The following is a 72,089-nucleotide window of genomic DNA, read 5'->3' on the forward strand; positions in this document are numbered from 1 at the left end:
TGGTTTGAAGCAATGGTGATTATGATATAGTAGAATTGTGAAGAAGGACAACCTGGTTCTCCTTAGTTAGGAGCCTCTTCTTTTACATCTTCTGCATCATAAACCAATGTTAATTAGTGATTTTGATTTATCTTCATGAAGGTAGTATTGTAGGGAAGGAAAACCTGGTTCTCCTAAGTTAGGAGCCTCATCCCTCACATATTACTTAAATGAAGTAGGTTTATATTTGTAATATGTACTTCCTTAAATCTTCAAATTTTATCTTCTAAACTTGGCTACATCTGATATCCATACACTGTGGACTTGCCTCCAAGTTTTACAAACCCAGATTGATAATTAAATACTTGTGTTAATTTGAGTTAATAAATTAGCTCAACAGAAGTTATGAGCTGATGATGGATATAACCCCAACCTACAGGGTTCAAGCCGAAACATGACCCTTAGACTAGGGTGTAGGGATGGCGCGAGCCGGATTCCAGGGGTGCAGACAAGGCCGAGGTGGAGGAGGACCTGGAAGAGGCTGCAGACAGCTAATATGATACAATTGTGGAGGGCCAGGACATTATGCCTGCGATTGTAGGAATCCAACACATCAATCATGCTTGTATTGTACCTTGTTTGATCATGAGATGGAATATTGTCCTATGCTGATAGCTAGGATATGTGACAGGGGAGCGCTACCATCTCTCCCGACTCAGAACCTGCAAATGATGAGGTTTGAGTCGCGCGAGGAAGATCCAAATGTGAATATTGTGCTCTGAAGTGGAATTATGATGGGAGATGATAAAGGAAAACAACCCAAAGAAAGTACCTTGGGTTCGCAAAGCTCCGGCGAAGGAAGCGAAATTTGATTTGGAGTGCACTCAAGAAAATTTTATGGAAGCTAAGAAGAGCTTCGATGATGCCTCCACTTCAGGAAGTAAAGATAGACCATAGCCGAAAATGGACCCATCGAAGCTCACGATGTTCCTGGAAACATGTATGAACTTACTGTGCAACATTAAGGTTGTAAAGGGATTATAGGAACTCATTAACAGATGTGTTGGGACTGCACCAGGAGAACCATGCATAGTCTGGAAGATTAGAAAGCATAAGACAAGAACAGGAAGAAAATGAGGTTAATCGCACAGATTGGAGAATATGAGATGGACCAAGTAATTCTGGCTTTAGGGTCGGACGTGGACGTTCTACCAAAGTAGACATGGGAGTGCATGGGGAGGCCTACGCTATAGTGGTCTCCTATTCAGCTATGCATGGCGAACCATCAGAAGATAATACCCCTGGGGCGATTGCTAGGAATCATAGTGGATATTGAGGGAGTAAGTGCGTTATAGAGATTGTTGATGACAACAATCCCTACCCCACGCTCTTAGGAATTGATTTGGCCACTGACATGAACCGAGTGATTAATCTAAAGAAGCACAAGATGATTTTTGAGAAGAAGTCTCTGCATGTAGTTATACCCTTGGACCCTATTGAGGGATCGTGCTACACAGAGCCAATGCGCGACTATGAAAGTGACAAGGATTTGGACTGTATCTACAAAATAACCGTGTGAGAGAAAGACTGGGTAAATCCTATCATGGATGGATGAATTTCATGGGAGCGCGAAAGCTCCTGTACTTCAGATTCGGATGAGGAGATAGAGAGATGATAGAACCGGTTACACAAGGTAACCATGTTAAACTATAACATGATGACAAGATCACTACGATGCATATCAACGAAAATGAGAGATTTTCCTACCGATGATGGATTAGGTGAGGTAGATGCTTTCTTGTATAGATTTGAAAGGGAGGTGCCAAAAAAACAATTTTTCGAAGCCTTGAATTGGGTATTGCACACTACGCCCACGAGGTGGTGGGGTATGCACAAAGGAAACTCTAATGACTGGTGCACCTATAGGAGGATGATGTGCACATGGTTTGGGAAGCCTAGAGTGTGATTAACAGAAAAATACAATGGGCAGGATGATCTGCACACACATCTGGCTAAGTGGACACAGGCCTATGGGGAAAAGCCACAACCTGAGTGGGTGCATCTGTTCTGTCACACCCTGGATGTTATACCAATGAACTGGTATATAGAAACAGAGCTCCACCACGGAACAAACGAATGGGATGTCCTACGTGAAGGGTTCGTGATGACTTTCAACTTTGAGGATGGATGGGATAGTATTGATGAAGTGCTACAAGAAGTAAAAACAACCATCTTTAAGATGTCGTAGGAGTCAGTAGAGATGATTCAACCTGACTAGGCTACTTAGCTAAGTTGCGCGTTGGAGTGTTATAATGTAACTGCTAAGGAAGAAGATGAAGATTCGAGGAACATTGATATTCCAAAGACAGAAGGCCAACGCGAGGTTCAAGGACCACATATTGAGAACCCTGTTATAACCACACCAGTAAAGACTAAGTAGGCAAATATTGGTACAGAGGCAAACCTAAATTTGCAAAGATTAGGGACTACTGGGATGCCGCGATAGTGGATAAGGTCGCTAAACTACTCTGCGAGTATCAGGAATTATTCCTGACCAAGTTCACGGACTTAAAGGGAATAATCAAAGACTTAGGGGTAATGCAAATCACATTAAAAGCTGACGTGAAGCCAGTGAAGCAAAGACCGTATCGCTTAAACCCAAAATACAAGGAGAAGGTCCATGTAGAATTAGATAAGATGATCGCGACAGGCATTATCGAGCCTGTAGAGGAATTCGATTCGGTAAGTCCAATGGTGGTACAAGAAAAGAAGTAGAAGGACAAAATAAGAATATGTGTGGATCTCAAAAAGTTGAGCAACGCATGTGTACATGATCTATTCCCAATTTCGTTCACAGATGAGGTGTTGGATAATGTAGGTAGTTAGGAAACACATTCTTTCACTGATGGGTTCTCAGGGTACCACCAGATCAAGATCACGCTGGAGGATAGAAGCAAGACAACCTTCATGACGGAGTGGGGTTGCTTTCAATACACTGTCATGCCGTTTGGACTGAAGAATGCATCAGCCATATTTTCGCGTGTAGTTGTTGCGGTGTTCAGGGAATATATTCATAAATTTTTGGAGGTTTATTTTGATGATTGGACTGTATTTGGGTTGGTTAGGAACCTTGTAGAGAACCTTCACTTGATGCTGGATACATGCCGAAGATACCAAATCATGCTCAACCTCAAGAAATGTATGTTCCTCGTTCCTTTTGGGAACCTGTTTGGGTATGTTTTTTGTAAACAAGGGTTGATGGTAGACCCTGCGAAAATTGTGGTGATCCTAAATTTGGAAGCACCGCGCAGTGTGAAGCAGTTGTGCGCTACCCTGGGACATACGAGGTACTACAGAAATTTTATCAAGTGCTACGCCTAGATCACCGTGCTGATGGAAAATCTACTGAAGAAGGATGTCACGTTTTGTTGGGACGATGACTGTAAGAAGAGCCTAGATATATTGAAGGAGAAAATGGTTACCACACTAATTCTTGTCTTCCTGAACTGGAAGAAAGAATTTCATGTTCATGTTGATGCATCGTGTATAGCGTTGGGGGCAGTACTCACACAAGAAGGCGGAGAAGGCTTGGATCACCCTATCATGTTCACGAGTCGTAGACTATCTAAAGCAGAAAAGAACTATTCCACCATTGAACACGAGGGACTGGCTATGGTGTACGTGCTCCAAAAGTATCGACACTATCTACTAGGAGGACACTTCAAGATGTATACAGATCATTCCGCACTGAAATACTTGGTCAATAAGCCTGTGTTGGGGGGGTGCATATGTAGGTGGCTCTTATTGTTCCAAAAATATGATTTTGAAGTTGTCATGAAACCTGGACAATTGAACGCAGGACTAGATCACTTATTGCACATAGAGACAGGGAGGAACCTACCAGCCTAGAGGAAGGACTACCTGACGCACAAATGTTTGTTGTGCACGTAACAGATGGACATTTTGAAGATATATTTCACTTTCTAACAATTGGGACTACGCTGGAAGGTTACTCTATTCAGCAGAAGAAGGAAATAGTGGTGTGCGCAACAAAATTCTCTATTATTGCAGGGCATTTATACAATATGGGAAATAATGAGATACTGTGAAGATATGTACCAGAGTTTGAACGAAGCAGCATCATCGCAGACGCTCATGGGGGCCCCACGGGAGGTCATTATGCAGGGGGAGCCACCTCACAGAAGATTCTCCTCATAGGGTTGTGGTGGCCAACCCTTGATTATGACTCAAAATCACATTGCAAGGCATGTGATGCATGTCAAAGAACATGCAAGCCATCGCAGAGGGACGAGATACCTTTGAATCCACAAATTACATTACATCCCTTCGAAAGGTGGGCAATCGACTTTGTAGGACCTATTGAACCTCAAGGAAATATAGGTGCGAGATATATTATTACTGCGATAGAATACCTGACACGATGGGTAGAAGCGCAACCAGTAAAATATTGCACAGCCGCGATAACCGTAAAGTTCCTGTTTGAACACATATTGACACAATTTGGATGTCCAAAGATCTTTATGAGTGATCATGGTACACATTTCCTGAATGAAACGATCAGCGGATTGACAGAAGAGTTTTAGGTATATCATCAGAAAATCACGCCATATCACCCACAGGCTAATGGGACTGTGGAAGCATTTAACAAAGTGTTGGAGACCACGCTGACAAAAGTATGAATTGCACAACGAAATGATTGGGACCTGTGCGTCCCCGCAATATTATGGGCTTATAGGACCACATCCAAGAAACTGACGGGACATATGCCTTTTAGGCTGGTATATGGAGTGGAAGTTGTAATGTCGATGGCGTATATCATGCCTAGTCTGCGCATAGCAACACTCATAGGTATGACAGAGAACAGAGCCATGGAGGAGAGGCTCATGTAGCTAGAGGAACTCGAAGAAGAACAGTCTTTGGTAGGATTTCATCAGCAGGTACAAAATCAATGCAAAAAGGCATGGCATGATTGACATATCAAGTTGTGCATGTTTAAGATGAATGATTTGGTGTTATTATATGACAACAAGTTTGATAAATTCCTAGGGAAACTCCAAATGCATTGGTTGGGACCATATTTTATTAAGGAAGTCACAGATGGTGGCGCAATGTAGTTGGTGAAACTGAATGGCGAACTCTTCCCAAGAAAAGTAAACGGTAGTCGATTGAAGCCTTACACAGGTGGCCTGACCATCTCACTAGTCGCAAGAAGTCCAGCAGGTAGTGGCTTTATGCGCTGCCGACCTTGCAGCGGTTCGTGCAAAGTTGGGAGGTCTCCACACAAAGATCTCCACACCGACAGAGTGACTTGAGGGCGAGTCATGAAGTTTTTCTTGGGGGCCTATTGGGTGCGGGATCCCCCAAGGCAAGTTTTGGGGCTTAAAGCCCAAGTTTTGACTAAGTCCGATGTAAAGACTCCGCAATTTGTGGGTGCGGAGGGCGAAGTTGTAATTGAGTCATAGGGTTGTCCACCCTTAATTTTGTAATGTAATGTCAGCTTGAGAGTTCTACCCATGGTCCACGGACCATGGAATTGTATAATAGAGTGAGGTTCTAAGTTGTAAAGGAAAATCTAATCTAATCTAATCAAAAGAAAAGAATGAAGAAGAAGCATTGAGTCTGAGTGGAAGTGTAAAGTCATATCTTTGGGTTGTAGAGTAGGAGAAGGCTCTGCAGCTGAGCGTGTAGAGGCCTAGTAGTCCATAGCTAAATGCGCATACCCCTACAGCTGAGTGTGTAGGGTGAGTCAAGTCTATAACCATTGGAGAAATAATAAAGAGAAGTTTCTTATCATTCTGTGTATGTTTTTCTTGTTTTATGCATTAAAGTATATTGGTTATGAGTTGCAAGTTTACTGTTTATTTGCTGCATGAACTCATATGAATGTGTTGAACAAGTGAATATAAGATAAGTATATTTTTATGCGAAGTTAACTAAAAGTTATAAGAAGATAAGTAAGATCTGCAATGTACTTAGGGAAATAGTGCAGATCGCTGCCTTAGCAGTGCAAAAGCATCTCAGCCATTGGTTAGGGCTGCGCAAAGGCGATTATAACAGATCTCGAAGGTCTCGCAAGTCAGGGCATTACACGAAGTGACCTACGTGAAGACATTCCTAGTTGGACTAAGTCAACCCCTCAGACATATCAAGGATGCAGAAACTTGGTTCCAGCATCCCCCCATACTGCTTCAGGTGAGACCTAAGTCCATGCTCCGCAAGCTGTTGCCAAAAGGGATAGTAGTACATGGATTTGTTTAGCTAATTAACTCAGAACCTAGGTCTGGCCCCATCAAGCCAACAAATGGTTATGTTGTCGAGAATAGAATCTACATAGAGATGTTCATGTTGCATCACTGGAATCCAACTAAGAAGGAGATTGAAGGGTGGTTGGACAGGAAAATTCATGAAATCGTGGTGCAAGAGAATAGGAATCGATGACTATCGAAGGAAGAGTGGTTAGACTGCTACCTGTACACAGAGATCCACAAAATTTTCTTCACGTCTTTCCCTACTGAGCAGTACGAGTGGATCGTGAAGCTAGCAGATAGCCAAGGAAGGCGAAAGCTCGATAGTCCTATTGTGTGGACCCCTGAATTGGTGCACAGATTGGAAGCATCAAAGAATGAGGTTGCGCGCGTTGTTGATCACTGGCTTGATTGGATTATAGGAGGATTCATTACTGAGTTTGTTGTAGATACTTCAGTTACCTATAGCAAGGTAGAGCGACACTTTCTCAAAGGACCATGAGGTAAGTACGTAGAGTCTCTAAACACTTGGATTAAAATGCTATTGTGCGAAAAGCGGATTATGCAATTACATTGATGTTTGGGGCTACGCGAAGTGGGAAAATATATAGAAAAAAGGAAAAGTGGCACAAATCTAGGGTCGTTGGCTTAGAACTAGATGAAAAAGGTCCATATTCATTGGCATGTCCTTGCTATGGGAATGACTAGAAGGCCTCAGTTGCATGCATGCCTTGTCATGGGAGTGGCTGGGGGTCCAGGTCAGTGAAATGTCAACTTGTCTCAGGGGTTGATCACCTGGAAAGGTTGGTTGGCTCCTAGAGGTTCTATAGCATGTGTGGAAGGTTAGAATGGTTTGGTTTGGTCAGTTCCACTTCCTTAATAGTAGATGGGGAGTTGAATCACATAATAGTAGCCACTGGTCACATGTTTACCCCAATGGACCGATTAACTTCGGTAAATGTGGGAGGAGTGTGGTTACATACATAAACATGAGGACTATTTCTGGGGAAACACAAATGTGTGCAAAATTCAATTCAAAGAATAATTAGTCACATTAGAAAAATAATAAAAAAATGAAGCATACTACATTTTTTCTAGATTGCACTAATATGATTTTGTTTGAAAATTATATATTGAACACTAAATTTGTTGTTGGAACAAAAATCACTTGTTAATATTTCCAAATATATGCAAAAAAAAACATATAATTATATGACAATGTGAAATGTTAAATAACATTAATATTTTTTGGTAAATATTGTTAGAAGGATACACAATTCCATTTAAATTGTTCTTTTACTATGCATGAATATTCATAAGGTGTATATGGGTTTTAAAGGTTTTAATTTATATTTTTTGTAAAATGTCAACTATTTATTATCGCATTTCACTAAAAAGTAGGATAGTAGATGATTTGGGTGGATATTGGTGGCCACTTGCCTATTCCACTTGGACCCCCACCATTGTTTCTTTCAATTTCTTTAATTATATCACAACTTACTATTTTGGCAATTTTTTGGGTCTTTATCTTTCGAAGCCATTTTGAGGGCCTAAAAGACGTTTCTTGGGGAAAAAAAGAGACCAGAAAAGTGCAAGTCCAATATAATTATATTTTTTTGCCTCCTTTTGGAGATCTTCGAAACATAGTATTACGATAGTAAAACAGATATATTATGCCAAATTTACGACCCCTGGGAAGTTGGCATTCCAACTAACCCCAACGAGGCCCACATTCTTTTTGCACTTCATCTCCTAGGGTTAGGTTTTTGGATGTTTAAGGTTTCCCATTGTTCCTTAATGATAAAAGGTCTCCGAGCCTCATTGTAACATAGTTTAGAGGGTAGGTAGCCGCCACATCTCTTCTTACAGATAAACTACAATAACCTAAACTAGTTTATTTCCATTCTACATGTAACAATTTTCAGTACTTTGCTATTAATGAATTAAAGTTTCATTTTCACTGTAGCTCTATGTTTCTATTTATTTTTGTATTTCATTTCATTCCTATATATATCCAGATTAGTGGTATCAGAGTATTTTTCTCTTTCTCTATTTTTATGTGCATGTCCCCAAAGAGGTTGAGGTATAAGGAGTTGGGACTTGAACCGGTTGAACCCTTGCAAGACTGTCCTCGTTGACACCAATGACCTCCCATAGAGGAAGAAAAGAAAGATGAGGGATCAAGAGATCCTATCAAATTGTTGCTCAAAGAAGCCCTAGAGAAGCAAAGGAATGAGATGATGGACAAATTTTCCTAGATCCTTTGACACATGCCCACCGACGATGCATCTTCATCCAACAGTCACTTCGGAGGTGCTTCCCTCTTCAAGGCACAAGTGAAATTCAAGATCCCTATATATGAAGGTCAAATAGATGCAGATGTTGTAGATAAATGATTGAATCTATTGGGGGGTTATTTTTGAATCCATTGTTTCTCTAATAGGGAGAAGATTACTTTTTCGCTGCTTAAGGCCGCTCCCCATGTCAAGGAATGGTGGGAAAATTATTATGATAAAAGGGTCGAGGAATCCTATCTGTTCACAACCACTCCCACTTAGAACTCTTTCTATTAAATACTACCCTGTGGGGAGCTATGAGGAAAAATACATTCAATGGACCACACTACAACATCAAAGGGACCAACATGTGCATGAGTTCACAAATATGTTTCATACTCTACGCACAAAGATGGGTATCAAAGACTCTGAGTGACATATGGTGCTCAAGTACTGCAATTATCTACACAGACACATTCAAGTTGAAATGGAGTTATTGGACACCTCCTCGCTTACTGCAACATACCGATATGCTTCCAAGATTAAATCAAAATTTAAACAAAATAAGTGAGCCTTTGGATCTGCGAATATGAAGCAGTGAAAAGACACCCCCAAACCACAGAAAAAAGGACAAAGCCAAGGTGGGGTGACCTAGGACAAGCCAGTGAAGTTGTAAGCAAAGAACAACACCACCAAGATGAAGAAAGGCACATGGAAGTGGTGTGATTTTCATAAGAGCCGCACTCACTACACAAGTGAGTGTCGTGCCAAGCAGCTACTAGTGGCCAAGCTGAAGGCTTCATAGTCAGATGTGTGTTCTAACTCGGAGCCGACCCTGACAAGGGGAATGACAAAGGGAAGTAGATTATTGATGCATAGCCTGACGCCACCATTTCCACCACCAAGGTCTAGAAGATTAAGCCAAAATATCCAGAGGAAGGGGAGTGTGTCTTCCACTCACTGTTGTGCGTGAAGGGATCATCATTGCAGTTCATTGTCAACATAGGGAGCCAAAAGAACCTCATCTCAACAAAGTTGTTAAGTGTTTGGGCCTGCCAACCACACCACACCCACAACCATACACCATTAGATGAGTCCACCAAGGATGAGATCTCCATGTAAGCCAACAGTGGTGCCTTCCCTACAACATCAAACCCTTCACAAATGAGGTATTGTGTGACATTTATACTATTGAATTTTGTGATGTATTATTAGGCCAATCATACTTGTGGAAGCCTCATTTTTTGTATGAGTCTAGGCCTCACCTTATTATTATTACTTTGGGCTATAATTTATACAGGATACCAAAGCTAGCCGCACCTATCACCATCTCTTTGATCTTTGCTAAAAAATGCAGTAAGATTATCTCCCAAACTAAGATTTTTATTTATTTATATTTTTTATTTAGTTTTATTTTCTCTCAAAGTAAGGGGAAGATCATGGCCACATCCATGGCCCCTGGGTAGGGTTCCTCCACATAGCAAAAGCAGGTAGATAAAGTTGTGGAAGAATAATGGGACATATTTTCCTCACCCACAAGGGTACCCTTGCACTTTCTAGTCAAGAGTTCGATCAATCTAACTCCTAGAGAACCTCTACCCAATGGGTCTGATATATTGCTACTCCATTCTGGAAAATGATGAGATCAAGCAATATATCTAGGAGTTGTTGCAAAAATGGCACGTATGACCAAATTCTTCACCTTTTTGGAGCTCGATTGTACTTGTACAGAAGAAATATGGGACTTAGAGGTTTTGCATTGATTATTAGGCACTAACAAAAATCACTGTTAGGAACAGACATCCAATCCCATGGATTGATGACCTTCTAGACTAGCTCAAAGGGGCCAAGTATTTCAACAAGATTGATTTGAATTCTAGTTATCACTAGGTTCTAATAGAGCCCACAAATGTATGGAAGACCACTTTCAAATCCAAGGAAAGCCTTTTTGAATGGTTGGTCATGCCTTTCGGGTTGACAGATTCCCTTGCTACTTTTATGAGGCTGATAGATGACATCTTGCAAACCTTCACCAACTCATTTGTGGTTGTTTTTATGGAAAAAATCCTCATCTTCAACAAGATTTAAGAAGAGAACTTACAACATTTTTTATGAATAAGTCTCTTCTAAAGACAAAATGGAACTCCCTAGATGTAGTGGCTTGATCTAGAAACAATAGGAAAAAAAGGACTTATGATTTCCTTAGATAAATTAGAATGTGGAGAAGGGACCAACCTTGAATCCAATGCAAATTATCCTCTTCATCCTACTTGTAGATTTCATCTTCAGCTCCAAATACTATAAATGGAACCTACAAAACAACAAAAACAAGCAAGAGAACTACAACATGAAAATAACATATACTAATATCTCTAAACAATGAGTCAAGAAGGCATTGTAAAACATATGCATCAATACGACATAAGTATAGGAACAACATGAACAAAAAGACAGGATTTCTTTAGATAAATTAGAACATGGAGAAGGGACCAACCTTGAATCCAACCCAGGCTATCCTCTTCTTCCTACTTGTAGATTTCAACTTCAGATCCAAATACTATAAATGGAACCTGCAAAGCAACTAAAACAAGCAAGATAACTACAACATGAAAATAACATATACTAATATCTCTAAACAGTGAGTCAAGAAGGCATTGTAATACATATGCATCAATAAGACATAAGTATAGGAAAATAAATCACTTTTTGTAATAATGGAAGTAGGAGAAATTACAAACCATCTACCGATCTTGACCTTGTAGATGTCTCCCAACTATATTGTCCTTTATTTGTCACAAAGCAAGCCTTCAATCACAACTCAAGTACATGGATTGATAATGGATCCCTAGGCACTAACCAACAACATGAGGGCATAACTAAGAGTCTCCAAATGCTAACCCAAACTCTATAGGAGTCAGTAGATTTATAGGCTAAATGGGGTGGTTTAGGTTTTACCAATCTAGGACTTAGATCCACATATGAATGAGGATAAGCTCTAGGGATAAGAGATAAGACCCCAAGCATAGGAGTTTGAGATCTAATTTAATAGTAAATGGTTAAAACCACTTGGGAAGCTTCTGGAAAGAGAAGATTCAATTTTTATTTTTTTATTTTTACCGAATTCTAGAGGCCAACGCGCTTGTAGCAATGGCAACATGTGTTGGCTAGTGCAGTTTCTTATTATACAACCTGCAACTAGTGCAGGTTGCTAAAAGGGAAAGTGTGATGGGGCTAAAAATTAGGATTTTTGAGCTATTTAACCCATAATTCTTGAGCTTCTTGGAGAGAGAATGTTCTAGGATTTTTAGGGGATGAATGCAAAGTGTTAGTGGATGTTGATTGATCTAGTTTCCAAGCCATTTGATTGGATGTGACAAAATGACCTGTAACATAACACATTTGATACGTCCTTCAAACCCTGCGACAACACAAATGGTGTACCAACTTGGAGAAATGCACCTTTGGCATAATCCAGGTCCAATATATGGGTTACATCATAGATGAGAAAAGTGTGCATGTGGATTCGGCTGAGATCCAAGTCATTCAGGATTGGCCAGCCCTGAATATTCTAACAGAGCTTCATAGCTTCTGAGGCCTTGCCAATTTTTACCAGAGGTTCATGTTGGGATTCTCCCATATCACTTGGCCTTTGAGTCATATTTCCAACGGTGGAGTAAAAGAAAAGTTCTCCTGGTCTTAGTCCCAACAAAAGGCATTCGTTGAGCTGAAGCACGACCTTTGATCTACAACTATACTCACATTTGTAGACCTGCAACAAGCATTTGAAATTGAGACAAATGCCTCTGACTATGATATTGGTGCAGTCCTCACCTAGCATGGGAATCCAATGACCTATCATAATGAGACACTTTGCGATACAATTAAGAAGTACCCCAGATATGATAAATAGATGTATTCTATCGTGCAAGCTTGCCGACAATGGAAACATTACATTCTCAAGAAGGAGACGATCATCCACACAAATCATCGACCTCTTTAGTTTATACAGACACAAAGGAAGTTTTAGAATGTTCACCATCAGAATTGGTACACATATCTGCAACAATTCCACTTGAAAATTAAATACAAAGAGGGAAGCGCCAATCATGTTACAATTTGCCTCGGTTGGCCCCCAGTTGCAACCCTGAATAATGTTCTCAAATCTTGTGGCCATGAGACCTCTAGATGACCGCAACTGTACAAAAATGATTCAAATTTTTCCACCACATACCAGATGCTAGTGGATGGAAAGCAAGTTACATGTTTCCACCTCTAGGATCCATTATTATGCTACTTGGGCTACCTTTGTGTTCCATCAAGTGAGCATGCCCAGATGATTTGGGAGGCGAACTACACAACACTTTGGTGTGGAGAAAATTGTGGTCATACTATAGAAGTATTTTTATTAGCCAAAACTTCGACAAGATGTTGGAAAATATATTAAATCCTACATTGTCTGTGTCATCGCCAAGACAACCATCAAGAAGAAAATCATGTACACTCCTCTACCTACTCCTCTCGATCTGATATAATGGTTCTTGAGATCCAAAAATGTACCCATACTCATTTAAAGAAGAGTTTGGTAGTGTCCTCTCATGTGATACTCTTTTTGCAGGCCACCAATATGGCCATCTTGGAAAATCTAGCTACGACCAAAAATACACAGTCATTACCATGCTTAGTAGAAGGTAGGCCAAACAGATAGTGGCAATGCTTTCAAGCTCAAAATTCCCCCATTCCTTTGCCTGCACCCAGTGTTCAATGTGGATATCCTTTGACTATACTTTCCACCATTGTTGAACACATCAAACATTGCAGAACACTTTACACCTACAAATCTCAACCCAGATTGCATGGAACATGCCACAACTGATAAAGTTATGGACACACAGATCAAAAAAACCTGTGAACATAAGATTCAACTATATCAGGTTGTCAAAGTTAGCTAAATCCTGCACCAAGGCAAGTGGCTCACTAGGGACCAAGTTCAAAAGCATTTTCCCCATCTCATGGAGGCACTCAATGCAATGGGGACCATTGCTTCCTAAGGGGGGAGAACAGATCCAGGTAGATATTGGTGGCCACCTGCCTATTCCACTTGGAACACCACCATTGTTTCTTTCAATTTCCTTAATTGTAGGACAACTTACTATTTTTGGCAGTTTTTTGGGTCCTAAACATCTGGAGCCGCTGTGAGGGCCTAAAAGTCGTTGTTTTGGGAAAACAAGGAGACCGGACATGTGCAAGACTACTTAACTCATATTCTTTGGGATTCCTCTGAGAGATCTTCAAAACCAAGTATTATGATAGTCAAACAAATATTGTATTCCAAAGTTACGACCTCTATGAAGTTGATGTTCCAACTAACCCCAACGGGGCCCACAAGCTTTTGGTGCTTCATCTCCTAGGGTTAGGTTTTTCGATGTTTAGGATTTCCCATTTTTTATTAATGATAAAAAAGCCTCCAAGCCTCATTGTAACACAATTCAAAATGTAGGTAGCCACCACATCTATTCTCAAAGATAAGCTACCATAGCCCAAACTAGTTTATTTCCATTCTACATGTAACCATTTTCAGTACTCTGTTATTAATGAATTAAAGTTATGTTTCACTGTATCTTTGTGTTTCTGTTTATATATATTTCATTTCTGTCCTACATAAATCTAGATAAATACATCTTAATAAATTCACCCAATAAAAAAAATCACTTCATAAGAAAATGTGCATCCTTATTTCTTTCTTATATTATCTTAAAATTCCTCTTATCTTAAAAGCCCCTCCCCTTTATTAAAAAAAAACATGTTAAAAAATTATATAACTTTTAATGTATTGGTTACTTCACTCTCTAATTTAAGTTTTATCACCAACATTTACATTTTTATTTTAGGATTAGTTACTTTCTCAAACTTTACTTCGTTTTTGATCATGTAAATGATCCCATGATTCACCCATTTCAAACACCATAGCACATTATTGTAGTTAGAGACAACATCATTTCAAAATTGAAATTGAAATAATAGGTTAAAAAATCAGAGAATGAGATTTCAAATTCAGAGCTAGTTGAAGTCATTGAACCATGAATAATATCCACGATAGTTTAAAATACTCAGTAAATGAGGTCTTTTTGGAATGGTTGTTGTTTTGTTTTTTTTGTTTTTTTTTGTTTTTTACCTTTAGTCTATTTCCTTTGTGAATAGTCTTGTTTTGAACTAAAAGTGCAAGTTTGTGAAAGTAAAAGATAAATAATTTGAATTTAAACAACAACGAGGAGGTAATTTCGAACTTGTTGAGCTTAAATTGATTTTCATAATTGTTGAATGTTACAAATAATGTATAAGCTTAAATTGATTTTCATAGTTGTTGAACGTTACAAACAATGTATTAAGTTTTTAATTTGAAGGGAGAGTGCCAAGTGGAGAGCACTGAAGAGCGACCAATCAGGTATGTATCTATCCATATCCGTTCAATACACAGCATCTGAGCCCCCCACATGAACCTATAGTTTTCAAGAAGGTGGATGGCTACATGCGAGATACATGCTAGTATTCTATGCGCTCTTCTTCTATGCCTCTGAACTGATTGATGCTCGGCATTCTGGGTTCCTAGACGTGTCACCTCCTCAGACTGTTTTTTCATCCACTTGTATATGCTTGCTATTACTTACGCTTTTGGCTCATTTCCTATCTTGCCAGCCTTCTATGCGGGGTCGCTGGTAGACGCTAGTGTTGGAAGAATTCGTAGGACTCTGCTCCGAATATTGTCTTTTTGTTCATTATCATAGCTTTGGCTCCATCACTTTTCACCTTTTATCCACGGTAGATGTTTATATATCTTGGGATTTTCAGAAGCATGGTTTTCTGAGCCCCCTACCGTGTCAATCTTCAGACTAAGTTTCATCCATATATGTCTATCCTTGCTATGGTATCCATTTTTGGCGCTTTTTCCATTCCTATTAGCTTTCTATGCGGGGACATTGATTGTTTCTTGTGACGGACACCCAGTTGAACATCTCTTCTCCTTTTATTGTCTTTACGCTCATAACTTAGCATTGACTCCATCATCTTTCACTGTCCTCCGCAGTGGAAGACCATACATCTTGGTTTTTCCATCATCCTGATGTATATGGCCCTTTCCACTCATATTTCATTTTCGACATTGGGGGATATTTCGCTATATCGTTCCCGATTCTCTTCACTCGAAGAATGCTTGGATAATAGGCCAGTTTAATTTTTGTATCCCATATATCTCTGGAAGCATATTCTTATTTGTCCGAATCTGGATAATATTTAATGATTGTAGTTTGATGTGGAGTATATATTTTCTCCATTATTAAGAGGTATTATAGGTCTTTTGTTTAAGTCTGAACTTTGGTCTAGATTTGTCATTTACTTCACAATCCCCAGAGGCCTGCATTGTATTCTTTGTAATTTCACATGTCCGGGTCAGTTTCAACTGGTTGGTCATGGGCATCCATATACAAAATTAAGAATTATTTTGTGATATACAAACCATGCACTGACATCCATGTCAAGAATGGACTATGGTGGTGTATTTATGAAATATGCTGATGTTGTTTTGTATGTCCTGATGTTTCATCCTGAAGCCCAATTCACAGAGCCGAGATCGACTCTGTATTTTCCAATGCCAATTTTTTGTTTTGAAAATTTTTCTAGTTGATTGGGCTAGTCATGTCACAATTGATGCAGTTCCACTCTCTTTCTCCTTTAATGTTCACCGACGCATTTTAAATTCTCCATATATGATGATCGCTTATAATCGATCCCTTTGTCAGAAGGGTATTTTCTGGTGACTTGGCTTCCTATCTGTTGGTCGTCATTCCCGATTTCATTTAGTGTCCCTATATCTCTGGACAGTGTCGTATTCAGGTCCGCACATTTGTCTTGACTTTTTTGGGATTTCTCCACCTATTCTTGCCACTTTTTATTAAAACCTTGAGTCCTATATCTATCAGACAATCATTTTGGGATGTTCACCTCTGACTCTTCGGAGTTTGTGTTGTCTTCTATCATGGACTTTCCCTCTGACAACTCTGTTGCATCGGCCATGGTTCGGGCCATGTTGGATGTGGAGAAAGTCTTTGCCAACCATGCACCAAAATTTGACTAGCGTGCTTCGCTAAAAGCTGACATCATCCTCCCTACCCAACTCCAACAATCTCCATGGGGATGGTCTTCCATATAAATCGAGACGAAATTAGTTTCACCCTGTTAAAACCTCTCCCCCACTTGATGCCATTAATTTGGATGGCCTATTATTATTCGACAAAATCGTAAGTCTTCAAAAGAGGGCACTTGTCTGCCGATGGTATTTTCCATCAATGGAGGATGCACAGATCAGGTCTTGGATTGTTGCCAAATGGTCTCCTCTCCTGGGTTATTCTCCGACCATAGTCCACCTTATGAATAACTAGTATAGTTTCCATTTTCTCTAGGTTTGGGACTTATAAATTATCTTTGATATGTTGAGATTGCAACAAGATTATGGAGCTTAGTGAAAAGAGTCGCCTTCACTAAGTGGGCCCGCAGGCTATTTTTGGCGCAAGTCTATTTTTAGACATATGGATCATGTCTATGGATTGCAGGTTGTTGTTTATGGATGATTGATCAAGTTGGGAAAAAATAGATGGACTTCTATTTTTTATGAAAGTGTGAGTGATCAAAGTCTATTTTTAGACTGGCTGTCAAAAATAGAAAAGTCAAATATTATTATCTCATAATAATATTTGGACTATAAACTTAATCTTATTCTCTTGGAGCACTTCAATTTGAGCTACAGAGGTGGCACATGCAGCTGTCAGAAGGAAATATGCTTTTCTTATGAGTCATTTGAGTTGTTGCATGCATGACTTTAGTTAGAACTCAATCAGTTGAGTTTGGTGGAGTTGATTGTGGAGTTGATGGAGTTGTGTTCAGTTTAGCTTTGTTAAACTGGTTGTATTTAGTCTAACTGGCAAATAGACTAGAGATGAGTTGGGTGAATTAGTTATTAATTAATTCACAAGTTATTAACTCATAATACAACTAATGAATACATCAGTTAACTCAGTTGCATGTCAGTGCATGTTCAGTTCAACAGGGACAGGTGGTAAAGAATCAGATTGCTATCAGTTGTGACTATAGTTGTGCACCAGATCTTGCACAATCAAGGGATTGAGTATGCCAATGAGTTTGCTCACGTATTTGCCCACATTATAGCTTGTGCTCACGTCCAAAAAAGAGTGAGTGACTATTTTGCAGGTGAAAAACGAGTTTGGTGAGCCATTCTCATCAGTTCTTGAGCAGGTATTGAGCAGTGGAGGCAGGCAAGCAGTGGAAGAGATTTGGAGATCAGATCTGAGCTATATTGTGTGTAACAGAGGTGGAGATACTTGTGAGAAGTATTATGCTGTGTAATGTTACATGACTCAATCATTAATATACAGATAGTTGGGGTTTTTTAGCGAGATGCTTTCCCCGGGATACATACTGTGTTAATGTGTGAATGCACTTGATGTTTTATTGTTATTGATGCTGCTATATTGATGATCAACATAGAGGAGCTTATGTATTGTGTATGTTTTCCGCAATAGTACATGATCAGGATAATCTCCATTGAATATGTGTTAAATTATTCAAAATGTCTACATGGTATCAGAGCGAGCTAGATAATTGTAGAAAAAATTTCTACATGGTATCGGAGCAGTTGATCATCAGATCTACTATTCAGGAAGTATTTACATTCTATTTCTTCAGGCAGAGTCTGTAATCGGGCCAGGTAGCCTCTGGATTCATCCTTCCTTTGGAAGGTGAGATATCCGGTGAATGCCCATATAGTCAATCTCTGTACAAGAAATATTGTGTTCTCACGAATTTTAGATCGGAGGCAGTTGAGTTTGGAGCTGGTGGAAATCAAATTTGCAGCAGTGTTGTTGAAATGTCTTTCAATGGATTGCAAATGTTATTCCAAAGCAAGAGCGACCTGGCGCTTAAGGATAAACTCAGTAACAATAAGTATGAGAATGGATCTTCATCAAAGGTATCTGATGAAGAGAATTGCGCTTTGGCTGTCAAAGCAAAGAAGGGGAAGAACGAGAAAGCTTCTCAGTCTGGTGTGAAAGGCAAGAAGCAGGACATGTCCAAGGTGAAGTGTTTTCATTGTCACCAGCACGGACACTATGCCACAAATTGTCCGCAGAAGAAGAAGAACAAGCAAGCTGCTGGATCTGCAGGAGGAGAGGCCTTAGCTTCTCAGTTTGAGCTTGATTTTTCATTGATCACATGCTTGGTTTCAAGTGTGATGGGATCAGTGTGGTTCTTGGACAGTTGTGCGTCTTTTCACATGACGGGAGATAGAGATTTGTTCTCTGATCTGGAGGACAAAGATCTTGGAGTGCACATCGAGATGGGCGATGATGGTAGATACAGTGCGACCAGTATCGGTACCATTTCCTTTGAGAGGGAGTCTAGTAAACCCTTTGTATTGAAGGAAGTCATGCATGTTCCAGGATTGAAGAAGAATCTCATCTCAGTAGCGATGTTAGAAGACAAGGGGTATGATGTTGTTTTCAGCGAGGGAAAGGCCTTCCTGCGCAGCAAGACAACTGGTGAGACCCAGAAGATAGGGGTTCAAGTGAGGAACCTTTATCAGTTGCATGTAGATGGATGCGCAGCAATGGCAGGCAAGGCAAAAGGATTGGTGAGCCGGGATGATGGTGAGTTGTGGCACAGGAGATTGGGTCACCTTCACCATGGAGCCTTGAAGATACTGCAGCAGATCACTACAGGGCTTCCTAAAGGCACACTTGCGTAGTCAGATCAGTGCAAGGGGTGTACTTTGGGGAAGTTTGTGAAAGCCACCTTTCACGAGAAGGATATTCGCGCCACGATGATCCTTGATAGAATTCACACAGACGTGTGTGGACCTTTCTCAGTTGCTTCGACAGCAAAACACAGGTATTATGTGATTTTTGTTGATGATTTCTCTCGTAAGTGTTGGATCTTCTTCATGCAGAAGAAGAGCGAGACATATTCAAAGTTCTGTGAATTCAAAGCACTGGTCGAGAAGGAGTCAGGGAAGAAGGTGAAGGCTCTTAGGAGCGATAATGGTGGCGAATACATCTCGGACGAGTTCAAGGATTTCTGCAAGACAGAAGGGATTCGTAGAGAGCTCATAGCTCCCCATAACCCACAGCAGAATGGGGTAGCTGAGCGGAAGAACAAAACAATTATGGGTGCTGCATGGGCAATGTTGCATGATCAAGGCCTACCCCTTCACTTGTGGGCGGAAGCATGCAATACAACAGTTTATGTGCAGAACTATTGTCCTCATAGGATACTTGGCATGAGTACACCTAAGGAGACTTATTCTGGTAAGAAGCCTGATCTTTCTCATTTGAGGATTTTTGGTGCTAACGTTTACATGCATGTGACGAAGGATGCCAGAAAGAAGTTGGAGCCGACCGCAGAGGTTGGGATATTTGTGGGGTACACTGATACACCCCACAACTATCGTGTGTATTTTCCAGACAGTGGTAAAACTGTTGTGCGACGGGATATAAAATTTCAGGAGGAGAAAGCCATGAAGTGTTCGCTTGAGAGGGAGCTACACTTGCATGCAGATGAGGAGCTATTAGTTCCTAAGTATGAGCTTCGGGACGTGGATCAGCCACAGGATGAGGTTCATGGAGTGTAAGAGAACACTCATGGAGCGCCAACCATCAGAGGGCGAAAGCGCTTGACAGAAGCTAAGCGACTGGCTCAAGATGCAGAGAAAGTTGTAGGACCACCTACAGCACAACGCAGGTAGAGACAGTCACCTGATCGGTACACTGGATACATGGCTCTTATGAGCAAGTGTGTTGTGACTAAGCCATCCTCTTTCGAGGAAGCTGTGGAGGATCCCGCATGGGTAGATGCCATGGTGGAAGAGTATGATTCTATTGTCAGAAATAGTGCATGGGAGATTGTTCCTAGACCGGAATGGAAATCAGTGGTGGGTTCGAGATGGATCTACAAAGTTAATGTTGTTGGGAAAAGTATCCATTCGGAATGCCCCTATCCCACTCTAAGGTGTGATAGTGCCTTAGCAACAAACAAGGAAAACTAATTGAGTATTTCTTCTTTATGAAATGTAAATGAGGGGAAAGGATGTAACTAACCTGTGTCTTCCGCTAGTTTGTTGATCCAATCACTCCTCTCTTCAGTGGCTCTCAGCTCCTTGCTCCTTCATCGGCCCAGCTTCACCGAATTCCTGCAAGATCACAAGAGAGAGAAACTACACGAAGATATAGATATACATTCATAAAAAGCTCAAGATCAGATTAAGCTAAACATGTAAGCATAACAAAACATCATTGGTACACAGCATGTAGGAGAAACTCAAATAGTTTATTGATAGAATAAGAAAGTCCAAGAGGAGATACAACCAAGTGAGTTCCGATCCAACATCTACCTCCCAGCAAAAGAGTCCCTTCCTCTCCTCCAACAAAGCATAAATCACCCAATGTACTAATCTCAATCTCAAACCAACAGTAATTCTCTACAAAGTACAAAATTCCAGCCTCTTGAACCTCTGGGTGAGAGATCCATATATAGATGTAAGCAGAGAGGATGAGTCAGCTTATGTTTTGACTTGTGGCTTCTCTCTGTCAGTTCTTGCTTCCACTTGGAGGTTGAGAGCCTCTTACTCATCATTAGTCGAATTCATTGAGGCAAGTGTCATTGGAGAAGATTCTAGAAGCTTCCATGGTCTTTCCACCTCGTTGAATGAGCTTGCCATTTGTCATTTCCCGCTCAGCGCACCCTGGTAGTGCTTCCACTTGCGTTGCAATGCACCTAGCTAGTGTAGCCTCTGCATTTCAACGCAGGCAGCTAGTGGAGCCTCTGAATTGATCCTGATTTGACTGTTTCTGAGTGGTTTTTGGTGGAGAACTTCTGGGAGAAGCTGTCATTGGTTGACCTTGTTCCTTTAGGGGCAGGAATAACTCTTTTAGGGACTTTGGATTCCTTGAATTATGGACATTTCATGCTCAATGCTGTAAGGCACAAAAATGTCTATAACAGTTGCCCCCTAAAGTATGAGGCCGTTTTATCGGGTGAAATGCTTTATTAGGAGGATCCGAAGTTCTTCCAATGCTGGGAGGAGACCTGTAATAAGATACAATACAATACATTATTTTTCATACTGCTTTCATGATCTAGCTGAGGCGGGCATTCCCATGCTCAGCTTTATAAATTCATTTTTTCTATACATAGAACAGACAATCGTCTGATGGTAGACTGATGATTTTGATGAAATCATCATCCTTTTGGTAGGATGATTATCTGCTGCAATGTTGTACATGTCAATGTCTTTATTTTTCTTGAATATATATCGCAGCCCGGATGGACGAAACTAGATCCGGGGTCTTCAATCTCATCCGATCTTTACTCTAAGTACAAGTCGATCCATGTGAGAAATGTTCTGAAGTCGAACATGGAAAGACATCGCTTGATTACCAGCCAATGATGTAAACCGTTAATAAGCGCGAGAGGAATCACCGATAATGATAATGACCCTCAAGGTACTGTAGTACAATTCACGTGGTGTGAATAAAGGACTTGGCGTCGAACACCACGCAAAATCTTTCGGTTGAAGGTCATTGATGTATACCTATCGCCGGAAGTGAGAAACTTGCCCTTGAGGCATGCAAGCTTCAAAGTACTGAAGGGGTTGTTCCTAGATCAACTTCTTGGATAATGAGCTGATGTCGACAAGAAGCGATCCGTCAAAGGAGGGCCTTGATGTATCCCACATCAGTGACACGGAACGGAGCAAATGATTTTGATGGAGGTGAAAACGATTTGATGATATATGGTTCAGGGTGGCGGTCATGAAAGGATGAAGGATAATGTATGGTAGTGGATGGGACATGGTTGACTTCTCTGGATGACTTCTCTTGAACATATCGGCGACACTTGAGTGATGGATCGGTAGCATTTACCCCAAAGGTGGATGGTATGGCGAGACCATGGTGATGTGACCGGTGAATGAAACAACCCAACCCGACTCAGGCACAGAGTGGAAGTGTCATGTTCAAGAGCGACTTGCTACCAATAAAATTCTTTGAGTTTCTTCCCAATTTTTCCCCAGTCATTTCTGACCAGTGCCTCTTTATTTTTGTCAAGCTTGAGGAGGATAACATATGCTTGTTCTATAATTTACCCTTCGGGCAAACCCATCGCTATGTTTTAACGAGCCTAGCGATAGTGAAACTCGTTCTCGTCTAAAGACAAGTTTGTCGCTATTAATGTTTTTTAACGAGTCTAACGACAAAGATAACTCGGTCCTTTTCATTTTTAGAGAGTCTGTAAAGTTAACTCCGGAAGTCCTTTTTCGTCATCTAATCCCTTAAGTCCGAAAAAGTATAAAACAATACAGAAGGGATGAATTTTCGATAGTTTTAACGAGCCGAATAAAACAAGTGCTCGATCTTTTTGTGCAATAATCCCTCGGGTCCAAAAAGATTAAAATCTAGAGGAGTGATAGCACTTCCGGTCGCTTTAACGAGCTGGAAGGCCAAAACTCGGCAATCTTTTCATATTTTACGAGTCAGATGAAAAGAGCTTAAAGAAGACTCGTCTTTTGAGGAACGAGTGATAAAATGGGTTAGCAGCTGATTCCAGGTAAGGGTTGGAATTTTCCAATCACGGCAGTGTCACAAGGATGGCTAGTGAAATCACTCTTCGCAGCTGTTCCTCAAAATGGGTAAACAATCAAATGGAGGTGAATGATCGGCCAATGGAAAAGTGGAGGTGACGGTGCAAACACGACCAAGGCTTTAATGGCTGATAATTTTACATTCACGGTGGTTATTTACCGGAGGATAGTTCATTTTTTAACGAGCTTAAACGCGGGTTGAAACACTTGCTCGATCTTATGTTTAGTTTTTAACGAGCATGAACTATGTGCTAAAACTGCTCGATTATCCAGTCATATGATAAGAATGTCTCATGTAAGATGCCATTTTTTATGGAGCTTGTGCCTTACAAAGCTATGCCCCACATCCTTTCGTTATGCAAGTTCGGAAACGACTAATCCTACGAGTTTAAAGGGTTAGACCTACAGGTTTAAAGGGAGGACCTAAAAATTTAAAAAATAAATAATCGCCCCTTGCTTACACTCCAAAAGGTTTGCATGCCCCCAGGTATAAAGTAAGATTTCAAGGTTACATCTCAATTTGCAGATAAAACATTTGTTCTACCAAGAAAGGCCTACCTCTTTCAGGTTACCAAAGATTGTCTCATTTGCGCAGCAAACAAAACACTTCCTCGGCGATGTCTACCGAGATAAACAAAGGTGAGTGACAACGAGCGCTAAACACATAACTTTGACAAAAGAATATTATTCTAGAATAACCCCTCTTCTAAGACGGACGGGGTACAGAATCGTCATATTCTCCCGTGGAAACCTACCCTATACCCAAAGTTTTCCTGCCGAAGCAGACCAGGACGCATGCCCCCTGGGTTCCAGTCATATCCTTCCGAATCACTCGCGCTCATCGGGAGGACGGACCATGGGTTGAGACATTTCTTGCGTGAAGAGACCATTTAGGGACGGTATATGACTATTTGCGATGCATGATCCGGGAAATGAAAGCTGGTCCACGAGCTTGACCACTCTTCCTTCGTGCGGAAAACACATTACTCTAAAGAGTGAGGAGGCGATGGCTCCCATGCAATATATATAGTCTCATCCAAGGAGTAGGTTATAATCCAAGGGTCCTTGAACGACCATCATGTTCATTTTAACGGTCTTCCCTTTCAATGCGATAGGCACATTGGGGAGGATCCCTAAAGGTCGACTGGTTCCTTTATCAAAGCCTTTCAGATTTCTCATTTCAGGCAAAAGTGTTGGCGAACCAAGCACTTTCCAAGTAGTAGAGGAAAGGATACTCACAGATGCCCCCTCATCAATGATGGTGCCAGCCATGACCATTCTGTATATTTGGACGATAATTCTGAATGGTATGCTTGCTGGAAAACGGGGTCTACCTAGTTGGTTCCAGTCGAAGGAGACAACTAGGTTTCTTGGTGGTTGGACCGAGTAGACGGTCGAGTATCGCTCTGACAAACTTCCTTCCTGCGATAAAGGAATGGGGGGATTGCCCCCGTGCTCATCGGAGTCTGTGCTGATGAAGAGAATTTGGATGGTGTCATCCTTATCCTCTTCAGTGACTGTGTCATTCGAAGATAAATCCTCTGAAGATAAGACCGAGTCAACTGTCGCCTCAACCTTTTGAATTTCGTCGGGTATGGATTCAGCTGGTTCATCTTCAATGATCGGCGCTTCAGCTGACCACTTGAGCGGGCCAGCTGGATTTTCAACTAATGAAGGACTCGACAAGAATTTTTTATATCCAGGAGGAAGTCGTAATGGTGAAACCAGACGATCATCCAAAACTCTTTTCGCTTCGTCTAAGAAGGGACAACGGTGGATGGCATGGTTGCCTTCGCACAGTCTACAGGGAGATCTAGCTCTCCCTTTTTGTCCAAGGACTTCACTTTCACTAGTTGACGGTGTGCATTCAACATGGCTATGAGAGGTTGATGCCACCGGATTGTGCAAACAGGGAGACCAGTCCCTTAGTATACGAGGGATGCAGGGAAAATCTCTGTGGAAATGGTCTCCCTTGCATATGACACATGGTGATTTAGGCCTAGTCAGTGTTGTGTGTGGATTTTTTTCAAACGACACTTGTTTGCCCCCAGTCGCTTTTGGCTCCTTCTTCTTCTCTTTCTTCTTCTTTTCCTTCTTCTCCTTAGGAACTTGGTTTTTTGTTTTACCAGTTCCGTCAAGCGAAGAGGAAGGAGGAGAGGAAGAATTAGAGGAAGTAGAAGGCTGGTGGGTAACTCTAGACTGGTCTAACTGTTGATTCGACTGTTCAGGAATAGTGGTGTTCTGAACGACATTGGTTGAGAAGAGCCAGACCGGCAAGCCAATTGTCAGTCCTGGAAGCGACAATGTGGCCATATGGGACGCACCAACATCTCCCCAAGAGGAGAAGGGACTAGGATTTCCACCAAGGGGAATTCCTTGGTTGGTAGGCTCCATTTTCTCAACCTAAAGATCAACGCAGGAAAGAGGGTGATTATTCCGTTTAAAATAAATTTTAACGACGCTTATACACAACTTGCTTTTTCAATTTTTAAGAGTCCAGAAAAAGCAAAAGATGACTCTAGTCTCCTTCGATGTTTTAACGAGCCCGAAGTGACAAATGCTCGGATGGACTTTTTCCGTTATAGAGTCTGAAAAAGGCCAAAAGGAACTGCTCTAGAGTTCTAGGTAGAGGGTGTGCCAAACTTTCGCAAAACCGCAGAATACTTTTTAAGGTACGGGTTGTCAATCTTCCTGAATGCTGTGTTCAGTGCATTGTGATCAGTAGGGCGGCCGACACGGCTTCCTAAGGATAAAGGTTTTATGCCTATAGGGGTCTCCCAATATATACTCGACGGTACGTGGGAGCACAATCCGTACTGGCGCTATCGTCTCTCAGGAGGAATCACCCAACCATCAGCGAGATCGACAGTCACCAGGTTTTATGACGCTGGAACACGTCTCTAGCCTAGACCTCTGTTGTTGGGAAAAGTATCCAATACAGAATGACCCTATCCCACTCTAAGGGTGATAGTACCTCAGCAACAACTGAATGCAAAGCTATTCAAGATTACTTATTTATGAGATGAGAGAGAGAAGAGAAGGATGATCTACTAACCGTTATCTTGCGCTTAATAGTCGATCCAGTCTTCACTCCTTGCTGCTTGCTCCTAGCTCCTTGCTCTTTCACCGGCCCAGCTACACAAAAATCCTGTAAAAGCACAAGAAAAGGAAACTACAAGAAGCATACATCCATAATCGATTCAGGTATTAGCATAAATCAAATATACAAGCATCTATTCACCATAAAGACACATGCATATAGAAGAACCTCAAATACTTTATTAATGGAAGAAGTAAAGTTCTGAGAGGGTTACAACCATAATAGGCCCAATCCAGCAACACCTCCCAGCGGAAAGAAATCTCCTCTTCACCTCCTTCAAGCAATCACCCAATAGTTCTATACACAAACCAACAGCACTTCCTTACTTGCACAAAATTCCAGCCTCCCTAGACCTCATGAGAGAGCTCTATATATAGGAGATTTGGAGAAAGGATGAGTCATCTTGAGACTGGCATGAAGCTGACTAGTGTCCTCTCCCACTTTAGTTAATCTTCAGTTCTTGAGTCCACTTGGAGATTCTTGCTTCCACTTGGAGATCAAGACCCTCTTACTCATCACAAGGCGAATTCCTTGACCCAAGTGTCAGTTTGGAAGCTTCCTGGGCAGTTGACACCTTGCAGAATGACTGTGCCACTTGGCCAATCTCGCCCAGCGTAGGTAGCCTTCATTAGTTTTGACATTCAGCGCAGGTATAGAGTGGAGCAGTTGACATTCAGCGCAGATGCTCAGTGGAGCAGCTGACATGATCTAGAAACTGCTTGTTTTTGAGTGTTTTCAGGTGGAGAACTGATTTTCAATGCTGTGGTTTGCTGACCTTGTTCCTCTAGGGGTAAGAACAACATGTTTAGGGACTTTGGATCCCTCAGATTATTGACATTTCATGCTTCATGCTGTTAGGCACAAAAATGTCTATAACAGTTGCCCCCTAAAGTATGAGGTCGTTTATCGGGTGAAATGCTTTATCAGGAGGATCTGAAGTTCATTCAATCGCTGAGAGGTGCCCTGTAATAAGATACAATACAATACATTATTTTTCATTCTGCTTTCATGATCTAGCTGAGGTGGGCATTCCCATGCTCAGCTTTATAAATTCATTTTGGTACATAGAACAGACGATCTTCTGATGGTAGACTGATAATTCTCTGCTGAAATTATCATCCTTGGAGTAGGATGATCATCTGCTGCAATGATGTACATAACAAATGTCTTTATATTTCCTGAATATATATCGCAGCCCGGATGGATGGAACTAGATCCGGGGTCTTCAAAACTCGTTCGATCTTCACTCTAAGTACAAGTCGATCCATGTGAGAATTGCGTTGAAGTCGAACATGGAAAGACATCGCTTGATTACCGGTCAATAATGTAAACCGTTAACAAGCGCGAGAGGAATCACCAACAATGACAATGACCCTCAAGGTAATGCAGTACAATTCACGTGGTGTGAATAAAGGACTTGGCATCGAACACCACGCAAAATCTTCTGGTCGAAGGTCATTGATGTATACCTGTCGCCGGAAGTGAGAAACTTGCCATTGAGGCATGCAAGCTTCAAAGTACTGGGGGTTTTGTTCCTAGATCAACTTCTTGGATAATGAGCTGAAGTCGACAAGAAGCGATCCGTCAAAGGAGGGCCTTAATGAATCCCACATCAATGACACGGAACGGAGCTAATGATTTTAGTGGAGGTGAAAACAATCTGTGAAATATGATTCAGGGTGGCGATCATGGGTGGATGAAGGATAATGTATGGCAGTGGGTGGGACATGGTTGACTCTTTCTGAACACATCTCTTGAACATATAACGACACTGATGTGATGGATCGGTAGCATTACCCCAAATGTGGATGGTTTGGCGAGGACCATGGTGATGAGACCGGTGAATGAAACAACCCAACCCGATGTGATACGGAGGACAAAGTGTCATGTTCAAGAGCGACTTGCTACCATTAAAGCTTTGAGGTTCTCCCAATTTTTCCCCAGTCATTTCTGACCAGTACCTCTTTATTTTTGTCAAGCTTGAGGAGGATAACATATGCTTGTTCTATAACCTGCCCTTCGGGCAAGCCCATCGCTATGTTTTAACGAGCCTAGCGATAGGGAAACTCGTTCTCGTCTAAAGACAAGTTTGTCGCTATTTAATCATTTTAACGAGTCTAACGACAAGGAAAACTCAGTCCTTTTCATTTTTAGAGAGTCCAAAAAGGTACAGAAAGTTAACTCCAAAATTCATTTTTCGTCATCTAATCCCTTAAGTCCGAAAAAGTATAAAACAATACAGAAGGGATGAATTTTCGATAATTTTAACGAGCCGAATAAAACAAGCGCTCGACCTTTTTGTGCAATAATCCCTCAGGTCCAAAAAGATTAAAATCTAAAGGAGGGATAGCTCTTCTGGTCACTTTAGCGAGCTGGAAGGCCAAAACTCGGCAAACTTTTCATATTTTACGAGTCATGAGAAAAGAGCTCAAAGAAGACTCGTCTTTTGAGGAACGAGTGATAAACAGGGATAGCAGAAGATTCCAGGTACAGGTTGGAATTTTCCAATCACGGCAGTGTCACAAGGATGGCTAAGTGAAATCACTCTTCGCAGCTGTTCCTCAAAATGGGTAAACAATCATATGGAGGTGAACGATTGGCCAAATGAAATGGAGGTGGCGGGTGCAAACACGATCAAGGCTTTTATGGCTAATAAATTTACGATCACAATGGTTATTTACCGGTACTGGGTTCATTTTTTAAAGAGCTTGAATGCGCCAAAACACTGCTCAAAAGCTTATGTTTATTTTTTAACGAGCATGAACTATGACGCTAAAACTGCTCGGATCTCGCTTTTCTATTTTTTAACGAGCATAAATTCCGCGGTAAAACTGCTCGATCTTATGGTCAAATTTTGATTTTTTTTTACCACTACTAGCTTTTCTCTCTTCAAATATAGTACTGATTTTTCAATTGCTGCAACAAACTTTGTTAGAAATGAATAATATTTGCATGAAAATGAGATTATAACCCTAATATTTCACTTTTAAACTGTGTAAAAAGCCATTAAAAGGAGTTTTTACCTCTCATTTACCATTTCATTTGCATTTGGTTTGTTGGAGCTCTGGAGGTGCCTCTTCCCCCTTGATTTTCACCAGCTGATTCCGGAGATTCTGCGGACGATTTTCGGCGCCATCTGGACCAGGTAGGAGCTAAACCCTAGCTCTTTCTTTTCATGGTTTCCTTTTCCTGTTTTTTGCCTGTTTTTCGGTCTTTCTGAGCCCCTGGGGTTTTGCCAGGGCGCCCCAGGATCAGCGCAGGTTTCCCTTTCGAAACCTGCGCTAAAGGTCAAGCTGCCTTAAGGCAGCCTGACCCTCAGCGCAAGTGGGAGACTCCCTGCCTGCGCTGGGCTCAAAAAGACTGAGCTTTAAGGTTATTTTTGATGAATTTTTCGCCAGTTTTTCATCAAATCAGGAATTCACTCTTTCTATTGTTTGTTTTGCAGGGAACTTTGAGCAAAATGTCCCTTACATGGCGAGAACGAGAACATGAAGAGGAGGACATGATTGCCCTCCATGACCCGGTCACGGTGAAGGTGCTGCGGAACTGTGGCCTGCTGAAGTTCTTCCGTATCTCTAGCATGAGAGCACAGATTTCTTTACTGCAGTATATGCTTTACGCTTGGGATCCTGTTAACCAAGTGTTCCAGATTAGGGGGAAGACCATCCCCTTGACCATAGAGGACATGTACTTCTTGACTGGGTTGTCAAGACGAGGCGCCCCCATTTCCTTATCAGGCACGGCCCGGGACACTGATTCCACCAGAGATTATGTCTGCCAGTATTGCAGGGAAGGTTCTCAGCCGAGTAGAGACGGCAAGATTATTATCCGTGAGATTACTGATCGGGCTCTCAGGTCCATTCTGTTTACTATTGGTAGGATGGCCAGTAGCGCAGCTCTACATGTCGCCAACAGGTCTTATATGCAGCACGCCTTGGAGTGTCTCCAACCGAAAGTATTCAACTGGTGTGATGCAGTACTTGTTCAGATGAAAAGTCAATTGACCAAGGTAAAGGACGGGAAGCTGAAGAACTTTGGATTTGGTTATATTCTGACTGCCTTCGCCTTGGAGAAAATCCCACTGATGCAGCCTCAGTACATCATACTTGACTTGCCTTCTCCGACCGAGCCACGCATGTAGAGGTGGGTTGACCACATGTCTAGGCATGCAGGTCAACCTCAGATTACTTTTACTGAGGTCTTCTTTAGGTGGTTCGAGCGCCAGGAGATGGCGTTTTCTGAGTATCCATATGTGGGTATGGATTTCTGAGGTGATCCGAATTTGGTGCTACCGGACGGCGAACAGTGGGGTGCCATTGGTAAACTCTTCGACCATATTACTGTTTATTGTTCTTATTCATAATGTTTTTGTGCTTTATTCTATCAAGACTTTTAATTTTACTCTTGGGTGTATGCAGATATTGGTCCTGTTCGTCCAGCAGTTCGTCCGAGATCGCCAGCTGCTGCCCCGGCAGGGGAGCCTGCTAGGAGAGTTGTTATTCGCGATCTTGACGACACTGAGACCCTTGCAGCTGTGCAGGAGCAGGTTGAGAGCCTTACTCGTGGCCTTCCGGATGTACAGATTGACGAGTTATCTTTACAGATGCAGCGGCATACTATTGGTGTGCCTAGACGATGGACTCGTTTCTTGCGCATGTTGCACAGGCCGTGACGTACTATCATGACCACCATTAGGCTAGGGTGCCCCCTAGCATCTTTTTGAGTTTTTAGGTCATATGACCAATTTTGTCTTGGTTACAGAACATTATGTATGAACTTATATAAACAGCTTATATATTTTGATTTTCGGTTTTTATTCTGGTTGATTTACGTGATCCATATGTACAATTTTTGATGATGTGTCCTTTTTATAAATGTTGCAAATGTCTATCTAACACATAGTTTGCTAATGAGTCAGTTAATGTGTTTAAGTTTCTTGAAATATGTTGATATTGAATTGAATCAAATCGTCTTTCCAAGATCTTAACCCTTAGGAACATGCGATAAATAGCTGGATTGCGAACAAAATATATACCATTGAGTTGTAGTATTACGAGCTGTGAGTCTAGCCTGACAATTAGTCGGTGTATGCCACGTGTGATGGCATCAGAGAGTAGTTCTATCAACGCGCTATACTCAGCGATGTTATTCGTTGATTGCCCAATACATACACCTCTGAAACTTACTAACTCGCCGCTTGGATCAAAAATGGCCCAGGCCGCGGAGGACAGGTTCCGCGAACTACGACTCGCTCCGTCGGCATACCCAACACATGTCTCCATAAGGTTTGACATCTGAAACGAACAAAAAAGGAGGATCACTCGACCAGAACAAACACTTTAGCGAAAACAAAATACAACAAAATCATACAGGTTACTATTTAAGCATAGTAACGCTTGAGGTACAACCCGTTGCGGGGCTGCGCCAGTGGAATTCCATCGTAATCCATTAACTCGTAGGCTCCTTTTGCTAACACCCTTTTAACAATATAGGGGCCCATCCATAAGGACTTGAATTTACCTGCTCCCAATTTATCGGATTCTTGGTCATAAAGCAAAACCAAATCACCTTCTGAGAAGACACGGGGTTTGACATTTTTGTCAAACTGAGCCTTGACTTGTTTCTTATGAGCTTCGTTAGCCAAAGCGGCGTCACGACGGGTTTCATCCAACTGGATTAATTCCACGAAACAAGCCTCTTCTTCTGAAGTTCTGGGGAGGAGGTCGATTGCGAGTTTAAGCGATGAAATTTCGCACTAGATCGGTAAGACTGCTTCCAGGCCGTACACCAGTTGAAAAGGTGTGAACCCGGTTGCGTTCTTTACCGAGGTTCGGTAAGCCCACAAAGCCGAGTACAGGATTAGGTGCCATCTTCTTTTATGAACCCCGATCATCCTTTGCAACATACGCTTCAGGACCTTGTTGATCGCCTCAACTTGTCCGTTGGCTTGCGGATAATATGGGGTAGAGCTATCGTGAGATAGCCCTAGCTTGGCAGCTAATTCGACCATCATGTGGTTGCGAAAATGTGACCCATGATCTATAACTATAGCCTGTGGTATGCCGAACCTGGCGACTACATGATTGAAAAAGAAAAGGGCAGTTGTTTCACCAGTGTTATCCAATGTAGGCATCGCCTCGGCCCATTTGGTAAAATAGTCAACAGCGACTATAATATACCCATGCCCCCCGGTCGAGGAGGGGCTACATTGCATGAAATCGATGCCCCACTTGGTGAAGGGCCCAACAGCAACTATCGGCTGTAAAGGTGCGGGTGGTCGTCTGGTTTTGCTATCAAAGATTTGACAAGCATGGCAACTTCTGACTGCGGTTATGCAATCTTTGAACATGGTTGGCCAAAAGTATCCTGCTCGTAAGATTCTTTGTGTTGTTGCATATCCAGACTGATGCCCCCCACACGCGCCTGAATGACAATCATTCAGGGCTTTTTCGGCCTCCTCATGGGTAAGGCACCTCCTCAGAACTGTATTGACACCACGACGGTAAAGTGTATCACCGACGATCATGTAGTCTTTTGCTTGGTATCGTATACGTTTTTGTTCGGAGTGAGAGGTATTAGACCTGAATTTTTGGGTTTGGAGATAAACTATGATATCTCCATACCACTCATCGCTTACAGATATCAGAAACAAACTTTCGTCCACGATTGACTCTTCCGATGTTTCATCGTTGGACAACGATGGGAGATCGCATAACAATTCCGCGAAAACTAGAGCTTTCTTTGATTTGGATTTTACAAATTCCAGATCAAACTCTTGAAGGATCGCTATCCATTTTGAATATTTGCCCCCCAGCAACTGTCGCGACAGTATATAAGTCATGGGGTTGCAATCTGACAGGATGGTAGTTTTCCGAAAGAGGACATAATGTTGAAACCTTTGAATCACTTGAACAGCTACAAGTGCTAGTTTTTCAACATAAGAATATTTACTTTCTGTATCGTTTAAGTTTTTACTTAAATAATAGATAGGATGTTCAATTCCATCGACTTCTTGTACTAAAACCATCGCAATGGTTGTATCCACTGCAGCTAGATACAGGTTAAAATCTCTTTGATAGTCCGGGGTGTACATTAATGATGCTTTTACTAGACAATCTTTCAGAGCATCAAAACAAGCTTGCGCCACTTGGTCCCAGACAAAAGGTACATCCTTTTTCAATAGACGAGTATAACCTTTAGCAAGTTCTGCGTAATTTGGAATGAACCTCCTCAGAAAGTTTGCTTTCTCTTGGAGTTTCTGAATCTGAAGCAAATTTGAAGGTGGAGGCAAATTAATGATTGCCTGAACCTTACAGGGGTCGAGACGAATCCCATCTTTAGAGACTACAAAGCCAAGTAAATGACCAGAACCGACGCAAAACACACATTTGTGCGGATTGAGTCTTATCTTGTAGTGTCGACAACGTAGAAATATCGCTCTTAAATGCTGCGGATGATCAGTCCGCTTTCGTGAATGAGCCGGAAGATCATCAAGATAAGGTTGAACAATGTTCTTGATGTCATGGAAGGCATAATTCATCGCCCTCTGAAGCGTCGCCCCTGCGTTATTTAAACCAAAGGGTAATTTTCGATAAGAGAATGTGCCCCACGGACAAATAAATGCAGTCTTTGACTGGTCCTTTGGGCGGATATTTATTTGATTATACCCGGAAAATCCATCCATAAATGAAAAGATTTCACATCCGGCGCATTCATCAATTATCTGGTCGATGAAGGGTGTAGGGTAGTTGTCCTTCGGACAAGCTTGGTTTACATCCCTATAATCAACACACACTCTAATCGTCCCTTGTTTTTTCATAACAGGGACAATATTCGATACCCAATCGGTTAGAGGAACCGGGTAGATGAATCCAGCATGGAGGAGTTTTTCAACTTCCGCCTTAATGGCAGCGGCTTTCTTCGGGTGCACCTGCCGAAGCCGTTGTCTTACTGGTTTGACATCAGGATACATTTTGATTTCATGTTCAACGATACTCGAGTCAATGCCTGGCATTTCATCATATGACCAAGCAAAGACATCTCTAAATTCACGAAAAAGAGCGTTATATATTTCCAGTTCTGAAGGGGAACAACCTTTGCCAACATAAATATTCTCTACAACATCTGTTTTAGTCGAGATATTTATGGCTATAGTCTCTTCAATATTGGATAGGTTTCGCTCGGAATCCACCGTATTTACAGTATTCGTTAGGAATTCAAATACTGAAGGGTGATAAAGGTCACTTTGAGTATCTTCTTCATATTCCGGAAGAAGGGAACGATGGTGGTGATCATTCCATGGTGCCCCCTCAATCATCATTGATTGTAGGATTCCTTCGTCAATCCCATGTACTTTCGACCAAGGATCTAATGCGGTTCCATATTCTCTAGACCTATCTACCCAAACGCTTGACGAGCGTTGATTTGGGCTCGCCTCCCATGCTTGAAACATTGATTGCTACAATATTTCTAAAGGGCTTGGGGGCAAAACCATTGAATGATCCATGTTGACCTTCGTGGAAGATATCATGTTGCAGGTTGCCACAAACGGCACATTTCCTGTATAATTAGGAGGTGGTAGCGCGAAAGTTCCCATCAATGTGGGATCTTTCAATAATCCTACTCCGATATCTTGAATCGAATGGTTACTTTCATGGATCATGGGAATGCTTCCTGTAACTTGTGAACCATTTGGGAGGAAATTCTGTTGGTCGACGATCGTAATCCCTCCTTCAACCGGGAATGCGATCTTCCTAAAATAAGTCGACACGACAGCTGCCATGGCATAAATCCATGGTCTACCTAGTAGGATGTTATAGTCAAGATTTCCATCAATGACTTCTACATCAATTTCTATTGTTTTTCCTCCTAGTTCAAATTTCAAGTTATTAAGGATACCGCAAGGGGTATAAGTCCTTCCGTCGAAGGCTTTTAATGTCGTCGATGATCGAGACAAGGTTGGAGATCCTAAAGTTTTCCAGCAGCTCATCGACATAATACATGTCGATGCCCCCTCATCAATAATTGTTTTGTGAACAGTTTTGTTGAGGGCTTTCACTTGAATAAGGAAAGCTAGTTGAGCCGGTAACTGAGGATCATATCCCTTGTGATCAAAGGATACTAGATTGGAATCCTTAGGGTCAACCCCACCAATTTCCGATAACAATGCCTGCCTTTGGGTTGGACAATTTTGTAGCACTTCAAGAGTCGACATAGCGGATGGCGATTGGGCCAAATCTTCCACTATATTATAATGCTGCGCCGCTCTGGCGCGAGGATTAAATGTCGACTTGTGTACTACACCCTTCGGCGGTTTTATTGTTAATTCAGGGATGGTGGGCATCACAACTTCTGTCGAAGTTGTTGTCGAACTACTTGGTTGATCTTTACCCTTTTCGTTCGAAACCTGAGGATTCCCATAATCTTTGTTCCTTGTCGAAATCAAAGCATCATTCTGCTGTTTCGAAACCGACAACATAAGGACTTGCGACGGGGAAGCATTTCCACTATCAACCAGATTTTGACCTGGGTTAGGAAATGGATCAGTTAACACAGCTGATGTTTGGGAACTTTTAAAGAACCTCTTTAACTTAGCTTTGAATGGGCAATTCTTTGTGTTATGATCCTTATCATCACATATTAGACATGGATAATTTTTTTTCCCTTTGCCAGGAGGGTTTGAAGAATTTTTTCCAGGGGATGACTCACCCTGTTTCTTCTTCTTCCCTTTGTTTTCTTTCTTCTTGCTTCCTAGTTGATTGGTTTCTTTGCCCTTATCTTCCGATACGACATTTACTTCCGAAGCAAGAATTTCTTCTTTTTCATTTTGATCCGAATTCTTACGGGCTTTCTTTGATGAAGCCTTTATCGATTTCGCGTTTGCTGTGCCAATCACGCCATCACCGGCATGAGAGTCACTATTTGATTTAGGAGGGGGAGGAATTGAAAACTCTGGTCTAGGGGCGTCGGGTATTTTTTCATAGAGTGTGCCGGACTGAGTATACACTAAGTCCAAATATTGTGCACGAGCAATCACTTGCTCCTCTGTTACGACTCCCCCCTTGGCCACATCTTCCGTAATAGCCGGAAGTAACGACTTTATAAACCATTCAGCTAATAGCTGATCGGGAACATATGTTTTCACCATCCTACGACAACGACGCCACTCATGTATATGATCAGATATATGGGTAGCCGTTGTCTGTTTGAAGTTGGTTAATATTTCTGTTCCCGTTTCATACCTTATCGGTAATTGAAAGTGGGTTAAGAAAGTCGTGGCTAGGGAACTAAAGTTGTCGAAAGAGGCTCTTGGCAATTCAATATACCATTTAGCCACTGGACCTATCAATGTCCTCTGAAAAAGGCGAAGTCTTATCGAATCATCATTAAGGGTGTTCGACGAACACCACAGATGAAAAGTCATCACGTGATTCGACGGGTCTTCACCTGGATTTCCATTGAATTTAGGAATGTCAGATGGAAGTTTATGAGGAATCGCTGGCCACCAAGGGGCATAAGCAATCGGATCGTTGGTTAAACGGTGTAAATCAGGTAAGTCTAAAGTTTCCACGAATGGTAACTGTTGATTCAGGTTAGGCGAAGCGTAACCAGGGTACGATGGAATCGCTTGAGCAGTGGGTCTTTGCATACCAGCATAATGTAATTGATGTTGGTATGATTGATACGGTTGGTGGACTTGACCACTGTAAAGTGGTTGGTTTTGACCGTTTTGGATATACGGCTGTCCACTATTCACAAAGATCTGCTGCTCAGAACCTTGGTACACTTGCTGGAACTGCGGTTGTTGGTATTGTACAAGCCATGGTTGTGACGCCATGTTCTGTTGCACCATGCTAACCATTGGACCAAGGTGTGGGGTAATTGTACCCGTTTGTACTTGTGTCGTCCCACCAGTTGGCAATTGTGGTTGTGACCCATGGTCAAGCGACTGTTGCACTACAACCTGAGGTTGACATGTAACAGGTATCGCTTGAACTTGCGACACGGTTACAATAGCCGAGGTGGTTGGGATGTTCGTCACAGGTACACACTGTTGCATAGAATATACAATCCTTGGTTGTTGAGGTAGCATAGGTACCCAACTACTTGATGCAATTCCAGTATAACCCGAATACTGTTGAGAACTGCCATATGGATATCCTCCCGGAGGAGGTAATGAAAGGGCATACTGCCCCCCATATGGTAGCAATCCGGAACTCAGAGGGATTGTTAGTCCTTGAGGACTAGATGGCCCAAATTGACCTCCATGAGGATCAATCTGTCGAGTTTCAACATAAGAATTACCGGGTATTACTCCGGATGAACAAACTGGAACAGACCATACTGTCGAAATAGTTCCTTGGTGGACTCCTTCTAGTTGTTGAGAGCTAGTTGGGACAGCTGGTATGCCGGCAAACATCGTTGGAGTGACGGCAGGGGCTTCTGTTGTCGCTGTGTCATTTGACACAGTCCTAGACGATGACGGTTGTTCATACATTTTAAGTCTATCCAATAGATTGCCTAGCGATTCTACAGGGACTTCCACTTGTGGTGGATTAACCTCTAATGAAGGAAATAGAGTGATCCCTACTCCAAAATGAGTTGGAGTACTTGCTTGCGGATCCTCTGCAATTTCCTCTATCGCAATCAAACCTGGTGGAAGAGGAAGACCGTCAGGTCCGTAAAATATTTCTGGTGCCGAAGAAGTGGTTGTTTCGACAGCGACAGTTGTTTGAGGAACAAAACTCTCTGGACCGGTTACAGATGGAACTGGTTCAGTTACACAAGTATTTGCCCCCAGACTAGGATCAATATTACTGTCCTTCTGTGGCTGTTGAACTTCTTCTATAGAGGCAGGGTTTCCAGAAATGTAAGGAGTAACCAGAACCTCGGATGTAGTAGGAACACTTGTTCTAACTTTCAAAGGAGATTTTGAACCGGTTAAATGAGTTCGCTTTGCCCGTACTGTTTTCGATTCCGGGGACAAAGACGGTTGACTCGTAAGCCTCCGCGAACGACGGGGTTTCAATTGACTTTCTTCCACGATTGCGGATTACTCGATCAACTAAAATATTAAAAGGGGAAATTTGTGTTTCCGAATTGAATGAATTTTATTAGACGCTTTTAGACACAACTTGCTTTTTCACTTTTTAAGAGACGAGAAAAAGCTAAAGATGACTCTAGTCTCCTTCGATGTATTAACAAGCCCGAAGTGACAAATGCTTGGTTGGACTTTTTCAGTTATAGAGTTTGAAAAAGGCCAAAAGAAATTGCTCTGGAGATCTAGGCAGAGGGTGTGCCAAACCTTTCGCAAAACCACAGAATACGTTTTACGATACGGGTGGTCGATCTTCGTGAATGTTGTGTTCACTGCATTGCGATCAGTAGGGCGGCCGACACGGTTTCCTATGGATAAAGGCTTTATTCCTATAGGGGTCTCCCAATATATACGCGACGGTACGTGGGAGCACAAGTCCGTATTAGTGCCACCGACTCTCAGGAGGAATCACCCACCTTCGTCGAGATCGACAGTCACTACGTTTAACGACGCCGGAACACGTCTCTAGCTTAGACCTCTAGATGTTTGCGTTATGTTTCAAAGCGTTGTTAGGTTCATTCAATATATTTTAAGTTGATCTTTTTTAAAGTTTGCCTTTCAAGGTTCACCACGAGATGTATTGATACAAATTCCTAAATGCAGTCTAAGATGAGAAGCAAGCTTTTTCAATCTTTTTGACTTATGAAAATCTTAACTACTGAGGGAAAAGAGAGATAAAGTCTTTTCACACAGATCAAAGAGCACTCGCTAATGCACTTTTTCCCTAAATCAACATACAAACTTATATGCAAAATGCAAAGATGCAGGTATTTCTTTTCTCTTTCTTAATGTTGGTGAAATGCAGAAAGAAAGCTGTTGTATAAATTTGAATTCAATTTCAAGTGAAAGCAAACAAGCTTGTCCAAAATCAAAAGACACCTTAAGATTTACTTGTTTCAACACTAGAAATATATAAATTCAAACCCAATGACGAAAGCAAAAGCTCAATCAGCTATGAACAGTAAACAAACTAACTCTTAAGATCAAAACGACACTTTATCACAGGTCTAGATCTAAGAGGTCACAACAAGACTAGTTCACTTTCGTTATTGGAAACTGTAAATGTACAAGAAATACACAAAGAACAAACACAATTTCTTTATACAACCGAGGTGGAATAGTGACAAGGAAAGTTGGTTTCAGATAGGCGTACTGACTGGTAACAAACAGCAAAAACAAGAGCGAAAACAAGGCAAGACACAGCAGGAAACCCCAGCAGCACAAGGCAGGACTGGTCCAGCGCAGGTGGAACACTGCCTGTTTGACCTTCAGCGCAGGTAGCCCCTTCGGGAACTGCGCTGAAATGCAAACAGCCTTTGTACAGCCTGCACTGAAGAACGAAACTTTCGTTTCTGGTGGTTTCCGGGTCACATATTGCTCAAAAATTCACAGTTTTTGCTCAAATCAGAAGCTATCAGTCAAGGACACACTAAGGAATGACAAGGAGGATGAAAAGCTATCACTAAGAGCTTATTAGATTCCTTGTGGATCAGCTCTTCAAATTATAAACTTGCCCAGAAACTGAGCTAGAGTAGCTGCCCTCTACTTTGCATTCGAAAGATTCAAATACAGTTCGATTCGGTACTCCCTTTGTTTATAAAATGAATAGCAAAAAACACAAGTAACCAACAAGATAAGATCCCCAGTGGAGTCACCAATTTGTTGTTGGGAAAAGTATCCAATACGGAATGACCCTATCCCACTCTAAGGGTGATAGTACCTCAGCAACAACTGAATGCAAAGCTATTCAAGATTACTTCTTTATGAGATGAGAGAGAGAAGAGAAGGATGATCTACTAACCGTTATCTTGCGCTTAATAGTCGATCCAGTCTTCACTCCTTGCTGCTTGCTCCTAGCTCCTTGCTCTTTCACCGGCCCAGCTACACAAAGATCCTGTAAAAGCACAAGAAAAGGAAACTACAAGAAGCATACATCCATAATTGATTCAGGGATTAGCATAAATCAAATATACAAGCATCTATTCACCATAAAGACACATGCATATAGAAGAACCTCAAATACTTTATTAATGGAAGAAGTAAAGTTCTGAGAGGGTTACAACCATAATAGGCCCAATCCAGCAACACCTCCCAGCGGAAAGAAATCTCCTCTTCACCTCCTTCAAGCAATCACCCAATAGTTCTATACACAAACCAACAGCACTTCCTTACTTGCACAAAATTCCAGCCTCCCTAGACCTCATGAGAGAGCTCTATATATAGGAGATTTGGAGAAAGGATGAGTCATCTTGAGACTGGCATGAAGCTGACTAGTGTCCTCTCCCACTTTAGTTAATCTTCAGTTCTTGAGTCCACTTGGAGATTCTTGCTTCCACTTGGAGATCAAGACCCTCTTACTCATCACAAGGCGAATTCCTTGACCCAAGTGTCAGTTTGGAAGCTTCCTGGGCAGTTGACACCTTGCAGAATGACTGTGCCACTTGGCCAATCTCGCCCAGCGTAGGTAGCCTTCATTAGCTTTGGCATTCGGCGCAGGTACAGAGTGGAGCAGTTGACATTCAGCGCAGATGCTCAGTGGAGCAGCTGACATGATCCAGAAACTGCTTGTTTTTGAGTGTTTTCAGGTGGAGAACTGATTTTCAGTGCTGTGGTTTGCTGACCTTGTTCCTCTAGGGGTAAGAACAACATGTTTAGGGACTTTGGATCCCTCAGATTATTGACATTTCATGCTTCATGCTGTTAGGCACAAAAATGTCTATAACAACCTCTATGTTGTGCGTTAAGTTACAAAGCGTTGTTAAGTTCATTCAATTTATTTTAGGTTGATCTTTCTTAGACGTTTGCCTTTTTGGATCACCACGAGATGTATGATACAATTCCTAAATGCAGTCTAAAGATGATAAGCAAGCTTTTACATCTTTTCAACAATGAAAATCCTAGCTACAAAGGGAAAAGAAAGACACAATATTTTCTCAAAGAGCATAGAGCACACTGTAAAATGCACTTTTCCTAAATCAAAGCATGCAAACTATCAATATGCAAATGCACATGTGCATGTATTTGTTTTTGCTTTCTTAATATTGATGCCTAAAAAGAAAGCTGTTGTACGAATTTGAATTCGATTTCAAGTGAAAACATAAACAAGTTCCTTTTTCAAAATCGAAAAGATGATTACGACACTTTATGATTTACTTGTTTCGACACTAGAAATGCATAAATTTAAACCAAAAGACAAAAGAAAAAGCGTAATCAACTGTGAACAGCAAACAAACTCACTCCTAAGATCAAAACGACACTTACGATAGGTCTAGATATAAGGGCGACAGTATGACTAGTTTACTTTTGTAATGGGAAACTGCAAATGATGTAACAAATACACAAACAACAAACATAGTTTCTTTATACAACTGAGGCGGAATTGAGGCAAAGAAAAGGGGTTTTAGATAGGTACACTGACTGATAACAGGCTGCAAAAATAGAGATAAAACTGAACAAAAGGAAGCAGGGAACCACAGCTGCACAAGGAAAAGGCTGATCAGCGCACCCTCAGCACAGAGAAACTGAACTTAAGCGCAGGTATCCTTCACGGGACCTGCGTTGAAATGCAGAACCTCTTCGCAGAGTCTGCGCTGAAGCAGAAACGAGAATTGTCTCTGGGTTCTGGGTCACGGTTTGCAGTTTAATCTACAGTTTTTGGCCGAATAAAAGCTATCAATTAGGTACAATTAGGAGGATGATTTAAAGGAGGACTAAGATCTATCACAAAGGGTTGTTAGAGCACTTGTGGATCAGTTTTTTCAGATCATAAAAACAGGCCCAGTGAGTGGACTAGAGTGGCAGATCTCTACTTTGCATTTGAAAATGGAAAATGCATTTCGATTCGGCACTCCTGAGTTTATGAGAAGAACAACAATAGAAACACAAATAAACTAACAAGATACGATCCCCAGTGGAGTTGCCAATTTGTTGTTGGGAAAAGTATCCATTCGGAATGCCCCTATCCCACTCTAAGGTGTGATAGTGCCTTAGCAACAAACAAGGAAAACTAATTGAGTATTTCTTCTTTATGAAATGTAAATGAGGGGAAAGGATGTAACTAACCTGTGTCTTCCGCTAGTTTGTTGATCCAATCACTCCTCTCTTCAGTGGCTCTCAGCTCCTTGCTCCTTCACCGGCCCAGCTTCACCGAATTCCTGCAAGATCACAAGAGAGAGAAACTACACGAAGATATAGATATACATTCATAAAAAGCTCAAGATCAGATTAAGCTAAACATGTAAGCATAACAAAACATCATTGGTACACAGCATGTAGGAGAAACTCAAATAGTTTATTGATAGAATAAGAAAGTCCAAGAGGAGATACAACCAAGTGAGTTCCGATCCAGCATCTACCTCCCAGAAAAAGAGTCCCTTCCTCTCCTACAACAAAGCATAAATCACCCAATGTACTAATCTCAATCTCAAACCAACAGCAATTCTCTGCAAAGTACAAAATTCCAGCCTCCTGAACCTCTGGGTGAGAGATCCATATATAGATGTAAGCAGAGAGGATGAGTCAGCTTATGTTTTGACTTGTGGCTTCTCTCTGTCAGTTCTTGCTTCCACTTGGAGGTTGAGAGCCTCTTACTCATCACTAGTCGAATTCATTGAGGCAAGTGTCATTGGAGAAGATTCTGGAAGCTTCCATGGTCTTTCCACCTCGTTGAATGAGCTTGCCATTTGTCATTTCCTGCTCAGCGCACCCTGGTAGTGCTTCCACCTGCATTGCAATGCACCTAGCCAGTGTAGCCTCTACATTTCAATGCAGGCAGCTAGTGAAGCCTTTGAATTGATCCTGATTTGACTGTTTCTGAGTGGTTTTTGGTGGAGAACTTCTGGGAGAAGTTGTCATTGGTTGACCTTGTTCCTTTAGGGGCAGGAACAACTCTTTTAGGGACTTTGGATCCCTTGAATTATGGACATTTCATGCTCAATGCTGTAAGGCACAAAAATTTATATAACAGTTAAGCAGGCAGCTGACGGGAGTGTGGAGAAGTACAAGGCAAGATTTGTTGCCCGAGGCTTTTCACAGATAGAGGGGATCGATTATGAGGAGACCTTTGCACCTGTCGCAAGGTATTCTTCCATACGGACAATTCTTGCTCTCTCAGCGTAGATGGGATCGCACATTCATCAGATGGATATGAAGACTGCGTTCCTCAACAGAGTCATTGAGGAGGAGGTGTACATTGAGCAGCCTGAAGGCTTTGAGGTCTTCAGCAGCGAGTCGCATGTGTGCAGGTTCAAGAGAGCGCTGTATGGGTTGAAGCAAGCACCACGTGCTTGGTACACACGGATAGACAGCTATTTCACAGGACTTGGATTCTCCAAGAGTGAGCCGGATCCGAACCTATACCAGATTGTGGTGGAGGGTAAGTTGCTTATCATTGTACTGTATGTTGATGATTTGATTCTAACGGGTGATGAGCTGTTGATACTGTCATGCAAGAAGGATCTTGCTACAGAGTTTGAGATGAAGGATTTGGGCCTCCTTCACTATTTCCTGGGATTGGAAATATGGCAGCGCAGTGGTGGATTGTTTGTTTCTCAGGGCAAGTATGCTCGGGAGATACTGGAGAAGTTCAACATGCATGGCTGCAAGCCTGTTGATACTCCTCTTCCTGGAGGTTGGAGGAAGGAGGATGCCACTTCGGGAGAAGAAGTGGACGCCACTGTTTATCGACAGTTGGTGGGGTCGTTGATGTATTTGGTCAATACATGACCTGATATATGCTATGCAGTTAACCAGCTTTCACAAGCTATGGTTAAGCCTACCAAGCTCTTCTGGAAGGCGGGCAAGCATGTATTGCGCTACTTGAGAGGCACATCGGGATATGGTTTTTGGTACAGACAGGAGGATGAGGTGAAGCTATGTGGCTTCACGGATGCAGATTGGGCAGGGAGCCCAACAGACAGAAAGAGCACATCAGGAGGGGTCTTCAGTATTGGATCGACAGCAGTTTCTTGGTACAGCAGGAAACAGAGATCCGTGGCACTCAGTTCAGCGGAGGCCGAGTATATGGCAGCAAGTTTGGCTGCATGCGAGGCTATATGGATGAGGAAGATCCTAGTTGGTTTGTTCGGTTCTCATTTGGATCCTATTGTGATTTACTGTGATAACCAGAGTTGCATTAAACTCTCGGCTAATCCTGTATTACATGATAGATCTAAACATATTGACATCAGGTACCATCATATCAGAGATTGTGTGCAGCGGAGGATCAGGATGCTGATATTCTGACGAAGGCTCTCACCAGGAGCAAATTCGAGTACCACCGAGGCAGGATAGGGGTTGCCGATAATCCATATCTTGTCGAGAGGGAGTGTTGAGATTGCAACAAGATGATGGAGCTTAGTGAAAAGAGTCGCCTTCACTAAGTGGGCCTGCAGGCTATTTTTGGCGCAAGTCCATTTTTAGACTATGTCTATTTTTAGACATATGGATCATGTCTATGGATTGCAGGTTGTTGTTTATGGATGATTGATCAAGTTGGGAAAAAATAGATGGACTTCTATTTTTGATGAAAGTGTGAGTGATCACAGTGTGAGTGATCAAAGTCTATTTTTAGACTGGCTATCAAAAATAGAAAAGTCAAATATTATTATCTCATAATAATCTTTGGACTATAAACTTAATCTTATTCTCTTGGAGCACTTCAGTTTGAGCTACAAAGGTGGCACATGCAGCTGTCAAAAGGAAATACGCTTTTCTTATCAGTTGAGTTGTTGCATGCATGACTTCAGTTAGAACTCAATCAGTTGAGTTTGGTGGAGTTGATTGTGGAGTTGATGGAGTTGTGTTCAGTTTAGCTTTGTTAAACTGGTTGTATTTAGTCTAACTAGAAAATAGACTAGAGATGAGTTGGGTGAATTAGTTATTAATTAATTCACAAGTTATTAACTCATAATACAACTAATGAATACATTAGTTAACTCAGTTGCATGTCAGTGCATGTTCAGTTCAACAGGGACAGGTGGTAGAGAATCAGATTGCTATCAGTTGTGACTATAGTTGTGCACCAGATCTTGCACAATCAAGGGATTGAGTATGCCAATGAGTTTTCTCACGTATTTGCCCACATTATAGCTTGTGCTCACGTCCAACAAAGAGTGAGTGACTATTTTGCAGGTGAAAAACGAGTTTGGTGAGCCATTCTCATCAGTTCTTGAGCAGGTATTGAGCAGTGGAGGCAGGCAAGCAGTGGAAGAGATTTGGAGATCAGATCTGAGCTGTATTGTGTGTAACAGAGGTGGAGATACTTGTGAGAAGTATTATGCTGTGTAATGTTACATGACTCAATCATTAATATACAGATAGTTGGGGTTTTTTAGCGAGATGCTTTCCCCGGGATACATACTGTGTTAATGTGTGAATGCTCTTAATGTTTTATTGTTATTGATGCTGCTATATTGATGATCAACGTAGAGGAGCTTATGTATTGTGTATGTTTTCCGCAATAGTACATGATCATTGAATATGTGTTAAATTATTCAAAATTTCTACACGATAAACCCTGGGTTTGAGATAAGATTTTCTTGGCTCTTCACAGATGGTTCATGGGTTTTAAGCCTCTCACATGTACTCCCCATAATAATTATATATCTCTGAAGCTGTCAGGATTACCGATAGAATTGTGGACCAAGGAATCTATGGAGAAAATAGGTAATGCTATTGGGCGGTTCATATATGTTGACCCTAAATGCATTGGGGCTAAGGACAAGCGTGTGGCTTGGATCCTTATAGAAAAGGAATTCAAGGGAGGGTTTCCAGAGACAATCGACTTATCATGGGAAATGTCCAAAGTTCAACAACGGTTAGACTATTGGGGCGTGCCTTTTAGATGTTCATCTTGTTATAAAACGGGACATCTATTTCCACAATGCCCCCGACAATCAGTTGGAAAGCACAAAAAAAAGATTGTAACAGAAAAGGCTCTTGTCTCAGATAAGGAGAGAAATAACATGGAAAAGGAATGTTCCTACACCTCTAACATTTATGGGGCTCCTATTCTCTCATATGATCGTCTTTCATCGCCTAGAGAACTCTCTCCAAGACGACACTCTTGTCTCCCTTGCTCCTACTTATTGTCTACAGAAACTGCCCATAGGAATTTCCCTAATACATCAAACCGCCCCCGATCACCCTCTACATCTAAACATCCCACACAGTCTCATAATGTCTAGCTTGTTAATCTTCAGAATATCTTGGTGATCCCTTCACCTCCAAAGCCGGACACGGATCAGGCTATTCCCCCCCACCCCTCCATCTCTTCCTAAATCACCCCAAGCTAGCCCATCATCCCCCCCACTTTCAATATATCTCTTCATCTCCCCTATCCTCTTCCTCTCACTCTCCCCCCCAAAGGTATCATTCAAAGGTATCATTCACCCCTTTCTCATGGCCAGGGTTCTGATCTCAAAGGAAAAGCCCCATGTATTCCGATCACCCCCCCATATTCCCCTAGATCCTCAGCCAAGAATTCATTTGATCGTGATTTATACCTTCTCCTAAAATGGGCATCTTTGAAGCTCCAGCCGCTTACCATCCACTGTCCCAATTGCTCCCCTTCCCCCAATATCAGCCCAAATTCGGTTGGGAATATTATGGTTCACCGAAAAGAGAAGCAGGGAAGTAGACATTTCAGGGGTAGGAAAGGAAGACAAGATGTGTCAATTTTGGACTTATCCTTAATTGACATTCCTATCCGGAAATCGATGTTGATGATATCTCCGAATCGGGGCCTCTTAGAGCAAGCTGGCCTAAAGATGTCCCAAAATGATTGACATCATATCGATGAACATTCGGGGTCTAGAAGCTGACCCTAAATTTTTGGCTTTAAAAAATCTTTTTATATCCTCAAAATCCAAAATGCTCCTCATACAAGAAAGCATGCATGATAGTATTCAATCTATTTCTTACTTTAGGCAGATGTTGCCATCAGGGCATATGGTTGCTACAAATGTGGTGGGTTTGTCCGGGGGATTGGCTGTATTATGGGACCCAAAATGGATAAAGGTTGTGGCATTTCAATGTTTTGCTGGGATTTTTATTCTGGCCCAATTCCGCGGTTCACTAGAACCTGTTCATATATTAAATATATACGCTCCATATAAAAATAGATATCCATTTTGGGATTATCTTCTCTCATTGGAACTACTTGAAATTGATTCCCTTTTAGTTGGTGGAGATTTTAACTGTACACTTTGTAATGACGAAATATGGGGCAATGGCAGGAAAAATGACCAGGTTGAGGTTTTGATCCGTGATGCCACCATTCAAAATAATTTTGTTGATGTTCAGCCAGCTTGTCTAGGTCCCACATGGGACAATGATCGATCCAATGAACCATTCTTGGCTAAAAGGCTTGACAGATTCCTTTTACATGAACGGCTGATTGAAAGATTTGGGTGCCCAATGGTGAATATCATTCCATCATTCATATTGGACCACCGTCCCATTTCTATCCACTGGAATTGTGTGGGATGAAAATTTGGTTACCCTTTCAAATTCAACCGCACACGGCTCATTGATGAACAGTTGAACAAATTTATTAATGATTCCTGGGAGCTCCCACCCATCCAAGAACTTAATCAATATCGGCATTTCTTAGAGCGTCTATCCTCCCTTGGAAATGGGGTAGAAAGATGGCAAAGGGAGAAATCGGCATCTAACATAAAAGAAATGAAGGATACCTGCAAAAAATTGGAGAATTTAATTTCTCTCTTTAAATATCCCAGTATATCGTCCTCCATTCGGAATCAAATTTGGGCCTTAGAAAACAGAAAACATAAGTTATTAGCTATGGAGGAATATTCCTGGAATCTCAAGAGTCGACCTATATGGCTCAAAGAGGGGGACAAAAATACAAATTTCTTTCACAGATTTGCAAACAAGAGGAGGGAAGTAAACACTATTTGGGAAATTAAGGATGAAGATGGCAATTCATTGCTAGAGAAGCTATGAAATACTTCAAAAGGGCCTACAATAGGAACATCGGTAGCAACATAGAGGAAATTCTTTGGGGCATTGACCCATATCCCACTATGTTTGACGAAGAACAAAACAGTGCCCTATATTCTGAGGTTACAGAAGAAGAATTATTGGCTATAATGAAATCATTTCAGAAAGACAAATGTCTAGGGCCTGATGGGTGGACCATCGATTTCTTCATTCATTTTTTCGACTTATTTAAGACTGATATTCTAAAAATGGTGGAGGAATCCAGAACTTGCGGCTATATCAGCAAAGTTATATCTTCAACTTATATAGCATTGATCCCAAAGAAGAAGCTCTCCTCCTCTTTTTCTACCTTCAGGCCTATTTCATTATGCAATGTCTTGTATAAGATCATTTCAAAAATCATCGCTATTCGAATGAGGAACATCTTATCTCTGCATTTGTCCCCTGAGAAACATGGATTTCTAAAGGAAAGGAATATTATGGACGCAGTGGCCCTCACCCAAGAATGCCTACACTCAATGCATTGCAGGAATCTAGAAGCTTCTTTACTAAAGATTGACCTAAAAAAGGCATACGATTGTGTGGACTGGGTATATATACATTGCCTTCCAACTAAGATTGGCCTTGATGTCATATGCTCCAGATGGATTATGGCTTGTGTGGTCGATCTAAATTATGCAGTCCTCATTAATGGAGTACCTACTCCTCTTTTCAAAGCGGCCAAGGGATTAAGGCAGGGTTGCTCATTGTCTCCACTCCTCTTCATTCTGGTGATGGACTCTCTGAGTCTACACATAAAAAGGGCAATCCTCCAAGAAAAATGTAAGCCTCTCCCTATATGTAGGGGCATCTACATATCTCATAATTTTTTTGTATATGATATAATTTTATCAGCAATGTTGTGTAAGTCAACTTGGATATGTCCACATGAAATCTTGGGGAGATTTCAAAATGCCACCGGCATATACGTTAATGAAATTAAATCATCTTTTCATGTTGAAAACGTTAATGGGGACCTTATCTCTTTCCTATCTCATCTATTCAATATCAAAGTAGTTCCAATCCAGAATGGGTTAAATACTTGGGTTACAATTTGAAATCTGTGGGTTATCGTGTGGCTACTTAGTCTTGGATCCTTAATCACTTTTACAATCAAATTGCTGCATGGGAATTCAAATGCTTATCTCTAGGTGGGCGCGCGATTTTGGCACAGACAGTGCTAGTGCAAATCATGGTATATTGGGCACATCTCTACGATATCCCAACATCCATTATCAATAGTCTAAATAGGATGATTGCCAATTTCATATGGGGTGGTCATAAGGAACAAAAAAATATCACTTGGAAAAACTCTCGATGCTTTCCCAGCCCAAAAATATGGGAGGATGGGGTATATTAGATCTAAATAAATTCAGAAGATCCCTACTCTGTAAATCTATGTGGAAAGCAATTACGAGAGAGTCTATTTGGAGTAGGGCCATTAGAGAAAAATACATGGATAATCAAGATATGACTTACTGGTATAGATAGTGCATCACTGGAACAGCTCACAGTTCAGCTATATGGAGAGGGTTCCGGAAAATAGATCCATTCTTCAAAATGAATATGATCTAGAAATTCCAGTCTGGTACAAAAATTATCATTGGTTTGGATGAATTTGCAGGTCCAGGTGGAAAGATCCATATATCTTCGCAGCTATTAAAAGCTTTACATAGAAGAGGCATTTTCTACTGGGCCAAAGCCATTCAAAAATGGGAAGGTGCAATTCCTATTTGGAAATCAACAACAGAATTGCTTCTAAGCGGTTCACTAGGAAGACATTACGTTGTTACGGGCACATGGTATATTTCGCTCAGTGGACATGGATTACCTCATCTGGAAGGGTCATGGTGGCTCTTCATCTGTTTTTGTCAAACATATATATCTTCAGTTACAAAACTCATAATATGAACAAAAGGACAACATCTTTCCAGCATCTATTTGGAAAACGGACTGCCCCTTAAAAATCATTTTATTTGCATGGTTTGTTTTTTACAACAAGAACCTCACATGGGATAATCTACAAAAACGTAATTGCTGCGGGTTCGCCATATGCCCTCTATGTAGATCTAATGCTGAGAGCAAATTACACATCTTTCTCCTTTGCCCACAATCACAGATGATATGGAGGAATCTTGCTGCACACTTTGGCTATACCAACACCTCTTACCCTTCCATTTTTGAGGTGTTCAAAGGATGGAGAAACATGAGCATTGATTGGAGGCCCATTCCATTTATAACTATCTAAACCATACGGAAATAGCGAAACGGGTTGATCTTCAAATCCAAAAGAGTATCACTTTCAGCGGTTTTTGAACCTATCCTTTGCCTATACAATGCACTTGGAATGCCTCACCAATCCAAATTCAAGAAAGGAAGGTGTCCACAGATTTCGAATCCTACAAATATTCCACGTGCATATTTCGACGAAGCTGCTCAACATGGTACATGCGCCTATGGAGTATTCATCATTCTAGAAGCTAGTCAAGCTCATGAGATTTATTGGAATGGAGGTGCCGGATCCAACAACAAAGCAGAAGCTATGGCCCTTGTTGGTCTTCTTTATCTTTGTGACTTTCTTGACATACAAAAGATTCAAATATTTGGAGATTCAAAAGTCATCATTGATCATGTATTGTCAAAACATACCATAAAAAACATCAATCTTTCCAGTTGGCTAAACAAGATAGAGGATTTATGGAGCTGCAGGAGAGACTACACAATTGCTCACATCACCAGGGAAAAAAATGGGAAGGCAGCTGCTCTATCAAAAATGGGCCTATCTATTCCACAAGCCACTTGGAGGATGCAGTTAACGGTGGACAACATCTCTCATCAGATCCAGGATTTACACATTTCGGGTACTTAAATTTTAATATTTTGATGACTATCTGGTATGTCTCTGTTTCCCAATATATTGACTTCCTTTTTGAAAAACTTCCATATAATCTTGTCTCATAGGACCGATTTCGACCCTAACTGTATGGACCTGTGGTCTGCGCGACGGGCAGGGCGACTCCACCGTGCGAAGGACTTGTGCGAAATGCGAAATGAATGAACCAAGAGGTGAGTTTATATGATGTTGGGCGAGTTGTGAGGGTGGTCCCACAAGTTGGGCGGGCCGACCCTCCACTCGGGCGAAGGCAACATGTTGAACGAGTCGGCTTTGGGCATTAGGCGTGGGTCAGCCGGGTGACATAACCCACCACCAGCCCGCGTATATTAGTGGATGGTTTTTGGATGCAAATCATCATTCAATCAACATGAGTTCGATGAAGGATTTATGTAGTGTGTGGATGAGTCCGCACAACGGACGAAACTCGGGTGAAAAACTCGTGCAGAAAAGTTGGGTGAAAAGCTCGGGTGAGAAACTCGGGCAAAAACTCGTGCAGGTCCAGGTGGAAAGATCCATATATCTTCGCAGCTATGAAAAGCTTTACACAGCAGAGGCATTTTCTACTGAGCCAAAAAATGGGAAGGTGCAATTCCTATTTGGAAATCGGCTACAGAGTTTCTTCTAAGCAGCGAACTGGGCAGACAGTGGAACTCTATCATTACTTCATTATGGGCACATGGTATATTTCGCTCAGCGAACATGGATTACCTCATCTGGAAGGGTCATGGTGGCTCTTCGTCTATTTTTATCAAACATATATACCTTCAATTACAAAACTCAGAATATGAACAAAAGGATAACATCTTTCCAACATCTATTTGGAAAACAGGCTACCCGTTAAAAATCATTTTATTTGCATGGTTGGTTTTTTACAATCGGAACCTCACATGGGATAATCTACAAAAACGTAATTGCTGCGGGCCCGCCATATGCCCTCTATGTAGATCTAATGCTGAGAACAACTTACACATCTTTCTCCGTTGCCCACAATCACAGATGATATGGAGGAATCTTGTTGCACACTTTGGCTATACCAACACCTCTTACCCTTCCATTTCTGAGGTGTTCAAAGGATGGAGTAACATGATCATTGATTGGAGGCCCATTCCATTTATAACTATCTGAACCATATGGAAATGGCAAAACGGGTTGATCTTCAAATCCAAGAGGTGAGTTTATATGATGTTGGGGGAGTTGTGAGGGTGGTCCCACGAGTTGGGCAGGCCGACCCTCCACTCGAGCGAAGGCAACATGTTGAATGAGTCGGGTTTGGGCGTTGGGCGTGGGTCGACCGGGTGACATAACCCACCACCGGCCCGCATATATTATTGGACGGTTTGTGGAGGAAAATCATCATTCAATCAACACGAGTTTGATGAAGGAGTTCTGCAGTGTGTGGATGAGCCCGCACGATGGACGAAACTCGGGTGAAAAACTCGTGTAGAAAAGTCAGGTGAAAAGCTTGGGTGAGAAACTCGAGTGAAAAACTCGTGCAAGAAACTCATGCAGAAAACTCGAGCGAGGTTGTCGGGCAGAACTCGGGCGAGGTCGTTCAGGCAGAATTCGGGCGAGGTCGTCGGGCAGGAAACTCGGGCGAGGTCGTTCGGGCGACCTGGGTGAGGTCATCGGGTGACATAGAGGACATTCTTTGCAACATTGACCCATATCCCACTATGTTTGAGGAAGAACAAAATAGTGCCCTATATTCTGAGGTTACAAAAGAAGAATTATTGGCTACAATGAAATCATTTCAGAAAGACAAATGTCTAGGGCCTGACGGGTGGACCATCAATTTCTTAATTCATTTTTTCAACTTATTTAAGACTGATATTCTAAAAATGGTGGAGGAATCCAAAACTTGCGTCTATATCAACAAAGTTATATCTTCAACTTATATAGCATTGATCCCAAAGAAGAAGCTCTCCTCCTCTTTTTCTGACTTCAGGCCTATTTCATTATGCAACGTCCTGTATAAGATCATTTCAAAAATCATCGCTATTCGAATGAGGAACATCTTATCTCTGCATGTGTCCCCTAAGCAACATGGATTTCTAAAGGAAAGGAATATTATGGACGCGATGGCCTTCATCCAAGAATGCCTACACTCAATGCATTGCAGGAATCTAGAAGTTGCTTTACTGAAGATTGACCTAAAAAAGGCATACGATTGTGTGGACTGGGGATATATACATTGCCTTCTGGCTAAGATTGGCCTTTATGTCAGATGCTCCAGATGGGTTATGGCTTTTGTTGTCGATGTAAATTATGTAGTCCTCATTAATGGAGTACCTACTCCTTTTTTCAAAGTGGCCAGGGGATTAAGGCAGGGTTGCTCATTGTATCCACTCCTCTTCATTCTGGTGATGGACTCTTTAAGTCTACACATAAAAAGGGCAATCCTCCAAGAAAAATGTAAGCCTCTCCCTATATGTAGGGGCATCTACATATCTCATAATTTTTTTGTAGACGATATAATTTTATCAGCAATGTTGTGTAACTCAACTTGGATATGTCTACATGAAATCTTGGGGAGATTTCAAAATGCCACCAGCATATACGTTAATGAAATAAAATCATCTTTTCATGTTGAAAATGTTAATGGGGACCTTATCTCTTTCCTATCTCATCTATTCAATATCAAAGCAATTCCAATCCAGAATGGGTTAAAATACTTGGGTTACAATTTGAAATCTCTGGGTTATCGTGTGGTTGATTAGTCTTGGATCCTTAATCGCTTTTACAAGAAAATTGCTGCATGGGAATTCAAATTCTTATCTTTAGGTGGGCGCGCAATTTTGGCACAAACAGTGCTGGTGCAAATCATGGTATATTGGGCACATCTCTACTATATCCCAACATCTATTATCAATAGTCTAAACAGGATGATTGCCAATTTCATATGGGGTGGTCATAAGGAACAAAAAAAATATCACTTGGCAAAACTCTCGATGCTGGCCCGGCCCAAAAATATGGGAGGATGGGGTATATTAGATCTAAATAAATCCAGAAGAGCCCTACTCTGTAAATCTATGTGGAAAGCAATTATGGGAGAGTCTATTTGGAGTAGATCCATTAGAAAAAAACACATGGATAATCAAGATATGACTTACTGTTATAGACAGCGCACCAATGGAACAACTCACGGTTCAACTATATGGAGAGGGTTCCGGAAAATAGAGCCATTCTTCAAAAGGAATATGATCTAGAAATTCCAGTCTGGTACAAAAATTATCATTGGTTTAGATGAATTTGCAGGTCTAGGTGGAAAGATCCATATATCTTCGCAGCTATTAAAAGCTTTACACAGCAGAGGCATTTTCTACTGGGCCAAAGCCATTCGAAAATGGGAAGGTGCAATTCCTATTTGGAAATCAGCAACAGAATTGCTTCTAAGTGGTGAACTGGGAAGATAGTGCAACTCTATCATTACATCGTTACGGGTACATGGTATATTTCGCTCAGCGGACATGGATTACCTCATTTGGAAGGGTCATGGTGGCTCTTTATCTGTTTTTATCAAACATATATAGCTTCAGTTACAAAACTCAGAATATGAACAAAAGGACAACATATTTCCAACATCTATTTGGAAAATGGGCTGCCCCTTAAAAATTATTTTATTTGCATGATTGGTTTTTTACAACAGGAACCTCACATGGGATAATCTACAAAAACGTAATTGCTGCGGGTTTGCCATATGCCCTCTATGTAGATCTAATGTTGAGGACAACTTACACATCTTTCTCCTTTGCCCACAATCACAGATGATATGGAAGAATCTTGTTGCACACTTTGGCTATACCAACACCTCTTACCCTTCCATTTCTGAGGTGTTCAAAGGATGGAGTAACATGATCATTGATCGGAGGCCCATTCCATTTATAACTATCTGAACCATATGGAAATGGCGAAATGGGTTGACCTTCAAATCCAAAAGAGAATCAATTTCAGTGGTTTTTGAATCTATCCTTTGCCTATACAATGCACTTGGAATGCCTCACCAATCCAAAGTCAAGAAAGGAAGGTGTCCACAGATTCTGGATCCTACAAATATTCCACGTGCATATTTCGACGGAGCTGCTCAACATGGTACATGCGCCTGCACAGTATTCATCATTCCAAAAGCTGGTCAAGGTTATGAGATTTATTGGAATGGAGGTGTCGGATCCAACAACAAAGCAGAAGCTATGGCCCTTGCTGGTCTTCTTATCTTTGTGACTTTCTTGACATACAAAAGATTCAAATATTTGGAGATTCGAAAGTCATCATTGATCATGTATTGTCAAAACATACCATAAAAAACATCAATCTTTCCGGTTGGCTAAACAAGATAAAGGATTTATGGAGCTATAGGAGGGACTACACAATTGCTCACATCACCAAGGACAAAAATGGGAAGGCAGATGCTCTATCAAAAATGGGCCTATCTATTCCACAAGGCACCTCGAGGATGCAGTTAACGGTGGACAACATCTCTCATCAGATCCAGGAATTACACATTCCGGGTACTTAAATTTCAATATTTTGATGACTATTTGGTATGTCTCTGTTTCCCAATATATTGACTTCCTTTTTGAAAAACTTCCATATAATTTTGTCTCATAGGACCGATTTCGACCCTAACTGTATGGACCTGCAGTTTGTGCGACGGGCAAGGCAACTCCACCGTGTGAAGGACTTGTGCGAAATGTGAAATGAATGAACCAAGAGGTGAGTTTATATGATGTTGGGCAAGTTGTGAGGGTGGTCCCACGAGTTGGGCGGGCCGACCCTCCACTCGGGCGAAGGCAACATGTTGAACGAGTCAACTTTGGGCATTGGGCGTGGGTCGGCCGGGTGACATAACCCACCACCGGCCCACGTATATTAGTGGATGGTTTGTGGAGGAAAATCATCATTCAATCAACACGAGTTCGATGAAGGATTTATGTAGTGCGTGGATGAGCCCGCACAACGGACGGAACTCGGGTGAAAAACTCGTGCAGAAAAGTTGGGTGAAAAGCTCGGGTGAGAAACTCAAGCGAAAAACTCGTGCAGGTCCAGGTGGAAAGATCCATATATCTTCGCAGCTATGAAAAGCTTTACACAGCAAAGGCATTTTCTACTGAGCCAAAAAATGGGAAGGTGCAATTCCTATTTGGAAATCGGCTACAGAATTGCTTCTAAGCGGCGAACTAGGCAGGCAGTGGAACTCTATCATTACTTCATTATGGGCACATGGTATATTTTGCTCAACGAACACGGATTACCTCATCTGGAAGGGTCATGGTGGCTCTTCGTCTATTTTTATCAAACATATATACCTTCAATTACAAAACTCAGAATATGAACAAAAGGATAACATCTTTCCAGCATCTATTTGGAAAACAGGTTGCCCGTTAAAAATCATTTTATTTGCATGGTTGGTTTTTTACAATCAGAACCTCACATGGGATAATCTACAAAAACGTAATTACTACGGGCCCACCATATTCCCTCTATGTAGATCTAATGCTGAGAACAACTTACACATCTTTCTCCTTTGCCCACAATCACAGATGATATGGAGGAATCTTGTTGCACACTTTGGCTATACCAACACCTGTTACCCTTCATTGATTGGAGGCCCATTCCATTTATAACTATATGAACCATATGGAAATGGTGAAACGGGTTGATCTTCAAATCCAAAAGAGAATCACTTTCAGCCGTTTTTGAATCTATCCTTTGCCTATACATTGCACTTGGAATGCCTCACCAATCCAAAGTGAAGAAAGGAAGGTGTCCACAAATTCTAGATCCTACAAATATTCCACGTGCATATTTCGACGGAGCTACTCAACATGGTACATGAGCCTACGGAGTATTCATCATTCCAAAAGTTGGTCAAGCTTATGAGATTTATTGGAATGGAGGTGTTGGATCCAACAACAAAGTGGAAGCTATGGCCATCGCTGGTCTTCTTTATCTTTGTGACTTTCTTGACATACAAAAGATTCAAATATTTGGAGATTCGAAAGTCATCATTAATCATGTACTATCAAAACATACCATAAAAAACATCAATCTTTCTGGTTGGCTCAACAAGATAGAGGATTTATGGAGCTGCAGGAGGGACTACACTATTGCTCACATCACCAAGGAAAAAAATGGGAAGGCAGATGCTCTATAAAAAATGGGCCTATCTATTCCACAAGGCACCTGGAGGATGCAGTTAATAATTGACAACATCTCTCATCAGATCCAGGATTTACAAACATTCCGGGTACTTAAATTTCAATATTTTGATGACTATCTAGTACGTCTCTATTTCGCAATATATTGACTTCCTTTTTGAAAAACTTCCATATAATTTTGTCTCATAGGACCGATTTCGACCCTAGTATGATCTATATGTTACAGAACAAAAAATAGCTTATTTTTGTATCTTTTCTCATATGGGACTTTGAACCAATTCTTTCAACCATATCTGATGGTTCCTATAGAAATATTGTTGTACATTTTTCCTATGATTAATATAATACAAATATATAGCTTTTTTCGCACTAAAAAACAAACAAAAAATGTATTAAGTTTTTAATTTAAAAAAAGGATTTTGAAATATAAAATTTAATAAATATTAAAAGATAATTTTTAGTTATTTTATTTAATTAGATTAAGAATGAAAATGAGTTTAGCGTTGAGACTATTTTAATATACTTGAAAATTGAATTATTTAAATTTAGAACACAATATTATTTTTTTAAATGTTTATTCTTTAATTATTTTTTTGGAAAGTTTAATGAAAGAGAACTTTAAAGGCATATGATAGTTACTATTTCAATGTTTGAGCTGTGATAAAGATAAGGTGATTTGTATTTTTATCAAATTTTATTTTTAAGTGTTTTTTTTCTTTTTATTTTTTTTAAAGTAAATTTGTGTTAATGTGATTGGATTTTAAGGGTTTTGTTTGGTAATGTAGTTAAAGTTGGGAATTTATAAAAATGGAGAAGAGATTAAAAAAAATAAAGTATCCATGTTGAAATTTAATGTGATCTAAAATAAATGTGATCTCTAAATAATTTTAATAACTTAAATACCCTTAAACAATAATAACTTATATCATATACTAATCCTAAACTACAAATATAATAAGAAATAAAAGATATTGAAATTTGATGTGACTAAAACTAAATACAAATACCAAAAAAAAGGAAATTTGATGTAACCTAAATGAAATATAATCTATAAATAATTTTAATAACTTAAATACCTCTAAACTTATATTAATTATGAATTATTAAAATGGGAAGGCCATTTTCATTAATCAAATACATTACAAGATTATTAATTATGAATTATTAAAATGGGAAGGCCATTTTCATTAATCAAATACATTACAAGATTTTTTTTAATGAGAGGAGGTAAACCCCTCGGAAGAAGCATTATATTACCCAAATGTACAATGTTTACCATTGTTGCATCAATAGACGGCAACACATCATGTAACTCAGGGGTCCAAAACCGGGTAGGGAAGTTAATAAGATGCCGTCCCAGCCACGCAGGATTCATTTTGAGATATTGTGAAGATTGCGCGTTTAGGAATTGAATTGAAGTCATCACCGAGGTATATGAGCAATCGGTATATACACATTCAAAACTATGACAAGCGGCCTAATAATAATGTATTGTATTCAAAGCCGTGTCGAAATATGACGAGTTATTGGGGTGTTTCAAAGACATTCAAAGTGCATGAGGAGAAGAGCAACTCAACTATGTTGTTTGTTGGGTCCCTTTTTCATGTTTCAACGACTTCCACATTGTCTTTCTGTTTTTTTAACACATTTTAAATTAATTAATAAAAACATTGATGGGAAGAAAACTTCCTCCCAACAAGAATTGTCTACGTGACACCGTGGCGGGTGGGTCTGCTTACTTTAAATACCTTTGGAATGTAAATGAAGTGCTGTGACTTAAATTAGTACGAATATTGTATGGAGTTATTGTGTGTGTCCAACTCATTAGACTTATCACGCCCTTTGGTAACTCTTTTTATCTTTTTATCCATCCTACACTCACTCCATGGAAATGGAAATAAAAGTGAAAGAGCATAAGCATTTGTTTTTAGATGGGTAGTCACATCAGGGACATCATGTAGGAAAAGTCCACTGCATTTAAATATGATGATAGGATGCTTATTCAAATAAAAAACCACCTTTCAACACATCTTCGGTGACACGCAACATGTAGCAGCACCACCTATGAAAACGAAAACTTCAACCAAAGAATTTGATTTCTTTTCGTAATTTTGTACATGTCTATAGACCCCACCCCACGAATCAAAATACAATTACAATTTGCTATGACACGACACTAGAGGCGAACATGGCATGACAATCCTATACTTTGAAATGGAGGGATGCAAACATTAAATATCAAAGTAGCGAGCTTTCATTACCAAGAAATGTAAGAGAAATGAGACGAACATGGGTTGAACATGTCCCACCCCCGCAGCGGAGCAACGACCTTCAACTACCTTTCTCTTAATTAACAAACAATGAAAACGAGATATGCAACGATATGTGGTTTTAAAGGTCAGTTTTGGTGGCCAAATCATCGACATCTGGGTTCAACCCAAATTTTATTGAGTCTTCTTGTCATCTAGGTTCAAAGAGTAAATTTTTTTCCCTGTCTCCGGAATTTTAACAATTCACCCTCGCTAAAAGAAAAAAAAACAATGAAAAGAAGGAAAAATTGACATTTGTGAACCGTAACTTGGGGGGTAACTACGTCAAACGCATGGTCATACCCGACACTCAAATTGTCAAAGATAGGAGGCAGATTTTCTACAAGGGGGAAGAATTGTGAGCGGGAGAAGGCCATACCCGCCGACTGAATCAACAACCAACTACTTGTGCTTAATAATTCAACCCATGACTTTAGGAGGAGGAGGTGGAGGAAAGGAAAATTAAATTGTCGAAACCCGCCGAAATCGGGTAGCGTCCGGGATTGGGCCTCAGATTCTAAATTCCCCACTACTTTCACATTGCAGAGAGCGGTTTGAGCTTTCTTCTTCTACGGGGTGTGCGGGGAGGAAGAATGTGGTTCTTGTATTTAGACGCTTCGGCCGCTCCTGGATTTTCTTGTCCAGTTTTGACGCCAAAGTCAATGGGTGTGTGCTCTCATTTCAACCGACTCTAATCATTTTTCTCACCAACTTTGACGTTCCCTGTGGCGTTTTCGCACGTCCGCGGTTGGTGACGCCTGCGGCCGACTAGTGGCACAGCGACACCTCGTTAATTAATGCGAGCGGAACCCACCTCCAGGAAGAGGCGGAGGCGGAGGCAGAGAGGACAAGTCCCAAAGGAATATCATACCCCGACCCTGAGACCACGTAAGTCCACCGCCAGAAGGAGAATCGTTGAAGAGTGGGAGTGGAAGTTGGAAGGAAGGAACGATCGAGGGGGCCCGGCATTTACACGATGACAGCGTGAGTGTCGTCACGTTCAAGACACCGGCCATGCATGTTACATGTCACTTTGTAGGTGGATGCGGATATTAGAATAGTATGGTTTTGTTTCATGTGCATTATTCGTCAAAACAATAGTAGTAGTAGTAGGGTTATTAGGTTAATCTTGAAAATGATACGGGACCACTTATCCCATTGATTGATGTTGATGTTTTTGGACCATAAGACTCTCTATGAATCATCTATGAGCTTAATTCTAAAGTAGATTCAGGTTCTTAAACGATTTAGCCATAAAATAAATAATGAATTCTGTAATCAAACTTTAACAGAATCTAAATCTATAACGAGATTAATGATAACTATGATCTATTTTCATTCTTTCAATTTTTAATATAGACGGAGTTAAAAAATTCACTTTTTAATATTATAACATTGTAATTTTTTATTATTTAAATATATTTTTAAATTTAATATAATAATAAAAAACAAATAAAATTTTCAAAACACTTAAATTATATAAATTTAAGGACTTTCATTTATATATTTAATAAATTTTAAATAAAATAATATATATATATATATATATATATATATATATATATACTTAAAAAACAAAACATTTAAATTATTATTATATATATAACTCATTATTGATATTTTACTTAAAAAACAAAATATATAAAAACAAAGTACATAGAAATTCAACCACAAAACTAAATAAAAAGCTAAATGTCAATTCAACCCATTCACTATCATCTTCCACCATACTTGAAGAAGATGGTGAACGACAATTCAGCCCATTCCCTATGACCTTCCACCATGTGAGTCATAAATTCAACACCATGCATTTCATTAGAGCGTCCATCCTCTACCCGTAGCCATCCATATTTAATTAAGTAAACTAAACAACACATAACCGAGGAAATCAATGTCATTTAATTTAATGGTTCTAATCTTATGCAACGTGTTAGGATGGTCCAAGGTAAGAAAGATCATATGGATATTATTTGGTCTCTAATATTCTTTCATTTTTATAACGTATGGTATGCATAATTGCCATTGATCAAGACACGTTAAGCAAGAAAATAATTGTGTTACATAACTTATTAACCGCAAGGAAAGGATAGGATTCGATTTAGAAGGTGGTCACATGATATAAATGCTTGTTAGATTTACAAAGTGGGAAATCCGTTACGGGTGTCTTTCTTCCCTATCATTCAAATATCTATCCATCGTTAAGTTATATATACTTTTCTTTCCTCTCATTTAAATAATATAATATTAAATTATAGATGAGGTGTAAAGACAAATTTATAATTGAAATGTGACACACAAGTTGGAGGCCTACAAAATTGACCTTATCTTGAAAGAGACATAAGGAGGATCTAAAATAAAATGTTGACTTTAAAAATGAGTGAAACACTTGCACTTTGAACGTTTGAAAGAGAGAAAGAGACGGAGCTTTATTTTTAACGTGATGCCAAACATCATACATATTCATACATATATATTCTTATCGTCATCCACTTTTACTCAACTCAATTCCATTTAATTACAAACTCATCTATTCGATTGTAATTTCTTCTACGTAAATTTCAAACTACATAGTATGTGATCATGTTTGCTTTTCCCAACTCATATTCTTTACGTGTATATATATATAATTTAATTAATTAAGTTAAGTAAAGAGGAATAGGGAAGCTAGGGGAGTATTTTTTCAACGCAAAAAAAAAAGTTATATATTTGTATTATGTTTATCATAGGAAAAATGTACAACAATATTTCTATAGGAACCATCAGATATGGTTGAAAGAATTGGATCAAAGTCTCATATGAGAAAACATACAAAAATAAGCTATATTTTTCTCTGCAACATATAGATCATATGGAGAGATTTCTACTATGAACATTCGTTAGCGTCACGCCCCTACACTGGCGGTACTCTTCTAACCGCACTATAGCGAGGTGCGGCACTACCAACCGTTTTCTTTTTACCAATACTTACAATTGTAGACTACGCCTAACATTCCATACTTAGTTTATTTTTCATTACCAAGTATTATTTTTATCCTTTATACAGTGAAAGCCCATAACATTCACATAAACAACATTATACAGTAGAAATGCACAACAGTATAAAGGGAGGGGCAACTCCCTACAATATGAATCTGACCTCACCCGACTCACCCGAACGACCACACCCGACTCGCCCGACGACCTCACCCGGCTTGTCTCAGTTTCCTGCCCGACAACCTTGCCCAAGTTCTACCTGAACAACCTCGCCCGAGTTCTGCCCGACGACCTCACCCAAGTTTTCTGCATGAGTTTCTTGCACGATTTTTTCACCCGAGTTTTTTGCACGAGTTTTTCGCCCAAGTTTCTCACCCGAGTTTTTCACCGGACTTTTCTGCACGAGTTTTTCACCCAAGTTCCACCCGTCGTGCGGGCTCATCCACACACTGCATAACTCCTTGATCGAACTCGTGTTGATCGAATGATGATTTGCCTCCACAAACCGTCCATTAATATATGCGGGCGAGTGGTGGGTTATGTCACCCGGCCGACCCACGCCCAACGCCCAAAGCCAACTCGTTCAACATGTTGCCTTCGCCCGAGTGGAGGGTCAGCCCGCCCAACTCATGGGACCACCCTCACAACTCGCCCAACATCGTATAAACTTGCCTCTTGGTTCATTCATTTCACATTTCGCACAAGTCCTTCGCACGGTGGAGTCACCGTGCCCGTCGCACAGACCGCAAGTCCATACATCCTCCCCCACTTGAAGTCATTGTCGTCCTCGACAATATCTCATCCCGGCAACCATCTGTCACCAAGATCACCATACCAAGGCATACACCCCATCGGTATGTCATATATTGGAAATCATCTCAATCCATGATCATTAAACACCCTGTCAGAATCTCCACATGCTGCTCTCCATTATGGAAGGCTGGCCCCTCCATCTCAAGCTACGTGCCCACTACAACATATCATGTTGACCTCATCATGTATCATCCTCGTGTGAACTGCTGCCATGATATTCCAAAAAATTCTAACACATATATGTACATGTCGATCCCCATGTTTGAACTAGTTGGGTAGCTAATCCAATTGTCATGCTCAAACCATGAGAATGCACATCCTCATGCCACCATCAATTGTTTCTCAAAACATCCCCTCACATCATCAACTCGATTAAGAATCCATCTCCATATAAGTGTAAGCCATGCTCCATGTCTCCAACCTGATGTCCATGACTAAGTTGCCCATGTAGTCCAACCAAGTAGACCTATCACAACAATTGATCATCCTCATCCAAGCCTGCAATCTTCGGTCTACCGAACTTGGTCACCCATCCATATCATCATCATCACGTGTCCCTTCCATCATAGCTCCCCCACTATAGGTTTCACCAAGACTATCTCTTGGTCCCAGCCATGAGAAGTCCACCCAAGCAACTCAAATGTGTGACCTCCTCAATCTGTCCATGAGTCTTGCCAGGCACTTAGCCAATTCTCTGTGTGGCTAAAGCATGACCCAATCTCCACAATGATCATCATGTTCCTCCCTTGTCACGGGCCTTTGCAACTTCCACCATAAGGTCACAAACAACCCCAACAAGTCCTGCAACAGTCAACAATCCTTGCTTCTCCATACAAGGTCTCATCATAGACATCCATGGTAAGATCCTCCCTAGCATCGGCAAACTGATTTTTCCCTTCCTTGGATACGGTCCATCTACCAAATGATCAAGTGAAACACAAGTATAAATAGTACTTACATCATCATCATGAGGCTCCTCCATGTGAGTATCCTCATCCATCCATGTCTGCAAACTACACGATTCTGGTCCAACTTGATCAACCTCAAGTTCGTCCTTCATCGTTGTCACATCTGCAACATCCTTAATCATCACGACTTCCTCTTCCTTGTTAGCACAATCTGCAACTTCATCCTGCTCCATTGTCCAACTAAGTTGAAGAAGTTCATCTTCAACATTCCTTTCCAAGACTTCAAGTTCCTTTTGAATCTAGGGGTTCTCTTCTTTCAACCACTTCAACCTGTATAAGGTAAGCAAGAGCTTCCCTTCGCATTCTTCCAAACCTACCATGCCTTGTCATTCAGCTTGGTCAAAGCACTAAGCTTCACCTCTGCTAAACCTATTTCACCATTCACCTGAATCACCCTGATATTCCACTTGTCACCTGCAAAACTTGAGCTCCCTTCCAAGTCTTCGGTCTTCATAGAATCAGCTCCTTGATTCAGTACACCAAGTTTCCTACAAAACTTGGATGAGTTCTGATACCACCTGTCATGCCCCTACACTGGCGGTACTCTTCCAACCGCACTATAGCGAGGTGCGGCACTACCAACTGTTTTCTTTTCACCAATACTTACGATTGTAGACTACACCTAACATTCCATACTTAGTTTATTTTTCATTACCAAGTATTATTTTTATCCTTTATACGGTGAAAGCCCATAACATTCACATAAACAACATTATACAATAGAAATGCACAACAGTATAAAGGGAGGGGCAACTCCCTGCAATATGAGTCTGCCCAAATCAATATATATAATCTTCTTTTATAAGTACAAGTTAAATCTTTGGAAACCCCAAATTTTCACTTAGCCAATTTTCAACTTTCGGCAAACTTGGTTGCCCAGCTTGTTGGCGCCTCCGCACGGTCGCTGCACGACTCACCAACCCTTCGTTCACCTCATCGTCCGATCATGTTGTTTGCCCAACTTGGGCACGCCTCGTCGTAACCAAGTCGCCACACATAGGCGCCTCCGCACGAGTCACACCTTCGTTCACAACCTCAACACTTCACCGTTTCCACCATTTCATCGTGCACGTCGCGCCCTCACTTGATTGCCCATTCACACGATTCTTCGTTTCCTCGTGCACGGTGTGCCCTCACTTGATCGCCCATCCACACATCCACCCTTTCACCCAAACTCGTTCACCCGAGTTGCAACACGACTTCACCCAAGTCGCCACACGACTTCACCCGGTTCGTCCGAACGACCTCACCCGGGTCGCCACACGACTTCACCCAGCTCGCCCGAACGACTTCACCCGGGTCGCCCGACAACCTCACCCGGGTCGCCCGAATGACCTCACCCGAGTTTCCTGCCCAACAACCTCGCCCAAGTTCTGCCTGAACGACCTTGCCCGAGTTCTGCCCAACGACCTTGCCCGAGTTTTCTGCATGAGTTTCCTACACGAGTTTTTCACCTGAGTTTTCTGCACAAGTTTTTCGCCCGAGTTTCTCACTCGAGCTTTTCACCCAACTTTTCTGCATGCGTTTTTCACCTGAGTTCCGCCCGTCATGCGGGCTCATCCACGCACTGCAGAACTCCTTGATTGAATGATGATTTGCCTCCACAAACCGTCCACTAATATATGCGGGCCGATGGTGGGTTATGTCACCCGACCGACCCACGCCCAATGCCCAAAGTCGTCTCGTTCAACATGTTGCCTTCGCCTGAGTGGAGGGTCGGCCCGCCCAACTCGTGGGACCACCCTCACAACTCGCCCAACATCGTATAAACTTGCCTCTTGGTTCATTCATTTTGCATTTCGCACAAGTCCTTCGCATGGTGGAGTTGCCTTTGCCGTCACACAGACTGCAGGTCCATACAGTTAGGGTCGAAATCGAACCTATGAGACAAAATTATATGGAAGTTTTTCAAAAAGGAAGTCAATATATTGGGAAACAGAGACATACCAGATAGTCATCAAAATATTGAAATTTAAGTACCTGGAATGTGTAAATCCTGGATCTGATGAGAGATGTTGTCCACCGTTAACTGCATCCTCCAGGTGCCTTGTGGAATAGATAGGCCCATTTTTTATAGAGCATCTGCCTTCCCATTTTTGTCTATGGTGATGTGAACAATTGAGTAGTCCCTCCTGCAACTCCATAGATCATCTATCCTGTTCAACCAACCGGAAAGATTGATGTTTTTTATGGAATGTTTTGACTATACATGATCGATGATGGCTTTTGAATATCCAAATATTTGAATCTTTTGTATGTCAAGAAAGTCACAAAGATAAAGAAGACCAGCGAGGGCCATAGCTTCTGCTTTATTGTTGGATCTAGCACCTCCATTCCAATGAATCTCGTAAGCTTGACCAGCTTCTGGAATGATGTATACTCCACAGGCGCACGTACCATGTTGAGCAGCTCCGTCGAAAAATGCACATGGAATATTTGTAGGTTCTAGAACCTGTAGACACCTTCCTTTTCTGACTTTGGATTGGTGAGGCATTCCAAGTGCATTGTATAGGCAAAGGATAGATTCAAAAACCACTGAAAGTGATTCTCTTTTGGATTTGAAGATCGACCCGTTTCGCCATTTCCATATGGTCTAGATAGTTATAAATGGAATGGGCCTCCAATCAATGATCATGTTACTCCATCCTTTGAACGCCTCAGAAATGGAAGGGTAAGCGGTGTAGGTATAGCCAAAGTGTGCAGCAAGATTCCTCCATATCATCTATGATTGTGGGCAAAGGAGAAAGATGTGTAAGTTGTTCTCAGCGTTAGATCTACATAGAGGGCATATGGCGGGCCTGCACCAATTACATTTTTGTAGATTATCCCATGTGAGGTTCCGGTTGTAAAAAACCAACCATGCAAATAAAATGATTTTTAAGGGGTAGCCTGTTTTTCAAATAGATGTTGGAAAGATGTTATCCTTTTGTTCATATTCTGAGTTTTTTAACTGAAGGTATTTGAGAAAAACAGACGAAGAGCCACCATGACCCTTCCAGATGAGGTAATCCATGTCTGCTGAGCGAAATATACCATGTGCCTATAACGAAGTAATGATAGAGTTCCACTGTCTTCCCAGTTCGCCGCTTAGAATCAATTCTGTAGCTGATTTCCAAATAGGAATTGCACCTTCCCATTTTCGAATGGCTTTGGGTCAGTAGAAAATGCCTCTGTTGTGTAAAGATTTTAATAGCTGCAAAGATATATGGATCTTTCCACTCGGAGCTGCAAATTCATCCAAACCAATGATAATTTTTGTACTAGACTGAAATTTCCAAATCATATTCCTTCTGAAAAGTGGCTCTATTTTCCGGAACCCTCTCCATATAGCTGAACCGTGAGCTGTTCTAGTGCTGCGCTGTCTATACCAGTATGCCATATCTTGATTATCCATGTATTTTTCTCTAATGGCCCTACTCCAAATAGACTCTCCCATAATTGCTTTCCACATAGATTTGCAGGGTAGGGCTCTTCTGAATTTATTTAGATCTAATATACCCCATCCTCCCATGTTGTTGGGCTGGGCCAACATCGAGAGTTTTGTCAAGTGATATTTTTTTGGTTCCTTATGACCACCCCATATGAAATTGTCAATCATCCTGTTTAGACTATTGATAATGGATGCTGGGATATAGTAGAGATGTGCCCAAGATACCATGATTTGCACCAGCACTGTCTGTGCCAGAATCATGCGCCCACCTAAAGATAAGCATTTGAATTCCCATGCAACTATTTTCTTGTAAAAGTGATCAGGGATCCAAGACCAATCAACCACATGATAACCCACAGATTTCAAATTGTAACCCAAGTATTTATCCCATTTCGAATTGGAACTGCATTGATATTGAATAGATGAGATAGGAAAGAGATAAGGTCCCCATTGACATTTTCAACATGAAAAGATGATTTTATTTCATTAACGTAAATGTTGGTGGCATTTTGAAATCTCCCCAAGATTTCATGTAGACATATCCAAGTTTACCTACACAGCATTGCTGATAACATTATATCGTGTACAAAAAAATTATGAGATATGTCTATGCTCCTACATATAGGGAGAGGCGTATATTTTTCTTGGAGGATCATCCTTTTTATGTGTAGACTCAGAGAGTCCATCACCAGAATGAAGAGGAGTGGAGATAATGAGCAACCCTGCCTTAATCCCCTGGCTGCTTTGAAAAAAGGAGTAGGGACTCCATTAATGAGTACTGCATAATTTACATCGACCACACAAGCCATAATCCATCTGGAGCATCTAACATCAAGGCCAATCTTAGCCATAAGACAATGAATATATCCCCAGTCCACACAATCGTATGCCTTTTTTAGGTCAATCTTTAGTAAAGCAGCTTCTAGATTCCTGCAATGCATTAAGTGTAGGCATTCTTGGGTGAGGGCCATTGCGTCCATAATATTATTTTCCTTTAGAAATCTGTGTTGCTCAGGGAACAAATGCAGAGATAGGATGTTTCTCATTCGAATAGCGATGATTTTTGAAATGATCTTATACAGGATGTCGCATAATGAAATAGGCTTGAAGTCAGAAAAAGAGGAGGAGAGCTTCTTCTTTGGGATCAATGCTATATAAGTTGAAGATATAAATTTGTTGATATAGCTGCAAGTTCTGGATTCCTCCACCATTTTTAGAATATCAGTCTTAAATAAGTCGAAAAAATGGATGAAGAAATCGATGGTCCACCTGTTCGGCCCTGGACATTTTTCTTTCTGAAATGATTTCATTGTAGCCAATAATTCTTCTTCTGTAACCTCAGAATATAGGGCACTGTTTTGCTCTTCGTCAAACATAGTGGGATATGGGTCAATGCCACAAAGAATGTCCTCTATATCGCTACTGATGTTCTGTTGTAGGCCCTTTTGAATTTTCTCTAGCAATGGCCTCCTGCGAGGAATATGAATTGCCATCTTCATCCTTAATTTCCCAAATAGTGTTTACTTCCCTCCTCTTGTTTGTGAATATGTGAAAGAACATTGTATTTTCGTCCCCCTCTTTGAGCCATATAGCTTGACTCTTGAGATTCTAGGAAGATTCCTCCATAGCTAATAAATTATGTTTTCTTTTTTCTGAGGCCCAAATTTGATTCCAAATGGTGGATGAAATATTGAGATATTTAAAGAGAGAAAATAAATTCTCCAATTTTTTGTAGATATCCTTCAATTCCTTTCTATTAGATGCTGATTTCTCCCTTTGCCATCTTTTAACCCCATTTCGAAGGGAGGATAGGCACTCTAAAAAATGACAAGAATGATTATGTTCTTGGATGGGTGGAAGCTCCCAGGAATCATTAATAAATTTGTTGAACTGTTCATCAGCGAGCCATGTGCGGTTGAATTGGAATGGGTAACCAAATCTGCGACCCACACAATTCCAGTGGATAAAAATGGGACGCTGGTCCGATATGAATGATGGAATGATATTCACCATTAGGCACCCAAATCTTTCAATCAGCCGTTCATGTAAAAGGGATCTTTCAAGCCTTTTAGCCAAGAATGATTCATTGGATCGACCATTGTCCCATGTGGGACTTGGACAAGCTGGCTGAACATCAACAAAATTATTTTGAATGATGGCATCACAGATCAAAACCCCAACCTGGTCATTTTTCCTGCCATTGCCCCATATTTTATCATTACAAAGTGTACAGTTAAAATCTCCACCAACTAAAAGGGAATCAATTTCAAGAAGTTCCGATGAGAGAAGATAATCCCAAAATGGATATCTATTTTTATATGGAGCATATATATTTAATATATGAATGATCCGGATTTAAACAGGAACGCAACAAATTACAGAGATAACCATATACACAAAGATGCAGCGGAAATAATACTTCATTTCATTAATGGAAAATACTGAAATATGCTTACAACCAGAAATGGAAATAAACCAGCTAGGGCGATGGTAGCTTATCTCTGAGAAGAGATGTGATGGCTACATGCCTCTGAACTGTGTTACAATGAGGCTCGAAGGCCTATTTATTGTTGAGAAACAATGGAAAATCCCTTAACATTCCAAAACCTAACCCTAGGAGATGAAACGCCAAACTGTGGGCCCCGTTTGGGGTAAGTTGGTACATCAACTTCCCGGGGTCGTAACTTTGGCATATGATCTCCGTTTGACGCGTACAATAGCTCATTAGAAAGATCTATCCGAGCACTATCATTGTTGGAACGGGCAACATTGATCCATTCCATGGACCCACGTTGCCCCCGGATTCCCCAAAAAACGTCGTTTAGGGCCTCAAAACGGCTCTAGAAGTTCAGGACCCGAAAAAACTGCTAAAAATAGTAAGTTGTGCTACAATTAAGGAAACTGAAAATGCTGAGAAAGACAATGGTGGGGGCCCAGGTGGGCTTGGCAGGTGGCCACCAATATCCACCTGGATCATTCCTCCCCCCTTAGGAAGCAATGGTCCCCATTGCGTTGAGCTCCTCCATGAGATGAGGAAACTTCTGCTGAACTTGTTCCTTGGTGAGCCACTTGCCCTGCTGAAGGAGTTGGCCTGCTTTGACAACTCGATACAGTTGGATATTCTGTTGGCGAGTGTTCTTGATCTGTGTGTCCATGATTTGATCAGTTGCAGCTTGTTCCATGCAATCTGGATTTAATTCTGTGGGTTTGAGCTGTTCTGCAATGTCGGATGTGTCTAGCAATGGTGGAAAGTATGGCCGAAGGCGGTCCACATTGAACACTGGGTGCAGGCCAAGGAATGGGGGAATGTTGAGCTCAAATGCATTATCTCCCATAGCCTTAGTAATGGTGTAAGGACCATATCGGAGTGGTCTCAATTTACGATAGGCTCCAGTAAGGCGTTCCTTTTGCAAATGCAACCAGACTTTGTCGCCCACCTGAAACTTGTGTGGCACCCGATGTTGATCATGTCGCTTCTTGTACTTGGCATTTGATTTCTCAAGAATGTCATGGACCTGCTGGCGAATATGTTGGATGCGCTCAATGAAGCTGGTGGCCTTATCTGTTTCGGACTGGACATGAGCTAAATTCATGTGAGTAGTTGCAAGTGGCATGGCCACATCAATGGGGCATAGTGGCTGGAATCCCAAACCCACCTGAAAAAGGGCTATGGCCAGTGGAGCTGTGAAGATCTCGGTTGTAGCTATGCTGAACATAGGGGAGGCTCTCGTCCCATGTGCGTGGATACTTTGAGTTATACATGCGCAGAATGTGCACAATCATCCTATTGACAACCTCTGTCTGGCCATCAGTTTGAGGATGGAAGGCTGTGGACTTCATGAGTTTGGTGTCCAACATTGACCAGAGACTGGACCAAAATGTGCTGAGAAACCGACTGTCCCGATCTGAGATGATAGACTATGGGATCCCAAAGTGCACCCACACTTATTCAAAGAAGAGTTTAGCAGTGGCTTCTGCTGTGATATTCTTCTTACAGGCCACCATAATGGCCATCTTCGAGAACCTATCGACGACCACAAAAACACATTCATTTCCATGCTTAGTGGAAGGAAGGCCTGACATGTAATCCATGGAGATGGATTCCCAAGGTCGACTAGGGGTAGGCA

This window comes from Pinus tabuliformis, chromosome J (genome assembly GCF_031772625.1).
Source record: "Pinus tabuliformis cultivar Carrire ecotype Pingquan chromosome J, CPIR1, whole genome shotgun sequence".
NCBI classification, from domain to species: Eukaryota; Viridiplantae; Streptophyta; class Pinopsida; order Pinales; family Pinaceae; genus Pinus; species Pinus tabuliformis.